This window comes from Triticum urartu, chromosome 5A, assembly GCF_056163025.1.
Source record: "Triticum urartu cultivar PI428250 chromosome 5A, HENAU_Tu73, whole genome shotgun sequence".
Taxonomy (NCBI): Eukaryota; Viridiplantae; Streptophyta; class Magnoliopsida; order Poales; family Poaceae; genus Triticum; species Triticum urartu.
Window position 1 is genome coordinate 133001982 of NC_141877.1, and position 63017 is coordinate 133064998.

The 63017-nt window shown below is 39.8% G+C and overlaps 1 long non-coding RNA gene across 1 annotated transcript; it reads left to right on the plus strand.

Moving 5' to 3' along the window:
- Window positions 1-34959: 34959 nt before the first annotated feature.
- Window positions 34960-59254, plus strand: LOC147970585 (uncharacterized). Its single transcript, XR_015604104.1, has 4 exons — window positions 34960-35332; window positions 35420-35502; window positions 36353-36491; window positions 36609-59254. It is a non-coding gene; the product is annotated as an uncharacterized LOC147970585 (long non-coding RNA).
- The last annotated feature ends 3763 nt before the right edge of the window (window positions 59255-63017 follow it).

The window sequence follows — 63017 nt, forward strand, 5'->3', positions numbered from 1 at the left end:
AATGACAGGAGAAGTACCAAAGGAGTTAGCAGAAAACCTTCGTGAGCTATGTTTGGAAATAGTTCCGAGAGGCTATGTAGCAGCATTGGAGATTCAGTCAACACTGATGGATAAGATCAGGGAAGCTCAGAAATCTGACAAGGAGATTGCTGCTATAAAAGAGAAATTGAGCAAAGGAAAAGCAAAGGGATTTCGTGAGGATGAGCATGATACCCTATGGTATGAGGACCGTGTTTATGTGCCCAATGACCTGGAGATCAGGAAGTTGATTTTGCACGAGGCACATGATTCACCGTATTCGATTCACCCAGGGAATACCAAGATGTATTTGGATTTGAAGGAAACATTCTGGTGGACCGGAATGAAGAAGGATATTGCAGCATATGTAGCAGTTTGTGATGTATGTCAGAGAGTAAAGGCAGAGCATCAGAAGCCAGCAGGATTGTTACAACCATTGCCGATACCTGAATGGAAGTGGGATAAGATAGGCATGGATTTTATCACAGGACTACCCAGGACGAAAGCAGGATACGATTCGATATGGGTAGTAGTTGATCGTTTGACGAAGGTAGCACATTTTATTCCAGTTAAGACCACTTACACCAGTGCTAAGTTGGCAAAGATATACATGACTAGGATCATTTGTTTGCATGGAGTTCCGAGGAGTATCGTATCAGATAGAGGAACCCAATTTACCTCAAAATTTTGGAATCAGTTGCATGAAACTTTAGGAACCAGACTAGAGTTCAGCACAGCTTTTCATCCGCAGACAGATGGACAGACCGAGAGAGTCAATCAGATTTTGGAAGATATGCTGAGAGCTTGTGCACTAGATTATGGATCTAGCTGGGACGATAACTTGCCGTATGCGGAGTTTTCTTATAACAATAGTTACCAAACCAGTTTGAAGATGGCAACTTTTTGAAGCTTTATACGGAAGGAGGTGCAGGACACCGTTGTCATGGGACGAAGTTGGAGACCGTCAATTCTTTGGACCAGATTTGATTAAGGAGTCTGAACGGAAGGTTAAGTTGATTCGCGATAGGCTCAAGGTAGCCCAGTCCAGACAAAAGAGCTACGCAGATTCTAAACGCAAGAAGACAGTTTACGAAACCGGAGACAGAGTTTATCTTCGAGTATCCCCACTTCGAGGAGTTAAGCACTTTGGAGTTAAGGGAAAATTAGCACCGTGTTTCGTTGGACCGTATAAGATCTTGCAACGTACGGGAGAAGTCGCTTATAAGTTGGAATTACCAGAGGAGCTGTCAGGAGTTCATGATGTATTCCATGTTTCTCAGCTGAAGAAATGTCATGCCGAGATGGCGGAGGTACCGCTAAGAGATACCGTGCCACTCGAAGCGATTCAGTTGAAGGACGACTTAACGTATGAGGAAAAGCCAGTCAAGATTCTCGATTATGCCAGCAGAGTTACCCGCAGCAAGGTTATCAAGTTTTGCAAAGTTCAGTGGAACCACCACTCAGAGGATGAAGCTACCTGGGAAAGAGAAGAAGATTTGCTCAAGGACCACCCTCACCTATTTTCTAGCCAACCCGAATCTGGAGGGCGAGATTCATCTTAAGGGGGGTAGGTTTGTAACATCCCAAATTTGCAATTTGGAATGTTATACACTAGATCATCATGCATAACATATTTTTCTTGCATTTTGGTTGATCCTAGAAATTTCACTCAACTCAAGGACCTTCGGAGAGAGTTGGAGATTTCGTTATTTTCATATTTGAGAGTTTTCTCGAATTTGAAAAGAGGATCATTTGATTTATTTATTTCATCTTCAATAATTTTTCCGATATCAAAAATATAAGACAGGGAATAATATGACTTTCCCAAATTTAGGAAAAATGAAGGTTTAATGAATAAATCAAATTTTGGTTTTGCCGGAGTTTTGTTGCTTTTTATTTGGATAGGGAAAAATGCGTGTTTTCAAAAATTGCATTCTAGGTCCGGAGTAAAGTTCATTTTGTTCGGCTCATTTTTAGGAGTCGGGGAAAATTTACTTTAGGAATTTTGGAGCTCGTTTAGATTTTCTTTCTTTTGTTTTTCTGCGCGCGTAACCGATTTTAAAAAAAAGGAGCAGCGCCCCGCCTGGGCCAAGGGCCCAGCCGGCCGGCCCAGCCGCCAGCCGCCCTGCGCGCCAGCGCCAGCCGCCAGCCCCGCCCGAGTCCTGGAAGGACTCCAGGCCGCTGCCGCCCTTGCCCCTTGCCCCTTCCCCAAGTCTCTAGCCCCCCTCCTATATAAATACCAACACCCCCCCCCCTCTCCTCACATCAAAACCCCAAGCCCCTCTCCTCCTAAGCCGCAACAAGCAGCAGCGCGCAGCCCCAAGCCGCCGCCTTAGCCGCCGCCGCCGCCCTTAGCCGCCGCCGCCCGGAGCCCGCCTCTCGAGGTAGCCGCGCCTCTCTTTTTCCTCCCCGGTCTGGTTTTTCCTAAAAGAACCGTTCCGTTTTCTCTCCGTTTCTTTTCTTTTTCTTCCGGTTTTTGTTTTGGTTTTCTTCTGAAACCCTAGATCGGTTTTCCGTTTCTTTTTCGGTTTCTTTTCCGAAAACCCTAGATCGGTTTTCGTTCTTCTTTCGGACCGTTCGTCTCAACGAACGTGATCACCGATTTTTCCCGGTTAACGACACCCGTTCGTTTAACCGTTCGTCTCTTTCTTTTCGTCGGATTTATTCCGCGATCGCGATCTCAGATCCGATCTTCGTTCTAGTCTTTCTTCCCGCTCGTTTGTCGGAATCAGGTGATTCAAGCGCCTGGAGTTTCGTTTCGAAACCGCCGTTCCGACTAATCAACTTAAACAAGTTTTTGCTACGGTAAAATTTGACCTAGTTTCAACTTGCTAGAACCGAGTTGTTTTCTTCCGCCGTTTGTTTTCCGTTTCTTTGTTCGGTTTTTTCTTTCTTTGCAACCGGAGTTCTTAAGTTGAACTTTCTGGTTCGTTCTCTCGTTCGAGTTTTACCTGTGCATTAGATGAGTACTTATTGTGTGCTTGTTGTTTGTCTGCGATAGACTACCCGGATTGCGCCGCTTGTTACTTCGAAACCCTAGGTCTCGCGGATCATCAGCAAGGCAAGTAACACTTTGATCATACCTTTTCTACAACCCAGTTTTATTGCATTAGATCAATCCTCTCACATTGCATGATTAGGATCTAATTAAATTGTGGGATGGGAAGTAGATGAGGTAGTACCTATTACCCGTTTATTATGAAACCTTTGGGAGCTACTTCTACGCTTGCTATTTATGCCATGCTATGCTAGTAGACGTGGATTGGGTGAGTGATATCCATGATAGATGTGAGTTGATAATTTTAATGGTTTATCTAAGGTGGCAACTTAAACACACATCTGGGTGGATTGAGGCACCTGATGTCTATCAGGACTTGCCTGTTTTTATTTGGACCGCCACCCAGGCTCAAAGGGATCATAAGATCTTTCATGCTAGAAACTTCCGTGTGCAGCCACAAGCCATTATGGGCTCTGGCATAGTTGATTAAGTCATGCGAACTCTTACGGGTAGACTAGCAGATGTAGGGGAAAGTAGGTGTACCGGTCTACCCACATGTAAGGTGCTAGCGCTTCTGAAAGACTGTGTCTCGGTCATCCATCTTCTCAAACACCCTGTAGTGCGAGAAACCAAACAGAGGCGATCGAGTCTTGTGGGGAAAAGTGCGCAAACCTCTGCAGAGTGTACAAACTAATCATGATTAGCCGTGTCCCCGGTTATGGACAACTTGAGTATCTAGTACTTGAATATCATGTGAATCTCATCACGTTACTTCTAATTAATGTTGTTGGGTTTTAATTACTTAGTTGGGATCGGAATGCTGTCAACCATTCTCGATGTTAACAACTACCATGATAGTTAAATAAATTTATTCCGTTGCAGTAGGGAAAAATTGGCTTTACGCAAAACTGTAACCATAGAGCTTTCCACCAGCCATATATGCATATAGTATAGCTGTTTCATTCCATTACTCTCTATGTGTTACATTGCCAGCATATTCCATGTGATGACCCGTTTTCGGGCTGCAACTTCTCATGTTGCAGACTTTTCAGACGACGAGTAAGGTGCTTTTAGGTCGTGGTTCTATACTCAGTGATGCCGTTGGAGTTGATGGACCCATTTATCTTCCAAGTCTTCCGTTGTTATCGACACTAGATGGCCTTAAGCCATATTTATTGTAATAAGTTCTCTTTTGAGACAACGATGTAATAAGTGTGTGATTGCCACTCTGCTATAAATCCTTTGATGTACTGTGTGGTGTCAGCATTACTTATCCATGGATGACACCTGAGCACAGAGCACTTGATCCATTCGGGTCGGGTCGCTACAACAGGTATCTCCGAAGGTGTTTCTTGGGTTGGCATAGATCGAGATTAGGATTTGTCACTCCGAGTATCGGAGAGGTATCTCTGGGCCCTCTCGGTAATGCACATCATGATAAGCCTTGAAAGCAATGTGACTAATGAGTTAGTTGCGGGATGATGCATTACGGAACGAGTATAGAGACTTGCTGGTAATGAGATTAAACTAGGTATGAAGATACCGACGACCGAATCTCGGGCAAGTAACATACCGATGACAAAGGGGATAATGTATGTTGTCATTACGGTTTGACCGATAAAGATCTTCATAGAATATGTGGGAACAAATATGAGCATCTAGGTTCTGCTATTTTTTATTACCGGAGAGGAGTCACGGTCGTGTATACATAGTTCTCAAACCCGCAGGGTCCGCATGCTTAACGTTCGATGACGATTTGTATTATATGAGTTATGTGATTTGGTGACCGAATGTTGTTCGAAGTCTCGGATGAGATCATGGACATGACAAGGAGTCTTGAAATGGTCGAGAGGTAAATATTGATATATTGGATGATAGTATTCAGACACCAGAAGTGTTCTGGAATGTATCGAGTACATATCAGAGTACCGGGGGGGTTACCGGAACCCCCCGGGGGAAGATATGGGCCATATGGGCCATAGGAGGGAGGCACACCAGCCCATAAAGGGGTGGCGCGCTCCCCATAGGGAAGGAGGCCGAATTGGACTAGGGGAGGGGGCAGCGCCCCCCTTTCCTTCTCCCCCCCTCTCTCTCTCTTTCCCCCTTTCCCCCTCTGGTAAAAGGAAAGGGGGGCGAATCAAACTAGGAGACCAAGTAGGATTCCTCCTACTTGGGCGCGCCTTGGGCCGGCCTCCTCCCCCTCCCTCCTTTATATACGTGGGGAGTGATACGTCTCCAACGTATCTATAATTTTTGATTGCTCCATATTATTATATTATCTATTTTGGATGTTAATGGGCTTTATTTTACACTTTTATATCATTTTTGGGACTAACCTACTAATTGGAGGCCCAGCCCAAATTGTTGTTTTTTTGCCTATTTTAGGGTTCCAAAGAAAAGGAATATCAAACGGAGTCCAAACGGAATGAAACCATCGGGAACGTGATTTTCTCAACAAACGTGATCAAGGAGACTTGGAGTGTCCGTCAAGAAACAAGGGAGGAAGGCACAAGGCGGGGGGCGCGCCTACCCCCCTGGGCGCGCCCTCCACCCTCGTGGGCCCTCCGTTGCTCCATCGACGTACTTCTTCCTCCTATATATATCCAGGTACCCCCCAAACATCCAGGAGCACCACGAAAACCTAATTCCACCACCGCAACCTTCTGTACTTGAGAGATCACATCTCGGGGCCTTTTCCGGAGCTCCGTTGGAGGGGGCATTGATCACGGAGGGCCTCTACATCAACTCCATGGCCTCTCCGGTGATGTGTGAGTAGTTTACTTAAGACCTACGGGTCCATAGTTATTAGCTAGATGGCTTCTTCTCTCTCTTTTGATCTCAATACAAAGTTCTCCTCGATTTTCTTAGAGATCTATTCGATGTAATCTTCTTTTGCGGTGTGTTTGTCGAAATCCGATGAATTGTGGGTTTATGATCCAGATTATCTATGAACAATATTTAATTCTCCTCTGAATTCTTTTATGTATGATTGGTTTATCTTTGCAAGTCTTTTCGAATTATCAGTTTGGTTTGGCCTACTAGATTGATCTTTCTTGCAATGGGAGAAGTGCTTAGCTTTGGGTTCAATCTTGCGGTGTTCGATCCCAGGGACAGAAAGGGAACCGATACGTACTGTACTGTTGCCATCAAGGATAAAAAGATGGGGTTTATATCATATTGCATGAGTTTATCCCTCTACATCATGTCATCTTCCTTAAAGCATTACTCTGTTCTCTTGAACTTAATACTCTGGATGCATGCTGGATAGCGGTCGATGTGTGGAGTAATAGTAGTAGATGCAGGTAGGAGTCGGTCTACTTGTATCGGACGTGATGCCTATATACATGATCGTACCTAGATATTCTCATAATTATGCTCAATTCTATCAATTGCTCGACGGTAATTCGTTTACCCACCGTAATACTTATGCTCTTGAGAGAAGCCACTAGTGAAACCTATGGCCCCCGGGTCTATCTTCCATCATATTAATCTTCCAATACTTAGTTATTTCCTTTGCCGTTATTTTACTTTGCATCTTTATTTCTCTTTATCATAAGAATACCAAAAATATTATCTTATCATATCTATCAGATCTCACTCTCGTAAGTGACCAAGAAGGGCTTGACAACCCCTTCATCGTGTTGGTTGCGAGGTTCTTATTTGTTTGTGTAGGTGCGTGGGACTTGAGCGTGATCTCCTACTCGATTGATACCTTGGTTCTCAAAAACTGAGGCAAATACTTACGCTACTTTGCTGCATCACCCTTTCCTCTTCAAGGGAAAACCAACACAGTGCTCAAGAGGTAGCAATAAGGATTTCTGGCACCATTACCGGGGAGATTCGCACCAAGTCAAGTCAAGATTTGACTCCCACAACGAGTCATTTTTGGCGCCATTACCAAATCAAAATATACCAAGTACACATCACAAACTCTTATCCCTCGCATTACATTATTTTCCATTTGCATCTTGTTTTCCTCTCCCCCACTTCACCCTTGTTGTTTTATTCGCCCTCTCTTCCTCTCTCCCTATCTTTCCGTTCCCCTTCTCTTTTTTATATGTGCCTATTTTGCCCGTTTCTTGTTTGCTTGTGTGCCGGGTTGCTTGCTTGTCACGATGGCTCAAGATAATACTAAATTGTGTGACTTTGCCAATACCAACAATAATGATTTTATTAGCACTCCGATTGCTCCTCTTACCGATGCTGAATCTTGTGAAATTAATACTGCTTTGCTGAATCTTGTCATGAAAGATCCGTTTTCTGCACTTCCTAGTGAAGATTTCGCTACCCATCTAAACAACTTTGTTGATTTGTGTGATATGCAAAATAAGAAAGGTGTGGATAATGATATTGTTAAATTTAAGCTATTTCCTTTTTCGCTTAAAGATCGTGCTAAAGCTTGGTTTTCGTCATTGCCTAAAAATAGTATTGATTCATGGAATAAGTGCAAAGATGCTTTTATCTCTAAGTATTTTCCTCCCGCTAAGATCATCTCTCTTAGAAACGATATTATGAATTTTAAGCAACTTTATCATGAACATGTTGCACAATCTTGGGAGAGGATGAAATCAATGATACGTAATTACCCATCACATGGTTTGAATCTTTGGATGATTATACAAAACTTTTATGCCGGATTGAATTTTGCTTCTAGAAATCTTTTAGATTCGGCCGCGGGAGGCACTTTTATGGAAATCACTTTAGGAGAAGCTACCAAACTCCTAGATAATATTATGGTTAATTATTCTCAATGGCACACCGAAAGATCTACTAATAAAAAGTGCATGCAATTGAAGAGATTAATGTTTTGGGTGGAAAGATGGATGAACTTATGAAATTGTTTGCTAATAAGAGTGCTCCTACTGATCCTAATGATATGCCTTTGTCTACCTTGATTGACAATAATAATGAATCTATAGATGTGAATTTTGTTGGTAGGAATAATTTTGGTAATAACGCGTATAGAGGTAATTTTAATTCTAGGTCGTTTCCTAGTAATTCCTCTAATAATTATGGTAATTCCTACAACAATTCCTATGGAAATTATAAAAATATGCCCTCTGATTTTGAATCTAATATTAAAGAATTTATCACTTCGCAAAAGAGTTTCAATGCTTTGATTGAAGAAAAATTGCTTAAGATTGATGAGTTGGCTAGGAACGTTGATAGAATTTCTCTTGATGTTGATTCTTTGAAACTTAGATTATTCCACCTAATCATGATATCAATGAGTCTTTCAAAGCTATGAGAATTTCCATTGATGAGTGCAAAGAAAGAACCGCTAGGATGCGTGCTAAGAAAGATTGCTTTATAAAAGCGTGTTCTTCTAGTTTTCATGATAATAAGGATGAAGATCTAAAAGTTATTGATGTGTCCCCTATTAAATATTTGTTTTGCAATATGAATCTTGATAATGATGGGGCTGAAGATGAGCCACCTTTACCTAGAAGGCGTTCCAAAAATTCAGAGTCTTTTAGATCTTGATGCTAAAATTGTTAAAAGTGGGATTGAAGAGGTCAAAACTTTAAATAGTAATGAACCCACTATCTTGGATTTCAAGGGATTTAATTATGATAATTTCTCTTTGATAGATTCTATTTCCTTGTTGCAATCCGTGCTAAATTCTCCTCATGCTTATAGTCAAAATAAATCTTTCACTAAACATATCGTTGATGCTTTGATGCAATCTTATGATGAAAAACTTGAGTTGGAAGTTTCTATCCCTAGAAAACTTTATGATGAGTGGGAACCTACAATAAAAATTAAAATTAAAGATCATGAGTGTTATGCTTAGTGTGATTTGGGTGCTAGTGTTTCCACGATTCCAAAAACTTTGTGTGATTTGCTAGGTTTCCGTGATTTTGATGATTGTTCTTTAAACTTGCACCTTGCGAATTCCACTATTAAGAAACCTATGGGAAGAATTAATTATGTTCTTATTGTTGCAAATAGGAACTATGTGCCCGTATATTTCATTGTTCTTGATATAGATCGCAATCCTTCATGTCCTATTATTCTTGGTAGACATTTCCTTAGAACAATTGGTGCAATTATTGATATGAAGGAAGGGAATATTAGATTCCAATTTCCGTTAAGGAAAGGCATGGAACACTTCCTTAGAAATATAATTAAATTACCTTATGAATCTATTATGAGAGCTACTTATGGATTTCCTACCAAAGATGGCAATACCTAGATCTATCTTCGCTTTTATGCCTAGCTAGGGGCGTTAAACGATAGCGCTTGTTGGGAGGCAACCCAATTTTATTTTTATTCCTTGCTTTTTGCTCCTGTTTAGTAATAAGTAATTTACCTAGCTTCTGTTTTGGTTGTGCCTTTTGTGTTTAATTAGTGTTTGTGCCAAGTAGAACCGTTGGGAAGACTTGGGGAAAGTCTTTTTGATCTTGCTGTAGAAAACAGAAACTTTAGCGCTCACAAGAATTGCTACAATTTTTATTTGGAAGGTGCTATTTAGTTAATTCTTTTTGAAGATGATTGATAGATAAATTCCTCACTTCCAGCAATTTATTTTAGAATTTTTGGGTTCCAGAACTTGCGTTAGCTACAGATTACTATAGAATGTTCTGTTTTTGATAGATTCTGTTTTTCTTGTGTTGTTTGCTTATTTTGATGAATATATGGCTAGTAAAATAGTTTATAAACCATAGAGAAGTTGGAATACAGTAGGTTTAAAACCAATATAAATAAATAATGAGTTCATTACAGTACCTTGAAGTGGTGTTTTGTTTTCTTTCGCTAACGGAGCTCACGAGATTTTCTATTTTGAGTTTTGTGTTGTGAAGTTCTCAAGTTTTGGGATTATGGAACAAAGAGTGGCAAGAGCCTAATCTTGGGGATGCCCATGGCACCCCAAGGTAAAATTCAAGGACACCAAAAAGCCTAAGCTTGGGGATGCCCCGGAAGGCATCCCCTCTTTCGTCTTCGTCTATCGGTAACTTTACTTGGAGCTATATTTTTATTCACCACATGATATGTGTTTTGCTTGGAGCGTCTTGTATGATTTGAGTCTTTGCTTTTTAGTTTACCACAATCATCCTTGATGTACACACATTTTGACAGAGACACACATGATTTGAAATTTATTAGAATACTCTATGTGCTTCACTTATATCTTTTGATCTATATAGTTTTTGCTCTAGTGCTTCACTTATATCTTTTAGAGCATGGTGGTGGATTTGTTTTATAGAAACTATTGCTCTCTCGTGATTCACTTATATTATTTTGAGAGTCCTTTAGAACAACATGGAAATAATAAAAACTTCCATATAAGTGCATTGAATACTATGAGAAGTTTGATACTTGATAATCATTTTTGAGATATGGAGATGGTGATATTAGAGTCATGCTAGTTGAGTAGTTGTGAATTTGAGAAATACTTGTGTTGAAGTTTGTGATTCCGGTAGCATGCACGTATGGTGAACCGTTATGTGATGAAGTCAGAGCATGATTTATTTATTGATTGTCTTCCTTATGAGTGGCGGTCGGGGACGAGCTTGGTCTTTTCCTACCAATCTATCCCCCTAGGAGCATGTGCGTAATACTTTGCTTTGATAACTTGTAGATTTTTGCAATAAGTATGTGAGTTCTTTATGGGTAATGTTGAGTCCATGGATTATACGCATTCTCACCCTTCCACCATTGCTAGCCTCTCTAGTATCGCGCAACTTTCGCCGGTACCATAAACCCACCATATACCTTCCTCAAAACAACCACCATACATGCATATTATGGCATTCCCATAGCCATTCTGAGATATATTTCCATGCAACTTTCCATCATTCCGTTATTATGACACGCTTCATAATTGTCATATTGCTTGCATGATCATGTAGTTGACATCGTATTTGTGGCAAAGCCACCATTCATAATTCTGCATACATGTCACTCATGCATCATTGCACATCCCGGTACACCGCCGGAGGCATTCACATAGAGTCATATTTTGTTCTAAGTATTGAGTTGTAATTCTTGAGTTGTAAGTAAATAAAGTATGATGATCATCATTATTAGAGCATTGTCCCAAGTGAGGAAAGGATGATGGAGGCTATGATTCCCCACAAGTCGGGATGAGACTCTGGACGAAAATAAAAGAGGCCAAAGAAAAAAAAGAGAAAGAAGGCCCAAATAAAAAAATGAGAGAAAAAGAGAGAAGGGACAATGTTACTATCCTTTTTCCACACTTGTGCTTCAAAGTAGCACCATGTTCCTCATATAGAGAGTCTCCTATGATATCACTTTCATATACTAGTGGGAATTTTTCATTATAGAACTTGGCTTGTATATTCCAATGATGGGCTTCCTCAAAATGCCCTAGGTCTTCGTGAGCAAGCAAGTTGGATGCACACCCACTTAGTTTCTTTTGATGAGCTTTCATATACTTATAGGTCCTGTGCATCCGTTGCATGGAAATCCCTACTCACTCACATTGATATCTATTGATGGGCATCTCCATAGCCCATTGATACGCCTAGTCGATGTGAGACTATCTTCTCCTTTTTGTCTTCTTCACAACCACCATTCTATTCCACCATAGTGCTATATCCATGGCTCACACTCATATATTGCGTGAAGATTGAAAAAGTTTGAGAACATCAAAAGTATGAAACAATTGCTTGGCTTGTCATCGGGGTTGTGCATGATTTAAATATTTTATGTGGTGAAGATAGAGCATAGCCAGACTATATGATTTTGTAGGGATAACTTTCTTTGGCCATGTTATTTTGAGAAGACATGACTGCTTAGTTAGTATGCTTGAAGTATTATTATTTTTATGTCAATATTAAACTTTTATCTTGAATCTTTCGGATCTGAACATTCATGCCACAATAAAGAAAAATTACATTGAGAAATACGTTAGAAAGCATTTCACATCAAAAATTCTATTTTTATCATTTACCTACTCGAGGACGAGCAGGAATTAAGCTTGGGGATGCTTGATACGTCTCCAACGTATCTATAATTTTTGATTGCTCCATGCTATTATATTATCTATTTTGGATGTTAATGGGATTTATTTTACACTTTTATATCATTTTTGGGACTAACCTACTAATTGGAGGCCCAACCCAAATTGTTGTTTTTTTGCCTATTTTAGGGTTTCGAAGAAAAGGAATATCAAACGGAGTTCAGATGGAATGGAACCTTCGGGAACGTGATTTTCTCAACAAACGTGATCCAGGAGACTTGGAGTGGTCGTCAAGAAACAAGGGAGGAAGGCACGAGGCAGTGGGGCGCGCCTACCCCCCCGGGCGCGCCCTCCACCCTCGTGGGCCCTCCGTTGCTCCACCGACGTACTTCTTCCTCCTATATATATCCACGTACCCCCAAACATCCAGGAGCACCACAAAAACCTAATTCCACCGCCGCAACCTTCTGTACTCGAGAGATCCCATCTCGGGGCCTTTTCCGGAGCTCCACTGGAGGGGGCATTGATCATGGAGGGCCTCTACATCAACTCCATGGCCTCTTCGGTGATGTGTGAGTAGTTTACTTCAGACCTACGGGTCCATAGTTATTAGCTAGATGGCTTCTTCTCTCTCTTTGGATCTCAATATAAAGTTCTCCTCGATTTTCTTGGAGATCTATTCAATGTAATCTTCTTTTGCGGTGTGTTTGTCGAAATCTGATGAATTGTGGGTTTATGATCCAGATTATCTATGAACAATATTTGATTCTCCTCTGAATTCTTTTATGTATGATTGGTTTATCTTTGCAAGTCTCTTCGAATTATCAGTTTAGTTTGGCCTACTAGATTGATCTTTCTTGCAATGGGAGAAGTGCTTAGCTTTGGGTTCAATCTTGCGGTGTTCGATGCCAGTGACAGAAAGGGAACCAATACGTATTGTATTGTTTCCATCGAGGATAAAAGGATGGGGTTTATATCATATTGCATGAGTTTATCCCTCTACATCATGTCACCTTCCTTAAATCATTACTCTGTTCTCTTGAACTTAATACTCTAGATGCATGCTGGATAGCGGTCGATGTGTGGAGTAATAGTAGTAGATGCAGGTAGGAGTCAGTCTACTTGTCTCGGACGTGATGCCTATATACATGATCATACCTAGATATTCCCATAACTATGCTCAATTCTATCAATTGCTCGACAGTAATTCGTTTACCCACCGTAATACTTATGCTCTTGAGAGAAGCCACTAGTGAAACCTATGCCCCCCTGGTCTATCTTCCATCATATTAATCTTCCAATACTTAGTTATTTCCTTTGCCGTTATTTTACTTTGCATCTTGATTTCTCTTTATCATAAAAATACCAAAAATATTATCTTATCATATCTATCAGATCTCACTCTCGTAAGTGACCGAGAAGGGCTTGACAACCCCTTTATCGCGTTGGTTGCGAGGTTCTTATTTGTTTGTGTAGGTGCGTGGGACTTGAGCGTGATCTCCTACTCGATTGATACCTTGGTTCTCAAAAACTGAGGGAAATACTTACGCTACTTTCCTGCATCACCCTTTCCTCTTCAAGGGAAAACCAACGTAGTGCTCAAGAGGTAGCAGGGAGGGGGCGCCTACAACAGACATCAATTGTTCCAAGCCGTGTGCGGCGCCCCCTCCACAGTTTACGCCTCCGGTCATATTCACGTAGTGCTTATGCGAAGCCCTGCACGAATCACTTCACCATCACCGTCACCACGCCGTCATGCTGACGAAACTCTCCCTCAACACTTTGCTGGATCAAGAGTTCGAGGTACGTCATCGAGCTGAATGTCCGTACATTCGGTGCTTGACCGGTCGGAACGAGAAGAAGTTCTACTACATCAACCGCGTTGTCAAACACTTCCGCTTTCGGTCTATGAGGGTCGATGGACACACTCTCTGAAGGAAATATGCCCTGGAGGCAATAATAAAGTTGTTATTTATATTTCCTTATATCATGATAAATGTTTATTATTCATGCTAGAATTGTATTAACCGGAAACTTGATACATGTGTGAATACATAGACAAAACAAAGTGTCCCTAGTATGCCTCTACTTGACTAGCACGTTGATCAAAGATGGTTAAGTTTCCTGACCATAGACATGTGTTGTCATTTGATAAACGGGATCACTTCATTAGGAGAATGATGTGATGGACAAGACCCATCCATTAGCTTAGCATATTGATGATGGAAATATGCCCTAGAGGCAATAATAAAGTTGTTATTTATATTTCCTTATATCATGATAAATGTTCATTATTCATGCTAGAATTGTATTAACTGGAAACTTAGTACATGTGTGAATACATAGACAAACAGAATGTCACTAGTGTGCCTCTACTTGACTAGCTCGTTGAATCAATGATGGTTATGTTTCCTAACCATAGACATGAGTTGTCATTTGATTAACGGGATCGCATCATTAGAGAATGATGTGATTGACTTGACCCATCTGTTAGCATAGCACGATGATCGTTTAGTTTGTTGCTATTGCTTTCTCCATAACTTATACATGTTCCTATGACTATGAGATCACGCAACTCCCGAATACCGGAGGAACACTTAGTGTGCTATCAAACGTCACAACGTAACTGGGTGACTATAAAGATGCTCTACAGGTGTCTCCGATGGTGTTTGTTAAGCTGGCATAGATCGAGATTAGGATTTGTCACTCCGTGTATCGGAGAGGTATCTCTGGGCCCTCTCGGTAATGCACATCACTATAATCCTTGCAAGCAATGTGACTAATGAGTTAGTTGTGCGATGATGCATTACGGAACGAGTAAAGAGACTTGCCGGTAACGAGATTGAACTAGGTATTGAGATACCGATGATCGAATCTCGGGCAAGTAACATACTGATGACAAAGGGAACAACGTATATCGTTATGCGGCTTGACCAATAAAGATCTTCGTAGAATATGTGGGAGCCAATATGAACATCCAGGTTCCGCTATTGGTTATTGACCGGAGACGTGTCTCGGTCATGTCTACATAGTTCTCGAACCCGTAGGGTCAGCACGCTTAACGTTCGGTGACGATCAGTATTATGAGTTTATGTGTTTTGATGTACCAAAGGTAGTTCGGTGTCCTGGATATGATCACGGACATGGCGAGGAGTCTCGAAATGGTCAAGATATAAATATTGATATATTGATGACTATATTCGGACACCATATGAGTTCCGGGGGTCACCGGATAATTATCGGAGTACCGGGGGGTTATCAGAACCCCCGGGGGGAACTAATGGGCAACAAGGGCCTTAGTGGAGAGAGGGAGGGCCGGCCAAGGCAGGGCCGCCCTCCCCCCCTCCCCTCTAGTCCGAATTGGACTAGGGAAGGGGGGCGGCGCCCCCCTTTCCTTCTCTTCTCTCCCTCTCCTTCCTTTCCCCTTCCTCCTCCTAGTAGGACTAGGAAAGGGGAGTGATACGTCTCCAATGTATCTATAATTTTTGATTGTTCCATGCTATTATATTATCTGTTTTGGATGTTAATGGGATTTATTTTACACTTTTATATTATTTTTGGGACTAACCTATTAACCCAAGGCCCAGTGCAAATTGCTGTTTTTTTTGCCTATTTCAGTGTTTCGCGGAAAAGGAATATCAAACGGAGTCCAAACGGAATGAAACCTTCAGGAGCATGATCCAGAGGACTTGGAGTGGACGTCAAGAAACGAACGAGGTGTCCACGAGGCAGGGGGCGCGCCTACCCCCCTGGGCGCGCCCTCCCCCCTCGTGGGCCCCTTGTGGCTCAACCGACCTACTTGTTCCTCCTATATATGTTCACATACCTCGAAAACATCCGGGAGCACCATGAAACCCAATTTCCACCGCCGCAACCTTCTGTACCCAAGAGATCCCATCTTGGGGCCTTTTCTGGAGCTCCGCCGGAGGGGGCATCGATCACGGAGGGCCTCTACATCAACTCCATGGCCCCTGCGATGATGTGTGAGTAGTTTACTTCAGACCTTCGGGTCCATAGTTATTAGCTAGATGGCTTCTTCTCTCTCTTTGAATCTCAATACAAAGTTCTCCTCGATCTTCTTGGAGATCTATTTGATGTAACTCTTTTTGCGGTGTGTTTGTCGAGATCCGATGAATTGTGGGTTTATGATCAAGTCTATCTATGAAAAATATTTGATTCTTCTCTGAAATCTTTTATGCATGATTGGTTATCTTTGCAAGTCTCTTCGAATTATCAGTTTGGTTTGGCCTACTAGATTGATCTTTCTTGCAATGGGAGAAGTGCTTAGCTTTGGGTCCGATCTTGCGGTGCTCGATCCCAGTGACAGAAAGGGAAACGACACGTATTGTATTTTTGCCATCGAGAATAAAAAGATGGGGTTTATATCATATTGCTTGAGTTTATCCCTCTACATCATGTCATCTTACCTAATGCGTTACTCTGTTCTTATGAACTTAATACTCTAGATGCATGCTGGATAGCGGACGATGTGTGGAGTAATAGTAGTAGATGCAGGCAGGAGTCGGTCTACTTGTCACGGATGTGATGCCTATATACATGATCATGCCTAGATATTCTCATAATTATTCACTTTTCTATCAATTGCTCGACAGTAATTTGTTCACCCACCGTAATACTTATTCTATCTTGAGAGAAGCCACTAGTGTAACCTATGGCCCCCGGGTCTATTTTCCATCATATAAGTTTCCAATCTATTTTACTTTGCAATCTTTACTTTCAATCTATATTATAAAAATACCAAAAATATTTATCTTATCATTATTATCTCTATCAGATCTCACTCTCGTAAGTGACCGTGAAGGGATTGACAACCCCTTTATCGCGTTGGTTGCGAGGTTCTTATTTGTTTGTGTAGGTACGAGGGACTTGCGTGTGGCCTCCTACTGGATTGATACCTTGGTTCTCAAAAACTGAGGGAAATACTTATGCTACTTTGCTGCATCACCCTTTCCTCTTCATGGGAAAACCAACATAGTGCTCAAGAGGTAGCAGGGAGTCCTACTCCGACTAGGAGGAGGACTCCTCCTCTCCTGGCGCGCCCCATGGGCCAGCCGGCCTCCCCCCTTGCTCCTTTACATACTGGGGCAGGGTGATCCCTTAGCCGTGTGCGGTGCCCCCCTCCACCATAATCCACCTCGGTCATATCGTCGTAGTGCTTAGGCGAAGCCCTGCGCCGGTAGCTTCATCATCACCGTCATCACGCTGTCGTGCTGACGAAGCTTTCCCTCGACACTCAGCTGGATCGAGAGTTTGTGGGACGTCACCGAGCCGAACGTGTGCAGATCGCGGAGGTGCCGTACTTTCAGTACTAGGATCGGTCGGATCATGGAGATGTACGACTACATCAACCGCGTTGTCATAACGCTTCCGCTTACGGTCTACGAGGGTATGTGGACAACACTCTTCCCCTCTCGTTGCTATGCATCACCATTATAGATCTAGCGTGTGCGTAGGAAATTTTTTGAAGTTACTGTGTTCCCCAACAGTGGCATCCGAGCCAGGTCTATGCGTAGATGTTATATGCACAAGTAGAACACAAAGGAGTTGTGGGCGTGGGTATATATATACTGCTTGTCGTCACTAGTTGATTCTTGATTCAGCGGTATTGTTGGATGAAGCGACTCAGACCGACAATACGCATACGCTTACGCGAGACTGGTTCTACCGACGTGCTTCGCACATAGGTGGCTGGTGGGTGTCAGTTTCTCCAACTTTAGTTGAATCGGATTCAATGAATAGGGTTCTTTTTAAAGATCAAAAAGTAATCACTATACTGCGTTGTGGTTTTTGATGCGTAGGTAAGAACGGTTCTTGCTCAGCCCGTAGCAGCCACGTAAAACTTGCAACAATAAAGTAGAGGATGTCTAACTTGTTTTTGCACGACATGTTGTGATGTGATATGGTCAAGACATGATGCTAAATTTTATTGTATGAGATGATCATGTTGTTTAACACAGTTATCGGCAACTGGCAAGAGCCATATGGTTGTTGCTTTTATTGTATGAAATGCAATCGCCATGTAATTACTTTACTTTATCACTAAGCGGTAGCGATAGTCGTAGAAGCAATAGTTGGCGAGACGACAACGATGCTTCGATAGAGATCAAGGTGTCAAGCCGGTGACGATGGTGATCATGACGGTGCTTTGGAGATGGAGATCAAAGGCACAAGATGATGATGGCCATATCATATCACTTATATTGATTGCATGTGATGTTTATCCTTTATGCATCTTATTTTGCCTAGTTCGGCGGCAGCATTATAAGATGATCTCTCACTAAATTTCAAGGTATAAGTGATCTCCATGAATATGCACCGTTGCTACAGTTCGTCGTGCCGAGACACCACGTGATGATCGGGTGTGATAAGCTCTACGTTCACATACAACGGGTGCAAGCTAGTTTTGCACACGCAGAATACTCGGGTTAAACTTGACGAGCCTAGCATATGCAGATATGGCCTCGGAACACTGAGACCGAAAGGTCGAGCGTGAATCATATAGTAGATATGATCAACATAGTGATGTTCACCATTGAAAACTACTCCATCTCACGTGATGATCGGACATGGTTTAGTTGATATGGATCACGTGATCACTTAGATGATTAGAGAGATGTCTATCTAAGTGGGAGTTCTTAAGTAATTTGATTAATTGAACTTTAATTTGTCATGAACTTAGTACCTGATAGTATTTTGCATGTCTATGTTGTTGTAGATAGATGGCCCGTGCTGTTGTTCCGTTGAATTTTAATGCGTTCCTAGAGAAAGCTAAGTTGAAAGATGATGGTAGCAACTACACGGACTGGGTCTGTAACTTGAGGATTATCCTCATTGCTGCATAGAAGAATTACGTCCTGGAAGCACCGCTAGGTGACAAACCCACTGCAGGAGCAACGCCAGATGTTGTGAACACCTGGCAGAGCAAAGCTGATGACTACTCGATAGTTCAGTGTGCCATGCTTTAAGCTTAGAACCGGGACTTCAACGACGTTTTGAACGTCATGGAGCATATGATATGTTACAGGATTTGAAGTTAATATTTCAAGAAAATGCCCGGATTGAGAGATATGAAGTCTCCAGTAAGTTCTACAGCTGCAAAATGGAGGAGAATAGTTCTATTAGTGAACATATACTCAGAATGTCTGGGTACCACAACCACTTGACTCAGCTGGGAGTTAATCTTCCTGATGATAGTGTCATTGACAGAGTTCTTCAATCACTGCCACCAAGCTACAAGAGCTTTGTGATGAACTATAATATGCAGGGGATGGATAAGATTATTCCTGAGCTCTTCGCAATGCTAAAGGCTACGGAGGTAGAAATCAAGAAGGAGCATCAAGTGTTGATGGTCAACAAGACCACCAATTTCAAGAAAAAGGGTAAAGGGATGAAGGGGAACTTCAAGAAGAACAGCAAGCCAGTTGCTGCTCAAGTGAAGAAACCCAAGTCTGGACCTAAGCCTGAGACTGAGTGCTTCTACTGCAAAGGGACTGGTCACTGGAAGCGGAAATGCCCCAAGTATTTGGCGGAGAAGAAGGATGGCAAAGTGAAAGGTATATTTGATATACATGTTATTAATGTATACCTTAATAATGCTCATAGTAGTGCCTGGGTACTTGATACTGGTTCAATTACTAACATTTGCAACTCGAAACAGGGGCTACGGATTAAGCAAAGATTGGCTAATGACGAGGTGACGATGCGCGTGGCAAATGGTTCCAAAGTCGATGTGATCGCCGTCGGCACGCTACCTCTACATCTACCTTCAGGATTAGTTTTAGACCTAAATAATTGTTATTTGGTGCTAGCATTGCGCATGAACATTATATCTGGATCTTGTTTGATGCGAGGCGGTTATTCATTTAAATCAGAGAATAATGGTTGTTCTGTTTATATGAGTAATATCTTTTATGGCCATGCACCCTTGATGAGTGGTCTATTTTTACTAAATCTTGATAGTAGTGATACATATGTTCATACTATTGAAGCCAAAAGATGCAGAGTTGATAATGATAGTGCAACTTATTTGTGGCACTGCTGTTTGGGTCATATTGGTGTAAAGCACATGAAGAAACTCCATTCTGATGGACTTCTGGAATCACTTGATTATGAATCACTTGGTACTTGCGAACCATGCCTCATGGGCAAGATGACTAAAACTCCGTTCTCCGGAACAATGGAGCGAGCAACAGAGTTATTGGAAATCATACATACTGATGTATGTGGTCCAATGAACATTGCGGCTCGCGGCGGATATCGTTATTTTCTCACCTTCGCAGATGATTTGAGCAGATATGGGTATATCTACTTAATGAAACATAAGTCTGAAACATTTGAAAAGTTCAAAGAATTTCAGAGTGAAGTGGAAAATCATCGTAACAAGAAGTTTCTACGATCCGATCGTGGAGGAGAATATTTGAGTTACGAGTTTGGTCTTCATTTGAAACAATGCTGAATAGTTTCGCAACTCATGCCACCCGGAACACCACAACGTAATGGTGTGTCCGAACGTCGTAATCGTACTTTACTAGATATGGTGTGATCTATGATGTCTCTTACTGATTTACCGCTATCGTTTTTGGGTTATGCTTTAGAGACGGCTCCATTCACGTTACATAGGGCACCATCTAAATCCGTTGAGACGACACCTTATGAACTGTGGTTTGGCAGAAACCCAAGTTGTCGTTTCTTAAAGTTTGGGGATGCGATGCTTATGTGAAAAAGCTTCAACCTGATAAGCTCGAACCCAAATCGGAGAAATGCGTCTTCATAGGATACCCAAAGGAGACTGTTGGGTACACCTTCTATCACAGATCCGAAGGCAAGATATTTGTTGCTGCAGAATGGATCCTTTCTAGAGAAGGAGTTTCTCTCGAAAGAAGTGAGTGGGAGGAAAGTAGAACTTGATGAGGTAATTGTACTTGCTCCCTTATTGGAAAGTAGTTCATCACTGAAATAAGTTCCAGTGATTCCTACACTACTAAGTGTGGAAGCTAATGATGATGATCATGAAACTTCTAATCAAGTTACTACCGAACCTCGTAGGTCAACCAGAGTAAGATCCGCACCAGAGTGGTACGGTAATCCTATTTTGGAGGTCATGTTACTTGACCATGACGAACCTACGAACTATGAGGAAGTGATGATGAGCCCAGATTCCGCAAAATGGCTTGAGGCCATGAAATCTGAGATGGGATCCATGTATGAGAACAAAGTGTGGACTTTGGTTGACTTGCCCGATGATCGGCAGGCCATAGAGAATAAATGGATCTTCAAGAAGAAGACTGACGCTGACGGTAATGTTACTGTCTACAAAGCTCGACTTGTTGCAAAAGGTTTTCGACAAGTTCAAGGAGTTGACTACGATGAGACCTTCTCACCCGTAGTGATGCTTAAGTCCGTTCGAATCATGTTAGCAATTGCCGCATTTTATGATTATGAAATTTGGCAAATGGATGTCAAAACTGCATTCCTTAATAGATATCTTAAAGAAGAGTTGTATATGATGCAACCAGAAGGTTTTGTCAATCCAAAATGTGCTAACAAAGTGTGCAAGCTCCAGCGATCCATTATGGACTGGTGCAAGCCTCTCAGAGTTGGAATATACGCTTTGATAGTGTGATAAAAGAATATGGTTCTATACAGACTTTTGGAGAAGCCTGTATTTACAAGAAAGTGAGTGGGAGCTCTGTAGCATTTTTGATATTATATGTAGATGACATATTGTTGATCGGAAATGATACTAAATTTCTGAATAGCATAAAAGGATACTTGAATAAGAATTTTTCAATGAAAGACCTCTGTGAAGCTGCTTATATATTGGGCATCAAGATCTATAGAGATAGATCAAGACGCTTAATTGGACTTTCACAAAGCACATACCTTGATAAAGTTTTGAAGAAGTTCAAAATGGATCAGGCAAAGAAAGGGTTCTTGCCTATGTTACAAGGTGTGAAGTTGAGTCAGAATCAATGCCCGACCACTGCAGAAGATAGAGAGAAAATGAAAGTCATTCCCTATGCTTCAGCCATAGGTTCTATGCAATGCTGTGTACCAGACCGGATGTGTGCCTTGCTATTAGTTTAGCAGGGAGGTACCAAAGTAATCCAGGAGTGGATCACTGGACAGCGGTCAAGAACATCCTTAAATACCTGAAAAGGACTAAGGATATGTTTCTCGTATATGGAGGTGACAAACAGCTCGTCGTAAACAGTTACGTCGATGCAAGCTTTGACACTGATCCGGATGACTCTAAGTCACAAACTGGATACATGTTTTTTATTAAATGGTGGAGCTGTCAGTTGGTGCAGTTCCAAGCAGAGCGTCATGGCAGGATCTACGTGTGAAGCGAAGTACATAGCTGCTTCAGAAGCAGCAAATGAAGGAGTCTGGATGAAGGAGTTCATATCCGATCTAGGTGTAATACCTAGTGCATCGGGTCCAATGAAAATCTTTTGTGACAATACTAGTGCAATTGCCTTGGCAAAGGAATCCAGATTTCATAAGAGAACCAAGCACATCAAGAGACGCTTCAATTCCATCCGCGATCAAGTCAAGGAGGGAGACATAGAGATTTGCAAGATACATACGGATTTGAATGTTGCAGACTCGTTGACTAAGCCTCTCTCATGAGCAAAACATGATCAGCACCAAGACTCCATGGGTGTTAGAATCATTACAATGTAATCTAGATTACTAACTCTAGTGCAAGTGAGAGACTGAAGGAAATATGCCCTAGAGGCAATAATAAAGTTGTTATTTATATTTCCTTATATCATGATAAATGTTTATTATTCATGCTAGAATTATATTAACCGGAAACTTAGTACATGTGTGAATACATAGACAAATAGAATGTCAGTAGTATGCCTCTACTTGACTAGCTCGTTGAATCAATGATGGTTATGTTTCCTAACCATAGACATGAGTTATCATTTGATTAACGAGATCACATCATTGACTTGACCCATCCATTAGCTTAGCACGATGATCGTTTAGTTTGTTGCTATTGCTTTCTCCATAACTTATACATGTTCCTATGACTATGAGATCATGCAACTCCCGAATACCGGAGGAACACTTAGTGTGCTATCAAACATCACAACGTAACTGGGTGACTATAAAGATGCTATACAGGTGTCTCCGATGGTGTTTTTTGAGTTGGCATAGATCGAGATTAGGATTTGTCACTCCGTGTATCAGAGAGGTATCTCCGGGCCCTCTCGGTAATGCACATCACTATAAGCCTTGCAAGCAATGTGACTAATGAGTTAGTTGCGGGATGATGCATTACAGAACGAGTAAAGAGACTTGTTGGTAACGACATTGAACTAGGTATTGAGATACCGACGACCGAATCACGGGCAAGTAACATACCGATGACAAAGGGAACAACGTATATCGTTATGCGGTTTGACCGATAAAGATCTTCGTAGAATATGTGGGAGCCAATATGAACATCCAGGTTCCGCTATTGGTTATTGACGTGTCTCGGTCATGTCTACATAGTTCTCAAACCCATAGGGTCCGCACGCTTAACATTCGGTGACGATCAGTATTATGAGTTTATGTGTTTTGATGTACCGAAGGTAGTTCAGAGTCCATGATATGATCACGTACATGACGAGGAGTCTCGAAATGGTCGAGACATAAAGATTTATATATTGGATGACTATATTCGGACACCGGATGAGTTTCGGGGGTCACCGGATAATTATCGGAGTGTCGGGGGGTTATCGAAACCCCCGGGGGAAATAATGGGCCACATGGGCCTTAGTGGAGAGAGAGAGGGCCGGCCAAGGCAGGGTCGCGCGCCCCCTCCCCTCTAGTCCAAATTGGACTAGGAAAGGGGGGGCCTTTCCTTATCTTCTCTCCCTCCTTCCTTTCCCCTTCCTCCTCCTAGTAGGACTAGGAAAGGGGAGTCCTACTCCTACTAGGAGGAGGACTCCTCCTCTCCTGGCACGCCCCAAGGGCCGGCCGGCCTCCCCCTTGCTCCTTTATATACGGGGGCAGGGGGTACCCTAGAACACACAAGTTGACCATTGATCCCTTAGCCGTGTGCGGTGCTCCCCTCCACATAATCCACCTCGGTCATATCATCGTAGTGCTTAGGCAAAGCCCTGCGCCAGTAGCTTCATCATCATCGTCATCACGTCGCCGTGCTGACAAAGCTCTCCCTCGACACTCATATGGATCGGGAGTTCGTGGGACGTCACCGAGCCGAACGTGTGCAGATCACGGAGGTGACGTACTTTCGGTACTAGGATCGGTCGGATTGTGAAGACGTACGACTACATCAACCGCGTTGTCATAACGCTTCCGCTTATGGTCTACGAGGGTACGTGGACAACACTCTCCCCCTCCCGTTGCTATGCATCACCATGGTAGATCTTGCGTGTGCGTAGGATTTTTTTTGAAATTACTGCGTTCCCCAACAATTGATCGTTTAGTTTTATTGCTATTGCTTTCTTCATGACTTATACATATTCCTCTGACTATGAGATTATGCAACTCCCAATACCAGAGGAACACCTTGTGTGCTATCAAACGTCACAACGTAACTGGGTGATTATAATTAAATATGCTCTACAAGTGTCTCCGAAGGTGTTTGTTGGGTTGGCATAGATCGAGATTAGGATTTGTCACTCCGAGTATCGGAGAGGTATCTCTGGGCCCTCTCAGTAATGCACATCACGATAAGCCTTGCAAGCAATGTGACTAATGAGTTAGTTACAAGATGATGTATTACAGAACGAGTAAAAAGACTTGTCGGTAACGAGATGGAACTAGGTATGAGGATATCAACGATCGAATCTCGGGCAAGTAATATACCGATGAAAAAGGGAATAACGCATGTTGTTATTACGGTTTGACCGATAAAGATCTTCATAGAATATGTAGGAACCAATATGAGCATCCAGGTTCCGTTGTTGGTTATTGATCGGAGATGTGTCTCGGTCATGTCTACATAGTTCTCGAACCTGAAGGGTCCGCAAGCTTAACGTTCGATGATGATTTGTATTATGAGTTATGTGTTTTGGTGACCGAAGATTTTTCGGAGTCCCGGATGAGATCATAGACATGACGAGGAGTCTCGAAATAGTCGAGAGGTAAAGATTGATATATTGGACGAAGGTATTCGGACACCGGAATGGTTTCGGGACGTTTCAGATATTTATCGAGGTACCGAGAGGTTAACGGAACCCCTCGGGGAAGTAATGGGCCTTCATGGGCCATAGGGGAGAAAGAGAGGGGAGCCCGCAAGGTGGTGCCCCCCCCAAGGGAGTCTGAATTGGACAAGGGGGAGGGGCATGGCCCCTTTTCCTCTTTCCCTCTCCCTCTCCCTCTCCCTCTCCTTCCCTCTCTCCCGTGCATGAGAAAGGGAAAAAAGGGGAGGGGCCGAATCCTACTAGGAGTGGAGTCCTAGTAGGACTCACCCCCTTGGCGCGCCCCTTGGTGGCCGGCCTCCTCCTCCCCTCCTTTATATACGGGGGCAGGGGGCACCCCAAAGCACAACAGTTGTTCTCTTAGCCGTGTACGGTGCCTCCCTCCACAGTTTACTCCTCCGGTCATAGCATCGTAGTGCTTAGGCGAAGCCCTGCGCGGATCACATCACCATCACCGTCACCATGTTGTCGTGCTGACAAAACTCTCCCTCGACCCTCTACTGGATCAAGAGTTCGAGGGACATCATCAAGCTAAACGTGTGCTGAACTCGGAGGTGCCATACATTCAGATCGGTTGGATCATGAAGACGTTCGACTACATCAACCGCGTTAACCTAACGCTTCCACTTTCGGTCTACGAGGGTATGTTGACACACACTCTCCCCCTCTCGTTGCTATGCATCTCCTAGATAGATCTTGCGTGATCGTAGGAATTTTTTTTGAAGTTGCATGCTACGTTCCCCAACACTCTCCCCCTATCATTGCTATGCATCTCCTAGATAGATCTTGCATGAGCGTAGGAAAATTTTGAAATTGCATGTTATGTTCCCCAACAATTTCCAGCTCATTTGGACTCCATTTGATATTCCTTTTCTGCGAAACTCAAAAATGAGGGAAAAAAAGAAGCTGGCACTGGACTCTAGGTTAATAGGTTAGTCCCAAAAATCATATAAAATAGCATACAAATGCATATAAAACATCCAAGATGGATAATATAATAGCATGGAACAATAAAAATTATAGGTATGCTGGAGACGTATCAAGGCTTCTCTCATGAAGGCAAATAGTACGGTGGGTGAACAAATTACTGTTGAGCAATTGATAGAAAAGCGCAAAGTTATGACCATATCCAAGGCAATGATTATGCAATATAGGCATCACGTCCGTGTCAAGTAGACCGACTCCAAGCTGCATCTACTACTATTACTCCACACATCGACCGACTCTTGCCTGCATCTAGAGTATTAAGTTCAAGAGAACAGAGTAACGCTTTAAATAAGATGACATGATGTAGAAGGATAAACTCAAGCAATATGATGAAAACCCCATCTTTCTATCCTTGATGGCAACAATTCAATACGTGTCTCACTATCCCTACTTTGTCACTGGGTGAAATCATGCAATATTGAACCCAAAGCTAAGCACCGCTCCCATTGCAAGAAAAAGCAATCTAGTTGGACAAACCTACAAAGATATCAAATCATGCATATAAGAATTCAGAGAATATTCAAATAATATTCATAGATAAGTTGATCATAAATCCACAATTCATCGAATCTCGACAAACACACCGCAAAAGAAGATTACATCGGATAGATCTCCAAGAACATCGAGGAGAACATGGTATTGAGAATCAAAGAGAGAGAAGAAAACATCTAGATACTAGCTATGGACCCGTAAGTCTGTTGTAAACTACTCACGCTTCATCGGAAGGGCAATAGAGTTGATGTAGATGCTCTTCGTGATCGAATCCCCCTCCGGCAGGATGCCGGAAAAGGCCTCAAGATGGGATCTCATGGGAACAGAAGGTTGCGTTGGTGGAAAAGTGTTTTCGTGGATGCTTCTGGAGGTTCTGGCATATAAAAGATCCAAAACAGATAATATAATAGCATGGAACAATCAAAAATTATAGATACGTTGGAGACGTATCAATGCCCTCCAGCGTGCTTATCTCTGGGCTGGTTGCGACAAGGTCACAGGTGGGAAATGTAAGGTCAACTGGGATCAAGTTTGCAAGTCAAAGCTGCATGGTGGTCTTGGGATCCTAAATCTTTAGAAGTTTGCGACTTCTCTTCGTCTCCGTTGGTTGTGGTTTGACTGGCAGGACCCAATCAAGCCTTGGTCGGGCTTGGGCACCCCTTGCGACAAGAATGATCAAAATATCTTCGCATCGGCCTCCAAGGTTCAGGTGGGCGATGGTCTTCGTGCCACTTTCTGGGAGTCAACTTGGCTAGATGGCATTAGGCCAGAATATATTGCTCCCAAAATTTACCACATCTACAAAAAGAAAAACTCTTTCATTCATAAGGCATTGCTCAATGGCTTCTGGATCTCCCAGGTGAATGTTGCCTCAGGCATCACCTCTGAGCGCATCGTCCAGTTTGTTGCGCTTTGGGAAAGACTCACCCACATCTAGTCAAACCCAGACATGCCAGATTCCATCACTTGGAAACTCACTACTAGTGGCCACTACTCCACAGACTCGGCATACAGGGCTCAGTTTCTTGGCTTGGTGGACACGGATATGAATCAAAATGTGTGGAAGAACTGGGTGCCCCCAAAGTGTAAGTTTTTTGCTAGGCTTGTTATCAACAATAGAATTTGCACGGCTGACAGACTCCACCGCCGTGGGTGGACGAATTGCAATCTCTGTCTGCTATGCCAACAAGTTCAGGAATCGGCGGCCCACCTCCTTTTCCAATGTCGGTAAACCATTCGAGTCCGGGGCATAATCAAAGGTTGGCTTGCACTTCATGATGTTCGGCCCGACGAGTGGATTGTTCTGGACTCGGTTAAGGATTGGTGGAGTCAGAATGGAACAAAGCAAACTCCGTTGATAAGGCCGCCTATCTCACTGATGATGCTCATCTCTTGGGAAATATGGAAGGAAATTTATGCTAGAGTTTTCCGCAGCACTGCAGTTCCGGTGGGAGTGTTGGTCGCTAAGATCAAAGAGGAGTGCTCGCTTTTTGTGGGAGCAAAATATTTGAGTAACATTATGCCGCAAGAGTGATGTGTTGTATTCTAGCCTTTGGCCTTACACTGTAAAACCCTTCTCTCTTAATCAATGAAAATGGCAAATCTTTTGCCTCGTTTAAAAATATATATTCTCAGGTACTAGGAAATGGACCCACAAAACCGACTCATTCAATTTATGTATTGGATGATATGCCAACACATATCCATACATCCTTGGTAAATACTGGTGCCATCACCTTCACAAAACGGGAAAACAAATTCGATGAGGCCTCTTTTTTACGCTGTCAAAGGAGTACTACATGTCAACATGAATCACAAAGCACCCTGGTCTTGGGTCCTTCCTCCTCCTCCGACTTCCTTCTTTTTCCCTGATCATCTACCGGTTTATTGTCTGGTTAGTACTCAGTAGTATCCTTCACGGTAATGCCCCGACACCCCATCTCACACAACTCCATCCTCCCTTCACATCTACAAGTACTTCAATCCCCAAAAGCTCTTAGCTCGTTATGTCATGGCCCTCATGGATCCTTTCCTCTCACGAAACTCCTCAGCTAAAAATAGAACATCAATCTGTTTGTCTACGTACTTGTTTAAATCAATTTTTTTGCAGGAGCGAAGTTGAAGTTGGGCCGAGGGTACCTCTCGTCGCTGTGTACCTGTGTCCCCGCTTCCAAGCCCGATGTATATGGTCCGGTTCCTCTGGCAAACGGCCCAGGTTACATGTCAAGGTCGGCCCGCTTGTACCCAATCGTGCTCCCGTGAACGAGACCGACAGGAACCGCGAAACGCGCCGGCGGCCGCCCAGATCCCCGCCGCGCAGCTTGCCGCCGCATTCGACGAGGGAGCCGGGGCAAGCAAACCTGCCTATAGCATACTAGCAGGACGCCCGTGCGTTACTACGGGCTGCAATGCATATAAATAAATAAAAATGATTAAGGTCGTTTGTAAGTTGAAGCTCATTTTTCCTCATATGACCGGGCATGTACGGGCACCTAGTGGGCTCCCCGAAATTCAACCGTCTGGACAGTCCGGACTCCACCGAATACAGACCATATGTGTGGAAGAAAAATGGTTGTTTGGACTACCCGCCATGTTATCTCCAACACATGGGCCCAACACCTAAAACCAACCCTAAGACGCACCCTTCCATGTTCCTACCGGACCCTTCCCTTCCCACTCAGTTTACCAGAGTACTAGGACATTTCTCAAGTCCTTCTCACCTTCGCCATCGCAACCTCTCTCCTTCAAACCGTACTTCCCCACAAACCGCCAAGGAGTCCCCCAGCAACCATCCCGCTCTCCGCCCTGACCCCCTCCCCCTGTGTTCGTGACGATTCGACACCACCAACAAGGGGATGGGGGTGGAGGAAGCGTGAGCCGGTTCTACAACCACAAGTGCAGAGCCTCATGCAATGTAAGATTCGGGCCCAAACAATGCCGACACCTTCTCGCTTCTCTCTTGCAGCCACCACATCCCTTCATTTTTTTCTCCCCATTCCAAGTGCCTCCTTCTCAAATGCACAACCTTGCAAGGCATTGTATTTGTCCTCCCAAATTCTCAGTCTTCTTACATCTCAAATTGTCTCGGGCTCCAAGTAAATTTGCATCCTCAAATGCGCAACCCTGAACAAAACAAGGCATTGTATTTGTCCTCCCATGTTCTCATTCTTCATACCTCTCAAATTATTTCCACTACACACAATGTGTTGCCTCTTCTTAACGTCCACTAAATCTCCATCATGATTCCTTTTCCTGCCTTTATCATCATCAAAAACAAGAATTCCCATGCATAGAAAAGATATTCTAATAACACTAAAAATATTAAAAATTAACCAAACTTTAATAAATGAATCATCGTATGAATAGAGAACTCATGCCTATTATCTAAGTATTTTTTTAATATGCTTAATCAATTGTGGATGGACAAAAAACGGCTTCCCTTAGCTTGCAACCATTCCATCCGCTTTGAACTGAGCTACAGAGCGAAAATCTATTTACTTCCTCCTGGGTGCTCATATTATCAATCTACTGAAGCACAACATTTGAAGTCAGTCCAAGGATATTAGTTGGATTTGTCAAGAAACTTTATTAAAGTATTGTTTTTTTGTGAAAATGACTAAGGCCAAATATTAAGTAACACAGGTCCTTACCCATACAGAGAAAAGTACATTTTTATTTGAGTTGTAAAAAGAGGAATTCTTGTAACCAAGAAGAAGAAACAATCGTGAGAATGTTCATGTCACTGAATTTGCATTGCCTTTGCCTAGTACCCAACACGGCTTCCAGATTGGCTTTTCCTTATTTTGGCGAAGGAAAACATGCTCACTTTTTCCAATGTAGTTAAAATGTTGAACTGTGTAAGCCCATGACCAATGTCAAAAGCTCTCAATAAAAAGGAACATTAGTTCAACAGCCTGCAACTTAGATACACTCAAATTATGATCTTTCGGTTCTGAAGTTAGCATTAAGTTTCGAATAATGCTAAAATATGAAAGATAACAGAATTGCAACACATTACTGGACACCAAAAATTTCTGTATTTTTAGACAATAGTATTGAACAAGCACAAAGTTGCATATGTACTGCATAAAAAACGAATAAACAAACCATGAGGAAGCAAGCACCCACTGCTGGCCTGAGTCACACAGGCACACCTCCTCCACCCTTGGACGGCTTCCAGCGTTACCGAAGGGACAATGTCCACATCGTTGACATCCTTCTCCACTACCTTACATGCAGCTTTTCCCACACTTCGGTGCGGCCAACACAGACCAGATCCTCTCCGGCCTTTCACCTAAAGCCTGTTGGTGCATACCTTATATGCCTGAGTACTTGTCTGGCTTATTTTGCAATGCAATTTATTTGTCAGTTGGCGCATTTGGCTGAGAGAAACCAGCACATACAAGCTAGCCAAGCTAAGCTAATCATTCTCCCAGTCATCTTCACAATTTTGCTTCATTCATAGTGGTAACATCAAGGCTTTGGCATATGCTAATGAGGTGATTGAAGAATCCTGCAATTCTGAAAGAATATTTTTCCTGTGAGAGCTAATTATGCGCCAAAACATATTGTCAGCACTTTTCTTGAACCAAGATCTGTAATCCTTGGTAATTTTCCCTCCTTTTCTTGCATATTCAGAACCCAACCGGCCTAAGTGCAACATTGACCTTCAGTACACCCTATATTATTTAGTATAGAACTTCAATACAATATCTAAGAAGAAATGTCAGTTTTTCTCTGTATCTTTAGTGCAATCACTCACGTGACTGTCCCTCGACAAAAATCATTAGGTTTTGGATCCTGCAAGTACAATTTTCTCCTTCAAAAATAGAGCATGTATGTCTATCAGAAATAAGTACTCCCTCGGTAAAGAAATATAAGAGCGTTTAGACCACTAAAGGAGTTATCTAAATGCTCTTATATTTCTTTACAGAGGGAGTACATAAGGAAGAGAAATATATCCGAGAGAGGATTCCTACTTGGTACATGCCATTATATATGGGCACTTCATATGAAGAGTACGCCAAAAAATTAGTAGTTTGTATCTGCAAGGCCAACTCCTTGTTAAATAATTTATAACCCATTTAGCACAAGTCAAAACGATCTTATACCGAGAATATTTCCAGGCAATAACAAGGAAATCTGACCCATATCTGTAGCAGAAGAATATTGATTAATGCTTGCACCCATTTGGTGGTGCCCCGTAGCAGAAGAATAAGGAACTGATAATGTCGGAACCCTCTATCCAAAACTCATCATGTACACCAAAGAAGTCTGCATAGGAACAAGCGGTTGCTTTCCTTGTCCCATCGAGCACAAGCAAGTAAACTGTTGGGTTAAGGAAATGTGCACAAGCTAGTAAGGCTAGCTTTTTGCAGGAAGCTCGTGAAAACATCAGTCTAAGTACACAAATTCCTTTATAGATCGAAGAACTAACATGCACCACATACCTCATATCTAAATTGTGCTGCTCATCAACTATATTCATTTGAAAAATACTCTAGCAATTTCAAATTTAATGTATGTCATTCGGTGGAATTTTCTCCTGAAGTCTTCCACAGTACATAACAATTATAGTAAAAAATTACATAAAGACCAATTTCAGAGAAAAAGAACATTACTTCTCATAGTACATGAATTAGTATAACACACAATTACCTCTTCAAAAACATGTATTCTACAAGTTGGAACGTCGAACAGGGAAACCGAGACAATTCTAGAACATAAACGACCATGAGAAAGTATCTAGCTAGAGATAATAGATGGGAAATACATCAGTTTACTCTTACCTAATTGGTGGAGTAGTATAATTGTCGAGCGATGGCTGCCGACCATCACCTAGGGAAATACGAGGACGTGAGTCTCAGCTCTCACCTGGAACAACAATTAAAGGAAGAAGTTAGGCAGACACTCATATATGTCATGAACACACACATTTTTTCCCATAAATATTTTTTCACTATCTAGGATCGGATCAAGCACAAAGATAAAAAAAAGAAAGTGCACAAAAATAGGATCTGAAGCAAAAGAAATCGAAGGCATGGCGCTGAGGGCCCCTGTTGTCTTCTTCAAAAGGAAGACCAATCTGCTGGACGCCGCCGATGCTCTCTGCTCATGGCAGCACACAACGACACGACCTCGAAACAAAGGACATAGAAGAAGGGACGTGAAACCAATCATTTCCTTTCGGTCCACATATAAGCTCTGCCAGATGAGACGAGGAGGCAAGCAGACATGGACATCATGTACCTTGGTGAATCCCTCGGTTGCCACTGGCGCCGGTTTGCCTCTCGAAAAAGAGGACCACCCGCTAGTGGCTGTCATCCAAATCGCGTTCCTGTTCACCATAGGTGGCCTGCTGTGCGCCTATGCCAGGGTCGCGGAGAAGGTAGCGAGACACCGACGGAACAAGATCAGGGCCCCATCCTAGGCAGGCGGCGCCATCCATGTCGGGCATGAAGAGAGCCGATGGGAAGGAGGGGAGGTGGGGTAGAAGGGGAGAACAGCGGCGTTTCGGGATTGCAGGCAGGGGGACGTGCGAGGTGAGTGTTTTTTTCACCGGTTTCTGTTGTGTTGCCCACACGGATATATAGGAAAACAAATAGGTGGATTATAATTCCTTCCATTGTATCAGTGCTGGGAAAGGAAGCGAGGGACAAAAATCAATCGAGGGGCCTTTAAGAGTAGAGATTAGTTAATTGGATTTTTCTTTAAAGTCTGTTATTTGTTTCCTTAAAATTTATTATATGTTTCCTAAATCAAATTGCATTGATGGGATGAATCGGTTGATTTGGGTAGTCTGTTATTTGTTTCCTTCACATCCATTATATGTTTCCTAAAGCAAATTGCATTGATGAGACGGATCGTTTGATTTGGGTAATTTAGTAAAGTTAGATCTGTGTCTTTTTGTACGGTAGGAAAGTGTTTGTTTAGAAGGAAATAGTGAAAAAAATAAACCGATGGGGTGGTGGGAGGGGGGACGAAAAAACCAGACGAAAGTGATGGGAGGATGACAAAAATAAAACGGAGGCGGGAGGATGACGAAAAAAAAACCAGCGAAAAAAACCGCGCAGACTATTCACCAAGTCGTCCATTAGGAGTAGAGATTCTGATAGAATATTTTTCCTGTCAGAGCTAATTATGCGCCAAAACATATTGTCAGCACTTTTCTTGAACCAAGATCTGTAATCCTTGATAATTTTTCCTCCTTTTGTTGCATATTCAGAACCCAACCGGCCTAAGTGCAATATTGACCTTCAGTACACCCTATAGTATTTAGTATAGAACTTCAATACAATATCTAAGAAGAAATGTCAGTTTTTTCTGTATCTTTAGTGCAATCACTCACGTGACAGTCCCTCGACAAAAATCATTAGGTTTTGGATCCTGCAAGTACAATCTTCTCCTTAAAAAATGGAGCATGTATGTCTGTCAGAAATAAGTACTCCCTCGATAAAGAAATATAAGAGCGTTTAGACCATTAAAGTAGCTATCTAAATGCTCTTATATTTCTTTACAGAAGGAGTACATAAGGAAGAGAAATATATCCGAGAGAGGATTCCTACTTGGTACATGCCATTATATATGGACACTTCATATGAAGAGTACGCCAAAAAATTAGTAGTTTGTATCTGCAAGGCCAACTCTTTGTTAAATAATTTATAACCCATTTAGCACAAGTCAAAACGATCTTATACCGAGAATATTTCCAAGCAATAACAAGGAAATCTGACCCATATTTGTAGCAGAAGAATATTGATTAATGCTTGCACCTATTTGGTGGTGTCTTGTAGCAGAAGAATAAGGAATTGATAATGTTGGAACCCTCTATCCAAAACTCATCATGTACACCAAAAAAGTCTGCATAGGAACAAGGGTTGCTTTCCTTGTCCCATTGAGCACAAGCAAGTAAACTGTTGGGTTAAGGAAATGTCAAAGGAGTACTACATGTTAACATGAATCACAAAGCACCCTGGTCTTGGGTCCTTCCTCCTCTTCCGACTTCCTTCTTTTTCCCTGATCATCTACCGGTTTATTGTCTGGTCAGTACTTAGTAGTATCCTTCACGGTAATGCCCCGACATCTCATCTCACACAACTCCATCCTCCCCTCACATCTACAAGTACTTCAATCCCCAAAAGCTCTTAGCTCGTTATGTCATGGCCCTCATGGATCCTTTCCTCTCACGAAACTCCTCGGCTAGAAATAAAACATCAATCTGTTTGTCTACATACTTGTTTAAATCAATTTTTTTGCAGGAGCGAAGTTGAAGTTGGGCCGAGGGTACCTCTCGTCGCTGTGTACCTGTATCCCCGCTTCCAAGCCCGATGTATACGATCCAGTTCCTCTGGTAAACGGCCCAGGTTACATGTCAAGGTCGGCCCGCTTGTACCCAATCGCGCTCCCGTGAACGAGACCGACAGGAACCGCGAAACGCGCCGGCGGCCGCCCAGATCCCCGCCGCGCAGCTTGCCGCCGCGTTCGACGAGGGAGCCGGGGCAAGCAAGCCTGCCTATAGCATATAGAGAGACTGGTTCGGGGATGCGGGCCAGTGGCGCGGCAACGTCGCGGGTAGTGCAGCGGACGCGCATCTCTACGACGACCCGGATGCCGCCGCCATCCCGGCGCGCCTCGACTCCCGCTTCCACGGCGAGAAGGTCGACGCTCATGCGCCTCCACGCCCTCATCTAGCAGGGCTTCTACGTCGCTCACCTCTTCCCGCAGGTCCCGCTAGCGCTCCACTCCTCGTCTCATCTCATCTCATCTCACGCCGTAGATTCCGGTGACTTAATTGCGTGTGTGTGCTTGCAGCGCCAGGCGGTCAAGAACGTGCCGGCACGGTTGATCGAGGTGAAGAAGCTCCTCCACCTTTACCTGTTCCACCACGCCGAGAAGTAAGCTCAGCCCCCCTTCCTCATCTGCACTCCTCCCTGTCTGTGATAAGAAGCCAAATCCTAACTAGATTCGTCTGCAATTTTTTTCCCTGTGATTAGTCGAGCCAAATGCTAAGTAGATTCGTTTGCATATTTTTCCTGCATGTGATTAGTCGAGGCAGATTTGAGCTAAGTGGGAAATAAAAAAAAACAATCTCTTTATCAAAATCAAGTTCTTTGGATGCTTGGACCATGAAATTGCTGTCATTGCAATTTTGATATGTTAAAACATAATCTTCTGATGTTGTGGACACTTGCATTTCACACTTGTGCACAATCTTGATTCTAGACGTGAGTAATCGTATCGAACAGACATGATGCGTTTTTATTCAGGCAAACTATTTTGTTTGAGGAAGTCTGAAATCTGTCTTCTATAGTGAAAAACTTCTGTCTGCGTTCAGCTTAGTGCATTGAGTGAAAAACTCGACAAAATTAAATCATGGCCGTGGGTAATCTTAGTCCTACTCTCCTGAACAGACTTGATGCTTTGCACTCGGAGTTTAGAAATTAGAATGTGATGTTGTAATTTAGTTGTCTGAAAAAGTCTGAACCATATGCATTGTTTTTCTAGCGAGGAAACTGCACTTGTCCCCAGTATAGGAGGGAGGCTGATGGCTAACTACTGAGTATTCATTAGGCTGAGATAGTATATCTCACAAGATCTAACCAGTGCACCGTGCTTGCATGTTGTGTGCAATAATATAGGTAGCATATATGACTTTGGTATGATGCTTGATTGTGAACTTTATATATTGCTTGATTATCCTAGTTTTGCTGCTCATGTGTGGCTTGTGTGATCGCCCCAATGCAGGTTTAAATCGGCGTGTAAGTGAAGGTGTATTTCTCCTTCACGCCTTCGACGTCGACCCCCTTCCCCCTGGTGTAGTACTATTTAATCAGGCAGACCCGTTCTGGCCCACAATGCCATTTCTCTCTTTCTAAAATCCAGGGTACTTCCAAAATTCTTCGAAAATTTCCCTCTTTACTATGATAATACTTCTGTATATTTTGGAGCCCTTTGCACATATTGTTTATTGATTGTGTGTTAATTTTTTTCCATTGAGTAGAAATCAGTATCTTTCAAAAGATTCAAGGACGTTCGAGGAGTGACCAAAACCATTGAAAACTTTGCTGAGCGAGGCAAGCAATCTACTTTGATCATGTTGAACCCATATTTGCATTACACTTATAATTAATTTTCATGCATAAATTATTGTTTACTAGTATTGCTATGTTAAGTAAATTATCTAGGGTTTAGCTATGCCATATGTCCTTAATATTGAACACCCTTTGACATTCTTATGCTAAGTTAATTAGCTAGGGTTTAGCTATCCTCTATGTGCTTGATATTGACACCCTCCTTTGACATTCTTAAAACCCCTCCTTTCTAACCATGTAGTGGTCACAAATAAATGTGCGTCATATGTGCAAGTTTAATAGTAATCCTTAGCCATGCTAGTCGTGTAAATCATAGGACTTGGGAAGAATCTTTATTACTCATAAATGTTTTACAAAAACCCAAGGGTGTCACTAATGCCCATGGGATGATTCTGAAAATAAGGTTTTACAAAATGGAGATGAAGTGGAGATTTAGTTACGTGATTGTGATCTTGACGAGATAGTCAAAGATGTTCGGTGGATTATGAAAATTTATGTCTAGTAAATGAGCATGGTGGTTATTATATTGGCGGATAAATGGATCTTTAATGAACTTGAAGCAATTTGGGTTTAGTTAGGCGATTATGATCTTGAACCAAATTTTATGGTGGATTACGAGATTTTGATGCAGTTCATTGTGATCTTGAGGAGACAGTCAAAGATGTTCGGTGGATTAATTAATCTTGGACAATTTGGATTTAGTTAGGTGATTGTGATATTGAACCGTATTTCATGATGGATTATGAGATTTTAGGTGGATTTTGTTACGTGATTTAATCTTGAGAAGATAGTCTAAAATGTCCGGTTGTTATGAGAGTTTAGGTATGGTAGATGAGCATGATGATTATTATGTTGGTGGATATATAGATCTTTAATTTTGTTTGGAACATTTTGGATTTAGTTAAGTGATTGTGATCTTAAACCAAATTTCACGGTGGATTATGAGGTTTTGGTTGGAATTAGTTAGGTGAGTGTGATCTTGACGAGCTAGTAAAAAATGTTTGGTGGATTATGTGAATTTAGGTCTAGTAGGTGAGCATGGTGGTAATTATATCGGTTAAGTAAGTAATTTTTTAGTAAACTTGAGAAAATTTGGATTTAATTAGGAAATTGTGATCTTGAACCAAATTTCATGGGGGATTACAAGATTTTAGATGGATTTAGTCAGTTGATTGTGATCTCGAGGAGATACTTAAGATTTTTGATGGATTAATTAACCTAGAACAATTTGAATTTAGTTAGGTTATTGTGATATTGAACCAAATTCCACGATGATTTATGTGATTTTAGGTGGATTTAGTTAAGTTATTATGATCTTGAGAAGATGGTCATGTTAGGTGGATCTTAAGATTTTAGGTCTGGTACGTGAGCATGGTGACTATTATATTGGTGGATAAATAGACCTTTAATTTAGTTTGAAACAATTTAAATTTAGTTAGATGATTGTGATCTTTTAAGCAAACTCACGGTGGATTTTGATGTTTCGGTTAGATTTAGTTAGGTGATTGTGATCCTGATGCGATAATCAATGATGTTCGATGGATTATGTGAGAATTTATGTCTAGTAAGTGAGCATGGTGGTTATTATATTGGTGGCTCAATAGATTTTTAACAAATTTGGATTTAGTTAGGCGATTGTGATTTTGAACCAAATTTCATGGTGAATTACAGGATTTTAAATGGATTTAATTAGTTGATTGAGATCTTGAGGAGATAGTCCAAGATGTTCGGTTGATTAATTAATCTTTTTTAATACAGTACAGACGCAAGCGCTCATACAAACGGGCATACACTCATCCCTATGAATGCGCGCACACACACCCTATCCCTATGAGCACCTTCGAGAGACTGAGCCAGCATATCATCTTGAGATTTTACGAAGTTGCCGTAGGTGCCTCTTAGTCGACGTGAACAATTTGAAGTTAGTTCGGGGATTGTGATATTGAACCAAATTTCTCGGTGATTTATTTGATTTGAAGTGGATTTAGTTAGGTGATTGTGTTTTGAGAAGATAGTCAAAATGCTTGATGGATTATGAGATTTTAGTTATGGTAATGAGCATGGTGATTAGGTTTTGGTTGGATTTAGTTAGGTGATTGGGATCATGACGAGCTAGTAAAAGATGTTCGGTAGATTATGTGAATTTAGGTCTAGTAGGTGAGCATTTTGGTTATTATATTGGTGGATAAATGGATTTTTAGAAAACTTCGAAAAATTTGGATTTAGTTAGGCGATTGTGATCTTGAACCAAATTTTATAGTGGATTATGAGATTTCTAATGGATTAGTTAGTTGATTGTGATCTTGAGGAGATAGCTAAAGATATTCGGTGTATTAATTAATCTTTAACAATTTGGATTTAGCTAGGTGATTGTGATATTGACTAAATTTCTCTGTGATTTATGAGATTTTAGTTGGATTTAGTTAGGTGATTGTGTCTTGAGAAAATAATCAAAGATGTTTGGTGGATTATAAGATTTTGGGTCTAATAACTGAGCATGGTGATTATTATATTGGTGGATAAACAAATATTTAATTTAGTTTGAAACTGTTTGGATTTAGTTCGGTGATTGTGATCTTTTAACCTAATTTTACGGTGGATTATATGGTTTTGGTTGGATTTTGTTATGTGATTGTGATCTTGACAAGCTAGTAAAAGATGTTCGGTGGATTATGTGAATTTAGGTCTAGTAGGTGAGCATATTGATTACTATATTGGTGGATAGAGATGAGGGCCACACAAGTGACTCAAGGCGATGATGCCACTAATGAAAATAATTGGTAAACAAGGCAAAAGAGGAGAGAGTGGGGTAGTGGCAGCCGATGGACTTTGATCCAGCATCGCACGTGCCTGTGCACTCTTCGTTCCCCGCAGTTCGGCTTGGTGTTCTTGTCCTGTTTGCGGATTTTGTGTCAGGCACTTGATTAAGCATCCCACGTTCTCCTAATGTGTGCCCTTAGCCTTGACGATAGGTAGCGCCGTGTTCTTGGGTGCGCCCCGTGGGTAAAATTCAGGTATGCGTCCATTGTCCGAGCTCTCGCTCACCATTGGTGGTGCTTGAGCGTGCGGTCATGGTGTCGCCCAACAAGGGAACATAGGATGTGGGATCAAGACAACTCCTCTTAGGAAATAAAGAAGGCATTAGAGGTAGAAGAAACCTCAATCTCAAGGAAGTAGTGACTTCTTTAGTAAACATGGAGCAATTTGGATTTAGTTAGGTGATATTGATCTTGAACAAATTTCATGGTGGAATACGGGATCTTTCAATGGATTTAATTGACAGTGATCTTGAGGAGATAGTCAAAGATGTCCGGTGCATTAATTAATCTTGAACAATATGGTTTTAGTTAGGTGATTGTGATATTGAACCAAAATTCTCTATGATTTATGAGATTTTAGTTGAATTTAGTTAGGTGATTGTGTCTTGAGCTGATAATCAAGGATGTTTTGTGGATCATGAGATTTTAGGTCTAGTAGAGGAGCACGGTGATTATTGTATTGGTGGATAAATAGATATTTAAATTAATTTGAAACAATTTGAATTTGGTAAGGTGATTTTGATTTTTTAGCCTAATTTTACGATGGATTACAAGGTTCTGGTTGGATTTAGTCACGTGATTGTGCTTTTGACGAGGTAGTAAAAGATGTTCGATGAATTATGTGAATTTAGGTCTAGTAGGTGAGCATGCTGATTATTATATTAGTGGATAAGTGAATCTTTAATAAATTTGAAACAATTTGGATTTAGTTAGACGATTGTAACCTTGAACCAAATTATATGGTGGATTATGAGATTTTTATGGACTAGTTAGTTGATTCTGATGTTCAGAAGATATTCAAAGATGGTTGGATTAATTAATCTTGAATAATTTGGATTTAGTTAGGTGATTGTGATATTGAACCGAATTTTACGCCGGATTATGAAATTTTAGGTGGACTTAGTTAGGTGATTGTGTCTTGAGAATAGTCAAAGATGTTTGTTGGACTATGAGATTTAGGTTTAGTAGATGAGAATGGTGATTATTATATTGGTGGATAAAACAGATCTTTAATTTAGTTTGGAACAATTTTGATTTAGTTAGGTGATTGCTATTTTTCAAACAAATTCACGATGGATTTTGAGGTTTTGTTGGATTTAGTTAGGTGATTGTGATCTCGACGAGTTAGTCAAAGATGTTTGGTGAATTATGTTAACTTAGGTCTAGTAAGTGAGCATGGTGGTTATTATATTGGTGGATAAATGGTCCTTTAGTAAACATGGAGCAATTTGGATGTAGTTAGGCTATTGTGATCTTGAATAAATTTCATAGTGGATTACACGATTTTCAATAGATTTAGTTAGTAGATTGTGATCTTGGGGAGATGTCAAAGATGTTTGGTGCATTAATTAATCTTAAACAATTTGGAGTTGATAGATGATTGCGATATTGAACCAAATTTCTCTGTGATTTATGAGATTTTAGTTGGATTTAGTTAGGTGATTGTGTCTTGAGATGATAATCGAAGATGTTTGGTGGATTATGGATTTTAGGTCTAATAACTGAGGATGGCGATATTATATTGGTGGATGAACATATATTTAATTTAGTTAGGTGATTGTGATTTTGACAAGCTAGTAAAAGATGTTCGGTGGATTATGTGAATTTAGATCTAGTAGGTGAGCATGTTGATTATATATTGGTGGATAGAGATGAGGGCCACACAAGTGACTCAAGGCAATGATGCCACTACTGAAAATAACGGGTAAACAAGGCAAATGAGGAGAGAATGGGGGTAGTGGCAGCAGATGGAGTTTGATCCAGCATCCCACGTGCATGTGCACTCTCCGTTCCTCGTTGTCCGGCTTGATGTTCTTGTCCTGTTTGCGGATTTTGTGTCACGCACTTGATTAAGCATCCCACGTTCTCCTAATGTGCGCCCTTGGCCTTGACGATAGGTAGCGCTGTGTTCTCGAGCGTGTCCTGTGGGTAAAATTCAGGTATGCGTCGATTGTCCGTGCTCTTGCTCGCCATTGGTGGTGCTTGAGCGTGCGGTCATGGTGTCGCCCAGCAAGGGAACACGGGATGTGGGATCAAGACAGCACACACAACAACCCGTGACCAGGCAACGGACGCCCGTCCGGACTTTCAGGGAGCGGAGGTGGACACAAAGATGGATGTTGAGCTCCATAGCAGTCTCAATAGTGTGCTCATCAGTACGAGCGACACGAGCAAGAAGATCCTGGATATACTCCTCTTAGGAAATAAAGAAGGCATTAGAGGTAGAGGAAACCTCAATCTCAAGGAAGTAGCGACTTCTTTAGTAAACATGGAGCAATTTGGATTTAGTTAGGCGATTGTGATCTTGAACAAATTTCATGGTGGATTACGAGATGTTTCAATGGATTTAGTTGATTGTGATATTGAGGAGATAGTCAGAGATGTTCGGTATATTAATTAATCATGAACAATATGGATTTAGTTATGTGATTGTGATATTGAACCAAATTTCTCTGTGATTTATGAGATTTTAGTTGGATTTAGTTAGGTGATTGTGTCTTGAGATGATAATCAAAAATGTTTTGTGGATCATGAGATTTTAGGTCTAGTAGAGGAGGATGGTGATTATTGTATTGGTGGATAAATAGATATTTAAATTAAGTTGAAACAATTTGAATTGGTGAGGTGGTTGTGATCTTTTAACCTAATTTTACGATGGATTATAAGGTTCTGGTTGGATTTAGTCAGGTGATTGTGATTTTGACGAGGTAGTAAAAGATGTTCGATGAATTATGTGAATTTAGGTCTAGTAGGTGAGCATGTTGATTATATATTGGTGGATAAAGGAATCTTTAATAAATTTGGAACAATTTGGATTTAGTTAGGCGATTGTGACCTTGAACCACATTTTATGGTGGATTATGAGATTTTGATGGATTAGTTAGTTGATTATGATCTTGAGAACATATTCAAATATGTTTGGATTAATTAATCTTGAATCATTAGGATTTGGTTAGCTGATTGTGATACTGAACCGAATTTTACGCTGGATTATGAGATTTAAGGTGGATTTTGTTAGGTGATTGTGTCTTGAGAATATAGTCAAAGATGTTTGCTGGACAATGAGATTTTAGGTTTAGTATATGAGAATGGTGATTATTATATTGGTGGATAAAACAGATCTTCAATTTAGTTTGGAATAATTTTGATTTAGTTAGGTGATTGTTATTTTTCAAACAAGTCCACGGTGGATTTTGAGGTTTTGTTGGATTTTGTTAGGTGATTGTGTCTTGAGCTAATAATCAAAGATGTTTTGTGGATCATGAGATTTTAGGTCTTGTAGAGGAGCATTGTGATTATTGTATTGGTGGATAAATAGATATTTAAATTAATTTGGAACAATTTGAATTTGGTCAGGTGATTTTGATTTTTTAGCCTAATTTTACGATGGATTATAATGTTCTGGTTGGATTTAGTCACGTGATTGTGATTTTGACGAGGTAGTTAAAGATGTTCGATGAATTATGTGAATTTAGGTCTAGTGGGTGAGCATGCTGATTATTATATTAGTGGATAAATGAATCTTTAATAAATTTGGAGCAATTTGGATTTAGTTAGACGATTGTGACCTTGAACCAAATTATATGGTGGATAATGAGATTTTTATGGACTAGTTAGTTGATTCTGATCTTGAGAAGATATTGAAAGATGGTTGGATTAATTAATCTTGAATAATTTGGAGTTAGTTAGTTGATTGTGATATTGAACCGAATTTTACGCCGGATTATGAGATTTTAGATGGATTTAGTTAGGTGATTGTGTCTTGAGAATAGTCAAAGATGTTTGCTGGACTATGAGATTTTAGGTTTAGTAGATGAGAATGGTGATTATTATATTGGTGGATAAAACAGATCTTTAATTTAGTTTGGAACAATTTTGATTTAGTTAGGTGATTGCTATTTTTCAAACAAATTCACGGTGGATTTTTAGGTTTTGTTGGATTTAGTTAGGTGATTGTGATCTCGACGAGTTACTCAAAGATGTTTGGTGAATTATGTTTACTTAGGTATAGTAAGTGAGCATGGTGGTTATTATATTGGTGGATAAATGGTCCTTTAGTAAACATGGAGCAATTTGGATGTAGTTAGGCTATTGTGATCTTGAATAAATTTCATAGTGGATTACAAGATTTTCAATAAATTTAGTTAGTAGATTGTGATCTTGGGGACATGTCAAAGATGTTTGGTGGATTAATTAATCTTAAACAATTTGGAGTTGGTAGATGATTGCGATATAGAACCAAATTTCTATGTGATTTATGAGATTTTAGTTGGATTTAGTTACGTGATTGTGTCTTGAGATGATAATCGAAGATGTTCGATGGATTATGGATTTTAGGTCTTATAACTGAGCATGGCGATTATTATATTGATGGACGAACATATATTTAATTTAGTCTGAAACGATTTGGATTTAGTTAGGTGATTGTGATTTTGACATGCTAGTAAAAGATGTTCGTTGGATTATGTGAATTTAGGTCTAGTAGGTGATCATGTTGATTATTATATTGGTGGATAGAGATGAGGGCCACACAAGTGACTCAAGGCAATGATGCCACTACTGAAAATAACTGGTAAACAAGGCAAATGAGGAGAGAATGGGGGTAGTGGCAGTAGATGGAGTTTGATCCAGCATCCCACGTGCATGTGCACTCTTCGTTCCTCGTTGTCCGTTTTGGTGTTCTTGTCCTGTTTGCGGATTTTGTGTCACGCACTTGATTAAGCATCCCACGTTCTCCTAATGTGCGCCCTTGGCCTTGACGATAGGTAGCGCCGTGTTCTCGAGCGTGTCCCGTGGGTAAAATTCAGGTATGCGTCGATTGTCTGTGCTCTTGCTTGCCATTGGTGGTGCTTGAGCGTGCGGTCATGGTGTCGCCCAGCAAGGGAACACGGGATGTGGGATCAAGACAGCACACATAGCAACCTGTGACCAGGCAACGGACGCCCGTCCGGACGTTCAGGGAGCGGAGGTGGACACAAAGATGGATGTTGAGCTCCATAGCAGTCTCAATAGTGTGCTCATCAGTACGAGCGACACGAGCAAGAAGATCCTGGATATACTCCTCTTAGGAAAAAAAAGAAGGCATTAGAGGTAGAGGAAACCTCAATCTCAAGGAAGTAGCGACTTCTTTAGTAAACATGGAGCAATTTGGATTTAGTTAGGCGATTGTGATCTTGAACAAATTTCATGGTGGATTACGAGATGTTTCAATGGATTTAGTTGATTGTGATCTTGAGGAGATAGTCAAAGATGTTCGGTATATTAATTAATCTTGAACAATATGGATTTAGTTATGTGATTGTGATATTGAACCAAATTTCTCTGTGATTTGTGAGATTTTAATTGGATTTAGTTAGGTGATTGTGTCTTGAGATGATAATCAAAAATGTTTTGTGGATCATGAGATTTTAGGTCTAGTAGAGGAGGATGGTGATTATTGTATTGGTGGATAAATAGATATTTAAATTAATTTGAAACAATTTGAATTGGTGAGGTGGTTGTGATCTTTTAACCTAATTTTACGATGGATTATAAGGTTCTGGTTGGATTTAGTCAGGTGATTGTGATTTTGACAAGGTAGTAAAAGATGTTCGATGAATTATGTGAATTTAGGTCTAGTAGGTGAGCATGTTGATTATATTTTGGTGGATAAAGGAATCTTTAATAAATTTGGAACAATTTGGATTTAGTTAGGCGATTGTGACCTTGAACCACATTTTATGGTGGATTATGAGATTTTTATGGATTATTTAGTTGATTATGATCTTGAGAACATATTCAAATATGTTTGGATTAATTAATCTTGAATCATTAGGATTTGGTTAGCTGATTGTGATACTGAACCGAATTTTACGCTGGATTATGAGATTTAAGGTGGATTTTGTTAGGTGATTGTGTCTTGAGAATATAGTCAAAGATGCTTGCTGGACTATGAGATTTTAGGTTTAGTAGATGAGAATGGTGATTATTATATTGGTGGATAAAACAGATCTTCAATTTAGTTTGGAACAATTTTTAGCCTAGTTTTACGATGGATTATAAGGTTCTGGTTGGATTTAGTCACGTGATTGTGATTTTGACGAGGTAGTTAAAGATGTTCGATGAGTTATGTGAATTTAGGTCTAGTAGGTGAGCATGCTGATTATTATATTAGTGGATAAATGAATCTTTAATAAATTTGGAGCAATTTGGATTTAGTTAGACGATTGTGACCTTGAACCAAATTATATGGTGGGTAATGAGATTTTTATGGACTAGTTAGTTGATTCTGATCTTAAGAAGATATTCAAAGATGGTTGGATTAATTAATCTTGAATAATTTGGAGTTAGTTAGGTGATTGTGATATTGAACCGAATTTTACGCCGGATTATGAGATTTTAGGTGGATTTAGTTAGGTGATTGTGTCTTGAGAATAGTCAAAGATGTTTGCTGGACTATGAGATTTTAGGTTTAGTAGATGAGAATGGTGATTATTATATTGGTGGATAAAACAGATCTTTAATTTAGTTTGGAACAATTTTGATTTAGTTAGGTGATTGCTATTTTTCAAACAAATTCACGGTGGATTTTTAGGTTTTGTTGGATTTAGTTAGGTGATTGTGATCTCGACGAGTTACTCAAAGATGTTTGGTGAATTATGTTTACTTAGGTATAGTAAGTGAGCATGGTGGTTATTATATTGGTGGATAAATGGTCCTTTAGTAAACATGGAGCAATTTGGATGTAGTTAGGCTATTGTGATCTTGAATAAATTTCATAGTGGATTACAAGATTTTCAATAAATTTAGTTAGTAGATTGTGATCTTGGGGACATGTCAAAGATGTTTGGTGGATTAATTAATCTTAAACAATTTGGAGTTGGTAGATGATTGCGATATAGAACCAAATTTCTATGTGATTTATGAGATTTTAGTTGGATTTAGTTACGTGATTGTGTCTTGAGATGATAATCGAAGATGTTCGATGGATTATGGATTTTAGGTCTTATAACTGAGCATGGCGATTATTATATTGATGGACGAACATATATTTAATTTAGTCTGAAACGATTTGGATTTAGTTAGGTGATTGTGATTTTGACATGCTAGTAAAAGATGTTCGTTGGATTATGTGAATTTAGGTCTAGTAGGTGATCATGTTGATTATTATATTGGTGGATAGAGATGAGGGCCACACAAGTGACTCAAGGCAATGATGCCACTACTGAAAATAACTGGTAAACAAGGCAAATGAGGAGAGAATGGGGGTAGTGGCAGTAGATGGAGTTTGATCCAGCATCCCACGTGCATGTGCACTCTTCGTTCCTCGTTGTCCGTTTTGGTGTTCTTGTCCTGTTTGCGGATTTTGTGTCACGCACTTGATTAAGCATCCCACGTTCTCCTAATGTGCGCCCTTGGCCTTGACGATAGGTAGCGCCGTGTTCTCGAGCGTGTCCCGTGGGTAAAATTCAGGTATGCGTCGATTGTCTGTGCTCTTGCTTGCCATTGGTGGTGCTTGAGCGTGCGGTCATGGTGTCGCCCAGCAAGGGAACACGGGATGTGGGATCAAGACAGCACACATAGCAACCTGTGACCAGGCAACGGACGCCCGTCCGGACGTTCAGGGAGCGGAGGTGGACACAAAGATGGATGTTGAGCTCCATAGCAGTCTCAATAGTGTGCTCATCAGTACGAGCGACACGAGCAAGAAGATCCTGGATATACTCCTCTTAGGAAAAAAAAGAAGGCATTAGAGGTAGAGGAAACCTCAATCTCAAGGAAGTAGCGACTTCTTTAGTAAACATGGAGCAATTTGGATTTAGTTAGGCGATTGTGATCTTGAACAAATTTCATGGTGGATTACGAGATGTTTCAATGGATTTAGTTGATTGTGATCTTGAGGAGATAGTCAAAGATGTTCGGTATATTAATTAATCTTGAACAATATGGATTTAGTTATGTGATTGTGATATTGAACCAAATTTCTCTGTGATTTGTGAGATTTTAATTGGATTTAGTTAGGTGATTGTGTCTTGAGATGATAATCAAAAATGTTTTGTGGATCATGAGATTTTAGGTCTAGTAGAGGAGGATGGTGATTATTGTATTGGTGGATAAATAGATATTTAAATTAATTTGAAACAATTTGAATTGGTGAGGTGGTTGTGATCTTTTAACCTAATTTTACGATGGATTATAAGGTTCTGGTTGGATTTAGTCAGGTGATTGTGATTTTGACAAGGTAGTAAAAGATGTTCGATGAATTATGTGAATTTAGGTCTAGTAGGTGAGCATGTTGATTATATTTTGGTGGATAAAGGAATCTTTAATAAATTTGGAACAATTTGGATTTAGTTAGGCGATTGTGACCTTGAACCACATTTTATGGTGGATTATGAGATTTTTATGGATTATTTAGTTGATTATGATCTTGAGAACATATTCAAATATGTTTGGATTAATTAATCTTGAATCATTAGGATTTGGTTAGCTGATTGTGATACTGAACCGAATTTTACGCTGGATTATGAGATTTAAGGTGGATTTTGTTAGGTGATTGTGTCTTGAGAATATAGTCAAAGATGCTTGCTGGACTATGAGATTTTAGGTTTAGTAGATGAGAATGGTGATTATTATATTGGTGGATAAAACAGATCTTCAATTTAGTTTGGAACAATTTTTAGCCTAGTTTTACGATGGATTATAAGGTTCTGGTTGGATTTAGTCACGTGATTGTGATTTTGACGAGGTAGTTAAAGATGTTCGATGAGTTATGTGAATTTAGGTCTAGTAGGTGAGCATGCTGATTATTATATTAGTGGATAAATGAATCTTTAATAAATTTGGAGCAATTTGGATTTAGTTAGACGATTGTGACCTTGAACCAAATTATATGGTGGGTAATGAGATTTTTATGGACTAGTTAGTTGATTCTGATCTTAAGAAGATATTCAAAGATGGTTGGATTAATTAATCTTGAATAATTTGGAGTTAGTTAGGTGATTGTGATATTGAACCGAATTTTACGCCGGATTATGAGATTTTAGGTGGATTTAGTTAGGTGATTGTGTCTTGAGAATAGTCAAAGATGTTTGCTGGACTATGAGATTTTAGGTTTAGTAGATGAGAATGGTGATTATTATATTGGTGGATAAAACAGATCTTTAATTTAGTTTGGAACAATTTTGATTTAGTTAGGTGATTGCTATTTTTCAAACAAATTCACGGTGGATTTTTAGGTTTTGTTGGATTTAGTTAGGTGATTGTGATCTCGACGAGTTACTCAAAGATGTTTGGTGAATTATGTTTACTTAGGTATAGTAAGTGAGCATGGTGGTTATTATATTGGTGGATAAATGGTCCTTTAGTAAACATGGAGCAATTTGGATGTAGTTAGGCTATTGTGATCTTGAATAAATTTCATAGTGGATTACAAGATTTTCAATAAATTTAGTTAGTAGATTGTGATCTTGGGGACATGTCAAAGATGTTTGGTGGATTAATTAATCTTAAACAATTTGGAGTTGGTAGATGATTGCGATATAGAACCAAATTTCTATGTGATTTATGAGATTTTAGTTGGATTTAGTTACGTGATTGTGTCTTGAGATGATAATCGAAGATGTTCGATGGATTATGGATTTTAGGTCTTATAACTGAGCATGGCGATTATTATATTGATGGACGAACATATATTTAATTTAGTCTGAAACGATTTGGATTTAGTTAGGTGATTGTGATTTTGACATGCTAGTAAAAGATGTTCGTTGGATTATGTGAATTTAGGTCTAGTAGGTGATCATGTTGATTATTATATTGGTGGATAGAGATGAGGGCCACACAAGTGACTCAAGGCAATGATGCCACTACTGAAAATAACTGGTAAACAAGGCAAATGAGGAGAGAATGGGGGTAGTGGCAGTAGATGGAGTTTGATCCAGCATCCCACGTGCATGTGCACTCTTCGTTCCTCGTTGTCCGTTTTGGTGTTCTTGTCCTGTTTGCGGATTTTGTGTCACGCACTTGATTAAGCATCCCACGTTCTCCTAATGTGCGCCCTTGGCCTTGACGATAGGTAGCGCCGTGTTCTCGAGCGTGTCCCGTGGGTAAAATTCAGGTATGCGTCGATTGTCTGTGCTCTTGCTTGCCATTGGTGGTGCTTGAGCGTGCGGTCATGGTGTCGCCCAGCAAGGGAACACGGGATGTGGGATCAAGACAGCACACATAGCAACCTGTGACCAGGCAACGGACGCCCGTCCGGACGTTCAGGGAGCGGAGGTGGACACAAAGATGGATGTTGAGCTCCATAGCAGTCTCAATAGTGTGCTCATCAGTACGAGCGACACGAGCAAGAAGATCCTGGATATACTCCTCTTAGGAAAAAAAAGAAGGCATTAGAGGTAGAGGAAACCTCAATCTCAAGGAAGTAGCGACTTCTTTAGTAAACATGGAGCAATTTGGATTTAGTTAGGCGATTGTGATCTTGAACAAATTTCATGGTGGATTACGAGATGTTTCAATGGATTTAGTTGATTGTGATCTTGAGGAGATAGTCAAAGATGTTCGGTATATTAATTAATCTTGAACAATATGGATTTAGTTATGTGATTGTGATATTGAACCAAATTTCTCTGTGATTTGTGAGATTTTAATTGGATTTAGTTAGGTGATTGTGTCTTGAGATGATAATCAAAAATGTTTTGTGGATCATGAGATTTTAGGTCTAGTAGAGGAGGATGGTGATTATTGTATTGGTGGATAAATAGATATTTAAATTAATTTGAAACAATTTGAATTGGTGAGGTGGTTGTGATCTTTTAACCTAATTTTACGATGGATTATAAGGTTCTGGTTGGATTTAGTCAGGTGATTGTGATTTTGACAAGGTAGTAAAAGATGTTCGATGAATTATGTGAATTTAGGTCTAGTAGGTGAGCATGTTGATTATATTTTGGTGGATAAAGGAATCTTTAATAAATTTGGAACAATTTGGATTTAGTTAGGCGATTGTGACCTTGAACCACATTTTATGGTGGATTATGAGATTTTTATGGATTATTTAGTTGATTATGATCTTGAGAACATATTCAAATATGTTTGGATTAATTAATCTTGAATCATTAGGATTTGGTTAGCTGATTGTGATACTGAACCGAATTTTACGCTGGATTATGAGATTTAAGGTGGATTTTGTTAGGTGATTGTGTCTTGAGAATATAGTCAAAGATGCTTGCTGGACTATGAGATTTTAGGTTTAGTAGATGAGAATGGTGATTATTATATTGGTGGATAAAACAGATCTTCAATTTAGTTTGGAACAATTTTTAGCCTAGTTTTACGATGGATTATAAGGTTCTGGTTGGATTTAGTCACGTGATTGTGATTTTGACGAGGTAGTTAAAGATGTTCGATGAGTTATGTGAATTTAGGTCTAGTAGGTGAGCATGCTGATTATTATATTAGTGGATAAATGAATCTTTAATAAATTTGGAGCAATTTGGATTTAGTTAGACGATTGTGACCTTGAACCAAATTATATGGTGGGTAATGAGATTTTTATGGACTAGTTAGTTGATTCTGATCTTAAGAAGATATTCAAAGATGGTTGGATTAATTAATCTTGAATAATTTGGAGTTAGTTAGGTGATTGTGATATTGAACCGAATTTTACGCCGGATTATGAGATTTTAGGTGGATTTAGTTAGGTGATTGTGTCTTGAGAATAGTCAAAGATGTTTGCTGGACTATGAGATTTTAGGTTTAGTAGATGAGAATGGTGATTATTATATTGGTGGATAAAACAGATCTTTAATTTAGTTTGGAACAATTTTGATTTAGTTAGGTGATTGCTATTTTTCAAACAAATTCACGGTGGATTTTTAGGTTTTGTTGGATTTAGTTAGGTGATTGTGATCTCGACGAGTTACTCAAAGATGTTTGGTGAATTATGTTTACTTAGGTATAGTAAGTGAGCATGGTGGTTATTATATTGGTGGATAAATGGTCCTTTAGTAAACATGGAGCAATTTGGATGTAGTTAGGCTATTGTGATCTTGAATAAATTTCATAGTGGATTACAAGATTTTCAATAAATTTAGTTAGTAGATTGTGATCTTGGGGACATGTCAAAGATGTTTGGTGGATTAATTAATCTTAAACAATTTGGAGTTGGTAGATGATTGCGATATAGAACCAAATTTCTATGTGATTTATGAGATTTTAGTTGGATTTAGTTACGTGATTGTGTCTTGAGATGATAATCGAAGATGTTCGATGGATTATGGATTTTAGGTCTTATAACTGAGCATGGCGATTATTATATTGATGGACGAACATATATTTAATTTAGTCTGAAACGATTTGGATTTAGTTAGGTGATTGTGATTTTGACATGCTAGTAAAAGATGTTCGTTGGATTATGTGAATTTAGGTCTAGTAGGTGATCATGTTGATTATTATATTGGTGGATAGAGATGAGGGCCACACAAGTGACTCAAGGCAATGATGCCACTACTGAAAATAACTGGTAAACAAGGCAAATGAGGAGAGAATGGGGGTAGTGGCAGTAGATGGAGTTTGATCCAGCATCCCACGTGCATGTGCACTCTTCGTTCCTCGTTGTCCGTTTTGGTGTTCTTGTCCTGTTTGCGGATTTTGTGTCACGCACTTGATTAAGCATCCCACGTTCTCCTAATGTGCGCCCTTGGCCTTGACGATAGGTAGCGCCGTGTTCTCGAGCGTGTCCCGTGGGTAAAATTCAGGTATGCGTCGATTGTCTGTGCTCTTGCTTGCCATTGGTGGTGCTTGAGCGTGCGGTCATGGTGTCGCCCAGCAAGGGAACACGGGATGTGGGATCAAGACAGCACACATAGCAACCTGTGACCAGGCAACGGACGCCCGTCCGGACGTTCAGGGAGCGGAGGTGGACACAAAGATGGATGTTGAGCTCCATAGCAGTCTCAATAGTGTGCTCATCAGTACGAGCGACACGAGCAAGAAGATCCTGGATATACTCCTCTTAGGAAAAAAAAGAAGGCATTAGAGGTAGAGGAAACCTCAATCTCAAGGAAGTAGCGACTTCTTTAGTAAACATGGAGCAATTTGGATTTAGTTAGGCGATTGTGATCTTGAACAAATTTCATGGTGGATTACGAGATGTTTCAATGGATTTAGTTGATTGTGATCTTGAGGAGATAGTCAAAGATGTTCGGTATATTAATTAATCTTGAACAATATGGATTTAGTTATGTGATTGTGATATTGAACCAAATTTCTCTGTGATTTGTGAGATTTTAATTGGATTTAGTTAGGTGATTGTGTCTTGAGATGATAATCAAAAATGTTTTGTGGATCATGAGATTTTAGGTCTAGTAGAGGAGGATGGTGATTATTGTATTGGTGGATAAATAGATATTTAAATTAATTTGAAACAATTTGAATTGGTGAGGTGGTTGTGATCTTTTAACCTAATTTTACGATGGATTATAAGGTTCTGGTTGGATTTAGTCAGGTGATTGTGATTTTGACAAGGTAGTAAAAGATGTTCGATGAATTATGTGAATTTAGGTCTAGTAGGTGAGCATGTTGATTATATTTTGGTGGATAAAGGAATCTTTAATAAATTTGGAACAATTTGGATTTAGTTAGGCGATTGTGACCTTGAACCACATTTTATGGTGGATTATGAGATTTTTATGGATTATTTAGTTGATTATGATCTTGAGAACATATTCAAATATGTTTGGATTAATTAATCTTGAATCATTAGGATTTGGTTAGCTGATTGTGATACTGAACCGAATTTTACGCTGGATTATGAGATTTAAGGTGGATTTTGTTAGGTGATTGTGTCTTGAGAATATAGTCAAAGATGCTTGCTGGACTATGAGATTTTAGGTTTAGTAGATGAGAATGGTGATTATTATATTGGTGGATAAAACAGATCTTCAATTTAGTTTGGAACAATTTTTAGCCTAGTTTTACGATGGATTATAAGGTTCTGGTTGGATTTAGTCACGTGATTGTGATTTTGACGAGGTAGTTAAAGATGTTCGATGAGTTATGTGAATTTAGGTCTAGTAGGTGAGCATGCTGATTATTATATTAGTGGATAAATGAATCTTTAATAAATTTGGAGCAATTTGGATTTAGTTAGACGATTGTGACCTTGAACCAAATTATATGGTGGGTAATGAGATTTTTATGGACTAGTTAGTTGATTCTGATCTTAAGAAGATATTCAAAGATGGTTGGATTAATTAATCTTGAATAATTTGGAGTTAGTTAGGTGATTGTGATATTGAACCGAATTTTACGCCGGATTATGAGATTTTAGGTGGATTTAGTTAGGTGATTGTGTCTTGAGAATAGTCAAAGATGTTTGCTGGACTATGAGATTTTAGGTTTAGTAGATGAGAATGGTGATTATTATATTGGTGGATAAAACAGATCTTTAATTTAGTTTGGAACAATTTTGATTTAGTTAGGTGATTGCTATTTTTCAAACAAATTCACGGTGGATTTTTAGGTTTTGTTGGATTTAGTTAGGTGATTGTGATCTCGACGAGTTACTCAAAGATGTTTGGTGAATTATGTTTACTTAGGTATAGTAAGTGAGCATGGTGGTTATTATATTGGTGGATAAATGGTCCTTTAGTAAACATGGAGCAATTTGGATGTAGTTAGGCTATTGTGATCTTGAATAAATTTCATAGTGGATTACAAGATTTTCAATAAATTTAGTTAGTAGATTGTGATCTTGGGGACATGTCAAAGATGTTTGGTGGATTAATTAATCTTAAACAATTTGGAGTTGGTAGATGATTGCGATATAGAACCAAATTTCTATGTGATTTATGAGATTTTAGTTGGATTTAGTTACGTGATTGTGTCTTGAGATGATAATCGAAGATGTTCGATGGATTATGGATTTTAGGTCTTATAACTGAGCATGGCGATTATTATATTGATGGACGAACATATATTTAATTTAGTCTGAAACGATTTGGATTTAGTTAGGTGATTGTGATTTTGACATGCTAGTAAAAGATGTTCGTTGGATTATGTGAATTTAGGTCTAGTAGGTGATCATGTTGATTATTATATTGGTGGATAGAGATGAGGGCCACACAAGTGACTCAAGGCAATGATGCCACTACTGAAAATAACTGGTAAACAAGGCAAATGAGGAGAGAATGGGGGTAGTGGCAGTAGATGGAGTTTGATCCAGCATCCCACGTGCATGTGCACTCTTCGTTCCTCGTTGTCCGTTTTGGTGTTCTTGTCCTGTTTGCGGATTTTGTGTCACGCACTTGATTAAGCATCCCACGTTCTCCTAATGTGCGCCCTTGGCCTTGACGATAGGTAGCGCCGTGTTCTCGAGCGTGTCCCGTGGGTAAAATTCAGGTATGCGTCGATTGTCTGTGCTCTTGCTTGCCATTGGTGGTGCTTGAGCGTGCGGTCATGGTGTCGCCCAGCAAGGGAACACGGGATGTGGGATCAAGACAGCACACATAGCAACCTGTGACCAGGCAACGGACGCCCGTCCGGACGTTCAGGGAGCGGAGGTGGACACAAAGATGGATGTTGAGCTCCATAGCAGTCTCAATAGTGTGCTCATCAGTACGAGCGACACGAGCAAGAAGATCCTGGATATACTCCTCTTAGGAAAAAAAAGAAGGCATTAGAGGTAGAGGAAACCTCAATCTCAAGGAAGTAGCGACTTCTTTAGTAAACATGGAGCAATTTGGATTTAGTTAGGCGATTGTGATCTTGAACAAATTTCATGGTGGATTACGAGATGTTTCAATGGATTTAGTTGATTGTGATCTTGAGGAGATAGTCAAAGATGTTCGGTATATTAATTAATCTTGAACAATATGGATTTAGTTATGTGATTGTGATATTGAACCAAATTTCTCTGTGATTTGTGAGATTTTAATTGGATTTAGTTAGGTGATTGTGTCTTGAGATGATAATCAAAAATGTTTTGTGGATCATGAGATTTTAGGTCTAGTAGAGGAGGATGGTGATTATTGTATTGGTGGATAAATAGATATTTAAATTAATTTGAAACAATTTGAATTGGTGAGGTGGTTGTGATCTTTTAACCTAATTTTACGATGGATTATAAGGTTCTGGTTGGATTTAGTCAGGTGATTGTGATTTTGACAAGGTAGTAAAAGATGTTCGATGAATTATGTGAATTTAGGTCTAGTAGGTGAGCATGTTGATTATATTTTGGTGGATAAAGGAATCTTTAATAAATTTGGAACAATTTGGATTTAGTTAGGCGATTGTGACCTTGAACCACATTTTATGGTGGATTATGAGATTTTTATGGATTATTTAGTTGATTATGATCTTGAGAACATATTCAAATATGTTTGGATTAATTAATCTTGAATCATTAGGATTTGGTTAGCTGATTGTGATACTGAACCGAATTTTACGCTGGATTATGAGATTTAAGGTGGATTTTGTTAGGTGATTGTGTCTTGAGAATATAGTCAAAGATGCTTGCTGGACTATGAGATTTTAGGTTTAGTAGATGAGAATGGTGATTATTATATTGGTGGATAAAACAGATCTTCAATTTAGTTTGGAACAATTTTTAGCCTAGTTTTACGATGGATTATAAGGTTCTGGTTGGATTTAGTCACGTGATTGTGATTTTGACGAGGTAGTTAAAGATGTTCGATGAGTTATGTGAATTTAGGTCTAGTAGGTGAGCATGCTGATTATTATATTAGTGGATAAATGAATCTTTAATAAATTTGGAGCAATTTGGATTTAGTTAGACGATTGTGACCTTGAACCAAATTATATGGTGGGTAATGAGATTTTTATGGACTAGTTAGTTGATTCTGATCTTAAGAAGATATTCAAAGATGGTTGGATTAATTAATCTTGAATAATTTGGAGTTAGTTAGGTGATTGTGATATTGAACCGAATTTTACGCCGGATTATGAGATTTTAGGTGGATTTAGTTAGGTGATTGTGTCTTGAGAATAGTCAAAGATGTTTGCTGGACTATGAGATTTTAGGTTTAGTAGATGAGAATGGTGATTATTATATTGGTGGATAAAACAGATCTTTAATTTAGTTTGGAACAATTTTGATTTAGTTAGGTGATTGCTATTTTTCAAACAAATTCACGGTGGATTTTTAGGTTTTGTTGGATTTAGTTAGGTGATTGTGATCTCGACGAGTTACTCAAAGATGTTTGGTGAATTATGTTTACTTAGGTATAGTAAGTGAGCATGGTGGTTATTATATTGGTGGATAAATGGTCCTTTAGTAAACATGGAGCAATTTGGATGTAGTTAGGCTATTGTGATCTTGAATAAATTTCATAGTGGATTACAAGATTTTCAATAAATTTAGTTAGTAGATTGTGATCTTGGGGACATGTCAAAGATGTTTGGTGGATTAATTAATCTTAAACAATTTGGAGTTGGTAGATGATTGCGATATAGAACCAAATTTCTATGTGATTTATGAGATTTTAGTTGGATTTAGTTACGTGATTGTGTCTTGAGATGATAATCGAAGATGTTCGATGGATTATGGATTTTAGGTCTTATAACTGAGCATGGCGATTATTATATTGATGGACGAACATATATTTAATTTAGTCTGAAACGATTTGGATTTAGTTAGGTGATTGTGATTTTGACATGCTAGTAAAAGATGTTCGTTGGATTATGTGAATTTAGGTCTAGTAGGTGATCATGTTGATTATTATATTGGTGGATAGAGATGAGGGCCACACAAGTGACTCAAGGCAATGATGCCACTACTGAAAATAACTGGTAAACAAGGCAAATGAGGAGAGAATGGGGGTAGTGGCAGTAGATGGAGTTTGATCCAGCATCCCACGTGCATGTGCACTCTTCGTTCCTCGTTGTCCGTTTTGGTGTTCTTGTCCTGTTTGCGGATTTTGTGTCACGCACTTGATTAAGCATCCCACGTTCTCCTAATGTGCGCCCTTGGCCTTGACGATAGGTAGCGCCGTGTTCTCGAGCGTGTCCCGTGGGTAAAATTCAGGTATGCGTCGATTGTCTGTGCTCTTGCTTGCCATTGGTGGTGCTTGAGCGTGCGGTCATGGTGTCGCCCAGCAAGGGAACACGGGATGTGGGATCAAGACAGCACACATAGCAACCTGTGACCAGGCAACGGACGCCCGTCCGGACGTTCAGGGAGCGGAGGTGGACACAAAGATGGATGTTGAGCTCCATAGCAGTCTCAATAGTGTGCTCATCAGTACGAGCGACACGAGCAAGAAGATCCTGGATATACTCCTCTTAGGAAAAAAAAGAAGGCATTAGAGGTAGAGGAAACCTCAATCTCAAGGAAGTAGCGACTTCTTTAGTAAACATGGAGCAATTTGGATTTAGTTAGGCGATTGTGATCTTGAACAAATTTCATGGTGGATTACGAGATGTTTCAATGGATTTAGTTGATTGTGATCTTGAGGAGATAGTCAAAGATGTTCGGTATATTAATTAATCTTGAACAATATGGATTTAGTTATGTGATTGTGATATTGAACCAAATTTCTCTGTGATTTGTGAGATTTTAATTGGATTTAGTTAGGTGATTGTGTCTTGAGATGATAATCAAAAATGTTTTGTGGATCATGAGATTTTAGGTCTAGTAGAGGAGGATGGTGATTATTGTATTGGTGGATAAATAGATATTTAAATTAATTTGAAACAATTTGAATTGGTGAGGTGGTTGTGATCTTTTAACCTAATTTTACGATGGATTATAAGGTTCTGGTTGGATTTAGTCAGGTGATTGTGATTTTGACAAGGTAGTAAAAGATGTTCGATGAATTATGTGAATTTAGGTCTAGTAGGTGAGCATGTTGATTATATTTTGGTGGATAAAGGAATCTTTAATAAATTTGGAACAATTTGGATTTAGTTAGGCGATTGTGACCTTGAACCACATTTTATGGTGGATTATGAGATTTTTATGGATTATTTAGTTGATTATGATCTTGAGAACATATTCAAATATGTTTGGATTAATTAATCTTGAATCATTAGGATTTGGTTAGCTGATTGTGATACTGAACCGAATTTTACGCTGGATTATGAGATTTAAGGTGGATTTTGTTAGGTGATTGTGTCTTGAGAATATAGTCAAAGATGCTTGCTGGACTATGAGATTTTAGGTTTAGTAGATGAGAATGGTGATTATTATATTGGTGGATAAAACAGATCTTCAATTTAGTTTGGAACAATTTTTAGCCTAGTTTTACGATGGATTATAAGGTTCTGGTTGGATTTAGTCACGTGATTGTGATTTTGACGAGGTAGTTAAAGATGTTCGATGAGTTATGTGAATTTAGGTCTAGTAGGTGAGCATGCTGATTATTATATTAGTGGATAAATGAATCTTTAATAAATTTGGAGCAATTTGGATTTAGTTAGACGATTGTGACCTTGAACCAAATTATATGGTGGGTAATGAGATTTTTATGGACTAGTTAGTTGATTCTGATCTTAAGAAGATATTCAAAGATGGTTGGATTAATTAATCTTGAATAATTGGAGTTAGTTAGGTGATTGTGATATTGAACCGAATTTTACGCCGGATTATGAGATTTTAGGTGGATTTAGTTAGGTGATTGTGTCTTGAGAATAGTCAAAGATGTTTGCTGGACTATGAGATTTTCAGGTTTAGTAGATGAGAATGGTGATTATTATATTGGTGGATAAAACAGATCTTTAATTTAGTTTGGAACAATTTTGATTTAGTTAGGTGATTGCTATTTTTCAAACAAATTCACGGTGGATTTTAGGTTTTGTTGGATTTAGTTAGGTGATTGTGATCTCGACGAGTTACTCAAAGATGTTTGGTGAATTATGTTTACTTAGGTATAGTAAGTGAGCATGGTGGTTATTATATTGGTGGATAAATGGTCCTTTAGTAAACATGGAGCAATTTGGATGTAGTTAGGCTATTGTGATCTTGAATAAATTTCATAGTGGATTACAAGATTTTCAATAAATTTAGTTAGTAGATTGTGATCTTGGGGACATGTCAAAGATGTTTGGTGGATTAATTAATCTTAAACAATTTGGAGTTGGTAGATGATTGCGATATAGAACCCAAATTTCTATGTGATTTATGAGATTTTAGTTGGATTTAGTTACGTGATTGTGTCTTGAGATGATAATCGAAGATGTTCGATGGATTATGGATTTTAGGTCTTATAACTGAGCATGGCGATTATTATATTGATGGACGAACATATATTTAATTTAGTCTGAAACGATTTGGATTTAGTTAGGTGATTGTGATTTTGACATGCTAGTAAAAGATGTTCGTTGGATTATGTGAATTTAGGTCTAGTAGGTGATCATGTTGATTATTATATTGGTGGATAGAGATGAGGGCCACACAAGTGACTCAAGGCAATGATGCCACTACTGAAAATAACTGGTAAACAAGGCAAATGAGGAGAGAATGGGGGTAGTGGCAGTAGATGGAGTTTGATCCAGCATCCCACGTGCATGTGCACTCTTCGTTCCTCGTTGTCCGTTTTGGTGTTCTTGTCCTGTTTGCGGATTTTGTGTCACGCACTTGATTAAGCATCCCCACGTTCTCCTAATGTGCGCCTTGGCCTTGACGATAGGTAGCGCCGTGTTCTCGAGCGTGTCCCGTGGGTAAAATTCAGGTATGCGTCGATTGTCTGTGCTCTTGCTTGCCATTGGTGGTGCTTGAGCGTGCGGTCATGGTGTCGCCCAGCAAGGGAACACGGGATGTGGGATCAAGACAGCACACATAGCAACCTGTGACCAGGCAACGGACGCCCGTCCGGACGTTCAGGGAGCGGAGGTGGACACAAAGATGGATGTTGAGCTCCATAGCAGTCTCAATAGTGTGCTCATCAGTACGAGCGACACGAGCAAGAAGATCCTGGATATACTCCTCTTAGGAAAAAAAAGAAGGCATTAGAGGTAGAGGAAACCTCAATCTCAAGGAAGTAGCGACTTCTTTAGTAAACATGGAGCAATTTGGATTTAGTTAGGCGATTGTGATCTTGAACAAATTTCATGGTGGATTACGAGATGTTTCAATGGATTTAGTTGATTGTGATCTTGAGGAGATAGTCAAAGATGTTCGGTATATTAATTAATCTTGAACAATATGGATTTAGTTATGTGATTGTGATATTGAACCAAATTTCTCTGTGATTTGTGAGATTTTAATTGGATTTAGTTAGGTGATTGTGTCTTGAGATGATAATCAAAAATGTTTTGTGGATCATGAGATTTTAGGTCTAGTAGAGGAGGATGGTGATTATTGTATTGGTGGATAAATAGATATTTAAATTAATTTGAAACAATTTGAATTGGTGAGGTGGTTGTGATCTTTTAACCTAATTTTACGATGGATTATAAGGTTCTGGTTGGATTTAGTCAGGTGATTGTGATTTTGACAAGGTAGTAAAAGATGTTCGATGAATTATGTGAATTTAGGTCTAGTAGGTGAGCATGTTGATTATATTTTGGTGGATAAAGGAATCTTTAATAAATTTGGAACAATTTGGATTTAGTTAGGCGATTGTGACCTTGAACCACATTTTATGGTGGATTATGAGATTTTTATGGATTATTTAGTTGATTATGATCTTGAGAACATATTCAAATATGTTTGGATTAATTAATCTTGAATCATTAGGATTTGGTTAGCTGATTGTGATACTGAACCGAATTTTACGCTGGATTATGAGATTTAAGGTGGATTTTGTTAGGTGATTGTGTCTTGAGAATATAGTCAAAGATGCTTGCTGGACTATGAGATTTTAGGTTTAGTAGATGAGAATGGTGATTATTATATTGGTGGATAAAACAGATCTTCAATTTAGTTTGGAACAATTTTTAGCCTAGTTTTACGATGGATTATAAGGTTCTGGTTGGATTTAGTCACGTGATTGTGATTTTGACGAGGTAGTTAAAGATGTTCGATGAGTTATGTGAATTTAGGTCTAGTAGGTGAGCATGCTGATTATTATATTAGTGGATAAATGAATCTTTAATAAATTTGGAGCAATTTGGATTTAGTTAGACGATTGTGACCTTGAACCAAATTATATGGTGGGTAATGAGATTTTTATGGACTAGTTAGTTGATTCTGATCTTAAGAAGATATTCAAAGATGGTTGGATTAATTAATCTTGAATAATTTGGAGTTAGTTAGGTGATTGTGATATTGAACCGAATTTTACGCCGGATTATGAGATTTTAGGTGGATTTAGTTAGGTGATTGTGTCTTGAGAATAGTCAAAGATGTTTGCTGGACTATGAGATTTTAGGTTTAGTAGATGAGAATGGTGATTATTATATTGGTGGATAAAACAGATCTTTAATTTAGTTTGGAACAATTTTGATTTAGTTAGGTGATTGCTATTTTTCAAACAAATTCACGGTGGATTTTAGGTTTTGTTGGATTTAGTTAGGTGATTGTGATCTCGACGAGTTACTCAAAGATGTTGGTGAATTATGTTTACTTAGGTATAGTAAGTGAGCATGGTGGTTATTATATTGGTGGATAAATGGTCCTTTAGTAAACATGGAGCAATTTGGATGTAGTTAGGCTATTGTGATCTTGAATAAATTTCATAGTGGATTACAAGATTTTCAATAAATTTAGTCTAGTAGATTGTGATCTTGGGGACATGTCAAAGATGTTTGGTGGATTAATTAATCTTAAACAATTTGGAGTTGGTAGATGATTGCGATATAGAACCAAATTTCTATGTGATTTATGAGATTTTAGTTGGATTTAGTTACGTGATTGTGTCTTGAGATGATAATCGAAGATGTTCGATGGATTATGGATTTTAGGTCTTATAACTGAGCATGGCGATTATTATATTGATGGACGAACATATATTTAATTTAGTCTGAAACGATTTGGATTTAGTTAGGTGATTGTGATTTTGACATGCTAGTAAAAGATGTTCGTTGGATTATGTGAATTTAGGTCTAGTAGGTGATCATGTTGATTATTATATTGGTGGATAGAGATGAGGGCCACACAAGTGACTCAAGGCAATGATGCCACTACTGAAAATAACTGGTAAACAAGGCAAATGAGGAGAGAATGGGGGTAGTGGCAGTAGATGGAGTTTGATCCAGCATCCCACGTGCATGTGCACTCTTCGTTCCTCGTTGTCCGTTTTGGTGTTCTTGTCCTGTTTGCGGATTTTGTGTCACGCACTTGATTAAGCATCCCACGTTCTCCTAATGTGCGCCCTTGGCCTTGACGATAGGTAGCGC